Source organism: Hyperoodon ampullatus (genome assembly GCF_949752795.1).
Source record: "Hyperoodon ampullatus genome assembly, chromosome: 3".
In the NCBI taxonomy this organism is placed as follows: domain Eukaryota; kingdom Metazoa; phylum Chordata; class Mammalia; order Artiodactyla; family Ziphiidae; genus Hyperoodon; species Hyperoodon ampullatus.
Genome location: NC_136916.1, coordinates 2,246,714 through 2,312,570, shown reverse-complemented (window position 1 = coordinate 2,312,570; position 65,857 = coordinate 2,246,714). Strand labels below are relative to the sequence as shown.

The 65,857-nt window shown below is 49.5% G+C and overlaps 1 protein-coding gene across 1 annotated transcript; it reads right to left on the bottom strand.

Annotated features, from left to right (window-relative positions):
• Positions 1-5,276: 5,276 nt before the first annotated feature.
• JCAD (junctional cadherin 5 associated) lies at positions 5,277-26,206 on the bottom strand (the record flags this gene model as incomplete). Its single annotated transcript, XM_079701138.1, has 3 exons — positions 5,277-5,311; positions 10,004-13,545; positions 25,923-26,206. The coding sequence occupies 3 exons, from the start codon at positions 26,204-26,206 to the stop codon at positions 5,277-5,279; spliced, it is 3,861 nt and encodes a 1,286-aa protein (XP_079557264.1).
• Between the last annotated feature and the right edge of the window lie 39,651 nt (positions 26,207-65,857).

The following is a 65,857-nucleotide window of genomic DNA, read 5'->3' as shown; positions in this document are numbered from 1 at the left end:
ACTGAACACCCATCACGGGTCAGGCAGGGGCTTTTTCATACACCTGATTATTATGTTCAAGGGGTAACAGAGGCAGACGGGGAAACAGAAGTCAGGGAAGGGGCGTGTGCAAGGCCACACGTTTAGTGGTGGAGCCGAAATACCAACTCAGTCCCCAGATCGACTCCAGGCCTCTTCCCACCTTGCGGAAGATGCAGAGGAGCTGGAACACCCAGGAGGCGCTCGGTGGGGACCAGAGGTGCCCCAACTCCCTGGGCCCCATGTTCCTGCATCACTGGCCCCATCTGAGCTGCCCCCCTGCAGCCTGCTACCCTCCAGGGGCCAGCCTTTAAGGCTTACAGGGCAGCTCTCACCCCCAAGGCCAAAGACAACAGACGCAGGTACTTTCAAGCCAAGTCTTTATTTGGAATACGTGTCCCCTAGTGGGTCAACCATCCCGAAACAGCCAGTATTTACATGGTGCAGAGAAACACAAGAAGAGCCCCTTGAAGGCAGTCAGCTGAGCTCTGCTGGGGCCACTCGTCTGCCCCGCTTCACCTCTCCCCAGTCAGGGTCTCGGGGGCAGCCTGATGGGGGCCACGACCGCGGCTGGGAATCGGCTGTGACCCGCTGCGTCTTTTCCTGGGACCCTCTCTTCCCGCCTTACTGTGTTAATACATCATACCGGCGCCCAAAGAAATGATGGGATTACGGGGCGCCGCCTTCACCAAATCCCCTGCGTTTGGCTGTCCCGCTTTGTGTCTTGAGGGCTTCGGCGTGGCTTCGCGCAGGCCGGGCGCCGGGCTGACTTCCATCGCGCGCAGGCGACGCTTCTCCCCGGGCTGCTCTGGCTTCCCTGCCCAACGCACCTGGACTTGGACTGGCCTTCTGTGTCCCTCGGGCCCCCCGACACTGGCCCTGCTGTGCGTGGGATGCCCAGCGGCCTGGCTGCCCCCCGGAGCGGTCTCACATCGAGCGGGGGGCTCCCTCTTCACCCCCAGTCAAGGCCCTGGGCCGAATCGCTCGACGGCCTGGACTTGCCGGAGGTTCAAGTGCAGTCGCTGAGCAGAGGCCACAGAACAAGGACCTCCCTGCCCTGTGCAGTGAACCCTGCCGCGATGGGGCTCGCAGCGGCCGCGGGCGGGGCTCTGCAGGTGCCCTGCTCTCCCCGCCCCGCGGCCCGCGGACCCGAGACTCTCCCGGGGAGCTGTGAGCTGGGCCCCGTCCACCTTTTCCAGAGGCCGAATTAGAGTCTTCACCACTCCCCACACCCCCTTTTTCTTTTTAAAACAAAACATGCAGGCTGGGGGACCATTCTCTCTTTCATGTTATTTTATCACCTCCCCCGTCTCGGCTTGGCGGGTCCCCTGGTGGACCAACCCACGCTCCGGCAAAGGACCTCCCACCAGGCAGACTCTTAAAAGGTCACTTGGAATCTGTCTCTTAAAATCCTGTCCTGAGAAGCAACTCTCCTCCCACACACAGATGTACAGAATCTGCAGTTCAAAACAAAAGAAGAAGAAAATGCAAAAATCCCCCAGGCCTGCAATCGCCTCAGCTTAAGAAACACACTCCCACCGTTCACTCCATCCCTGGAGCACCACCTCCTGCGCGCACACGGACCTGGCAGAACACACAGTCGCAGCAGTAAAGTAACTGCGTTCAAGTCTCTAAGCCCAGATCTTCAGAGAGGGATTCTGCTGTACTGGTCAGTTACTAGGAGATGTTAACCTGACACTGAGTTGTGTATAATTTAGTCATTTTAAACAAAAGAATAGCCAAAACACACAAACAAAATCTTGGAGGGTCACGGATGAGATGGGGGTTAATCTTATCTTCCATCAGCCCTTTTTGCTCAGAGCTGGGAAGGAGTCGTGTCAACAGAGGATCAGATTCATCTCTTTTCCCCAGAAGGCCTAAACCAAGGTGCTATCAGAGCAGGTCATTTCACTGCTGTAAAAGCGGTCGGTGTCTAGTTTCAGAGTCATTTGAGTTCAAACACTCGGACTTCCATTAACGACAGACAGCCCTTCACCAACAGTCACGTGGAAAAAGAAAGATCTACTGAGAATTTCCACATGACTCAAACCTCAACCTACAACTCTCAGAAGGAAGCCAGGGTCTCAGAGAGCACATACATTTTTAAGGGAGTTTTAAAAAAGGAACCCAAATAGTTAACGTACAACGTGGAAAAGGATTCTGAAGATGCAATCAGGGGCTGTGCATCCTTAGGTGTTTCCTGGGGTCTGCAGAAACGGAAGGTTCAAGACGATACTAAAGATATTTGGTTTTCAATCATTCAGAAATTTTCTTCAAAGAAAGGTAATTACAGCTATATTAACAACATTTTCCCCTTCTTTTGCAAATCGAGAAATACAAATACATTTCAAATGTGATTCCTCATATAATTCTTTTAGTCCAAATAGTCCAAATTAGAATTTTTAATTTTATAAGCCACCAATTATTAAACACTAATAGTAAGTCATCTGAATGAGAAAAAGAATGACAAACACAAAATATGAAAACTTCTTTTCCAGCCACAAATGATAATGGAGGGTTGTGTGTGTATAAGAAACAGAAATAATAGAATAATAATCAGCTGAACTCCAAAACCCCTGGAAAAGCTCTTTTTGATTAGAGACTGTATTATTTACCCCAGAATCCACATCTTCAAAGTTACCATCCCCACACCTCCCCACCCCCGGAAGACTTATGTACAGGCTGGAATCCAGAAATTAAGGTTAGAAGTATAAATACTGATAATTTCCACTACATTTTCAGAACGCTTTCAGAGTGCTATGATACAACAATTTAGAAGAAAGGAAGAGTGTCGCAGTTTGGTTGGTTTGTGATATACATAAGGTTCAGTAATTTCTTCCCTTTAGGGCCCTTCTCTTTCTCTCAAGGAATAAGCTGTAATTGGATCCTTTGGGTTAAAAGAAGTGTTAGATGGGACCAACAAAATGTAAGGGGGGGCTTCCCTGGTGGCGCAGTGGTTGAGAGTCTGCCTGCCGATGCAGGGGACATGGGTTCGTGCCCCAGTCCGGGAAGATCCCACGTGCCGCAGAGCGGCTGGGCCCGTGAGCCATGGCCGCTGAGCCTGCGCGTCCGGAGCCTGTGCTCTGCAACGGGAGAGGCCGCAACAGTGAGAGGCCTGCGTACCGCAAAAAAAAAAAAAAAAAAAAAATATATATATATATATATATATATATATATAAGGGGAAGTCAGAACCGTTAAGATGTATGTACACGGATGATACATGCATGTGTCTATATGCATATGTATATACACACATGCCCTCCTTCATCTGCACTTAACAGGGATGCACACCCCACGAGGACCCCCAGGAGCCACCCTCACTGAGTGCTACCAGATGACCCCTGCGGTTCACCAACTACAGCAGAGTAAAGCGGCCTCTTCCCCACGACATCTTTCCTGGGAAAAGCAGTTTCAGCCAATCCTGGCAGAGGCCTGGCCCGTCATCCCCGTGTGTTGTGAGAAGCAGAGAATCTTCTAATTTCACAGGAACCAAAACCTGGAAAGGAGTAACTATGAGTAACAGGTAAGAACCAAGGCTGCGGAGAAGTGTGTTTGAAAAGACTTTTCAGAACTGCTTGGATTCTGTGTTGTTTATTACCATCCAAATACATGAAGTTCTGATGAAATAAAATCATAAGGTACAGATAAAAACAGGCCATGAAAGCCCAGAGTCGTTTTAGGGCCAAACTGCAGACCACCCAATAGTTCACATTTTAGGAATTTGAAATGCCTAAAAATAGATAAGGTGGTTTCTGAAAAAGAGAGAGAGAGAAGGAAAGAAGAAAGAAAAAAAAAAAAAAAAAGGAGAGGAAAAGGAGGGAGGGAGGAGACAAGGAACCATTCAGGAAATGTTAGCTCCCAAGAACACCCGACTTAGAAAGAAGGGACAAACGCGTAAAAAATGCATAAACTTTGCGCAGGTTAATGCAATAGTAAACAGTAGAATACATAGGCCTCGTAATACTTTTGTAATGGCATACATATAATGTCTCTAGCACTTTTGAAAACTATGCAGACACTAATTAAGGATGATTCTAGGTAAAAATACATATTTCTTTAAAGGGGTGGGGCGGGAGGAGGGGAAGTATGGTCTCAGGGCGGATCCCCACAGACGTACAAAGATGAAACTATGTCTTTTGGTAATTCTAGTGGATATGGCAGCAAAAATTTGTCATAAGGATGTTGGCTGGTTTTAAGAGGGTTATTTTCAAATATAACCGTACAGCTCTATTTGTAAAAAAATCTTTGTGAAAAGTTAATTTTATTAACCCTGAAAAATGCCTATATTGACATCTCTTTCTAAGATAAACTAGAAGTAGCAGAGTTGTGAACGGGTAAGGGCTGTATGCTTTAAAGCAAATGTGAACCCTCTTTGGGTTCCTCTCACACAAAGGGATACAGAGTCTTAAATACAATAAACTTCCTTAAAAATCTGCCACCTAACAATTGTTTACATCATAGAAAAATAGCATTTTTGTAAAAAGAAATATAGTTACTTTGTTAAAATGGTCTATTTTAAACCAGCAATTATTTTTCATATAAAGAATTTCTAAACATCCATACAGGAAATAAAAATAGATAATACTGAGTGCAAAGCAGACAACATCATGTTTGCAAACGATCAAAGTATCTCATTGCCAGATAAATAACACTCTTAGTTCATTATGGTACAAGTTTTAATCTTTCGGGAACTTAAAAGCTATAGCTTTATTCTCTGATGGCAAGTTACTTATACGTAAAGTGACTTCAGCAGAAGGCCAGACTGATGAGAAATGGATCATACATATGCGTTCACATTTCCCCAGAGCTCAAAGTGCTGACACACTAGCAATGGCCTACATCCCAAACTCCGTGACACGAGCGTGGACCGCAGGCCACGGGGAAGCGAAGGGTGATTTACGACATTCACGGTCCTTTTAAAATCATTCATTATATCATCCACATTTGAGTTTTCACATACAGCCAGATTAACACCAAACCCTTTACCAGCTTGGCTAAACCCATCATTAAGGAGGGTCTTTGTGACTCTTTTCTAAATATAGGTATTAACTCTTCATGCTATAAAAACAGATGGTTTCCACAGACTACTGCTTTACTTCCACAGAGTGACTCTTTAGGGCTGATGAGTTTCCTGGTGGCGGTGGGGACAGGATGTCACAGAGAGGGTCCCAGCTTCCTCCCAGGCGGCGGGGCTGAGGCCACCTCGGAGATCACTCTGTTAGCAGATGACACAGCCCCGTACTCCACTGGCACATCATCACACCCTCTCCACCCTGCTAGGGTCATACGAATCTGCAAAAAAGAAAACGAAAGACAAATAGCGGTATATTCAGTTGGTCTCGTCTGTTTAATCCTCAGACCAGAAATAAATATGTTTAGGGAACCAAGTCCATACGTGTAGAAACATTCATTTTCAGACATCTCACCCATCTTATTGGTATTTTTCACTATGGAGTAAAAAGCTATCTAAACAGTTTAAAGGCTGTTTTAAAGGGACGTGTATGACCACTACCTAATCACAGATGGAAAAATGGGAGTTGCTTAGTATTTTGATGGTCCCTTCCTGTTGTTCACAGTGGAACATAATTAACTTTAAATGCAACTCTGGTAAAGCAGCAGTGACGCTCGTAGCTGATGGTAAAGAGGATATTGTGTGTGCGTGTAAATTACAACTTAAGGAAACCTTGCTGCAGAATGCCCGTCCTTGTGATCAGTGATGTCCCAGAAGGGCCTGAGGACCCTGAGACCCTGAGAGCTGGGCTGGCAATGACAGGGCTCCTGTTTCTGAACCGACAGCCGGCAGCAGGCCCTGGGAGTCTGGGCTGCCACGATGATCCGTTCTACAGGCACACATACTGGGCCCAGGTGGCCTGGGTTTCCGAAACGGGACACCACACAAAAGAACAACAGTCCTAGACCGTCATTAGGGCTGTGGCTAGGCCCTCGGGGGCCACAGATCTCTGGGGTCCAGGCAAACCTGAGGCTTATGCGTGTGGCTCCCATGGTCAGAATTTCCTGCCACGGCAGCTCAAACGGTTCCTAAGTTCTCAAGAGAAAACACGTAGGAAACCTGGAAGGGTGGTACAACTCGGCAGTTACTACAGCTGTTGCAGAGCCATCTCTTCCCAAAGCCTCTGGACCACGTGCATCCTGGAGGCCACACGGAGGCCCACCCCTCTGGCAGCAAAATGGTTTGCCGCCTCCTCCGGACACCTTCTCGATGTCCCACGATGTGTTTACGACAAGACACTGCAACCGCGATGACTAAGGCAGCGTCTGTCGCGCTCGAGCCGCACGTCACAAGCCAGACAGGACAGGCTCTCCTCGTGGCAAAGAGTCTGCTCCTCCGTAAACACCTGCCGCACCAAGTGCCTCTCTGGCTGGAAGCAAGCAGAGTTCCCGCGAGTCAGCCGCCTTCCGAGGGTCCACACTTCACACCCAGCGTGGCAGCATGGGGTAGCAGCTGAGCCTACATCTCTGTGCTCAATCGGCCTCACCTTAGGTGGATTCGGAGGAACGCCCTGTGAGCAAAGACGCCCTTTTCGCTGCTGAGAATGAGGCGGGCGGGCTCACTGCCGGCAGCAGAGAGGCCTGGAGAGGCTGTGTGTCTATTAAGCCTCCAGTGATACAGACCCGGGGCCCGGAGCCGCCCACCCGAGGGCAGGTGCACGGAGATGCCTCCATGGAACGTGCCTGCTCTCTGACCTCCACTGCGGAAGCTGAGGGCCCAGAGGCAGGGCGCCACGGAGAGAATTCTGTAGAACAAGGGGCTCCTTCTTCAGATCATGGGGGGGGTCGAGGTCCAATGAAAATATAACGTGAGCCACAGCATGTTATTTTAAAGTTTTCAGTAGCCGTGTTAAAGCAAACAAAAGGAAATAGGTGAAATTAATTTCAATGATGTATTTTATTTCACCAGATAAATCCAAAAGGTTATCATCTCAATAGGTGATCAATATAAAAATTATTGAGAAGTTCTAGATTTTGGGGGTGAATGTCTTTGAACTCTGGCGTGTGTTTTACACTTACAGCACACTTCAATGTAGACAGGCCACATTGCAAGTGCTCAGGAGCCATGTGTGACCAGGGGCTACCACACCGGCCGGCAGAGGTCCAGAGAACAGAGAACAGAGAAGTCATCACCCTCGGTACTTGGAATCCTGGTTCCCATGGGCATCATTTCAGGGGAAGACAAATCACTAAGGCCCGCCCTCGTGGGTATTTCGAGTACGAACACCCTCAAAAGCTATTGCCCTTGAGGACGTGCTGACGCCCCGCCTTCTAACGGCATTATTTGGCATCATTAAACTGCCCCAGGTTCCCCACCGCGGGTCCAAGCAGACAGGCTCCTCCCACTCTTCTCCTGAACCTCTATTAGGAGAGCAGCCAGCAGAGGCTGACGGACCAGGAGGTTCGGACATTGATGTGCCAGGATTACACTTCTGACCCGGAACATAATCCATTCAGCAGAGATGGAGTCTAGGACCTGAATTAGTTTTGAGCTGCTGACTTCTTAGCTAGAGCCCAAAAAGCCACTAAAAAATGTTCACTGAAATGACCCTCTTTAAGCTGAAGGAAAGTCTTTATGATACAATGGGTACACGACACAGATAATAAGGTTCTAGAAGGGTGTGTGTGTGTATGTGTGTGTGCGTGTGTGTGTGTGTGGGGTTACAGATATACACGGTATAATCCTGTTGGAAAATTCCAGAACAAAATCTGAATTTAAGTGGCCTGTGAGTTCAGGGGCAGTGAAGGGGGTCCGGCGCGCTGGGGTGACAGAGGCAGGGGTTGGGCGGGGACGGAGATGATGACTCTTGTGCCTAAAATGATAAGATATATCAAAAGGAAAGAGTCCAAAAGCTTATGAGCAACAAGCCTTTACTATGTCAATCAAAGGCCTCTCAGAAGGACTGGCTTTGAATACTGAGGCCTGGTGACCGTCACCTGAAAGGCTGACGGGGTCACCTGAGCCACTGCACGTGTGTGAAATCACCCCTGTGGGTCGTGCTACGCAGCCACTTCAGGAAGCTCGAGGTACCTATGACCACGAGGAGTTCTCTGCCTTCAGATTTCTGGTCATCTTATTGTGTACCAATAACAAATGCACCAGATGGAGAGACAAAAAAGTAATCAAAATCTCAAACTGTTGGAAACTATGGTTAAAAAATGTATTAATAAAGTCATGGGGGTGGGGTGGAGTTTGAATGGCTGGCTAAAATGAAAATCAACATTACCTAGGTGATTTCAGACACCCACCTGGACCCATTCATGTGTCAAAAGGTCAGGCTACGAACTGAGGGAGTACTGAATTGAACTAGAAATTTTTTGTTACAACATATTCCCCGAAATACGTGGCCATGGACAGAGGCATAGCGATCTTTACAAACCAGTGTTTTCCTTAGAACAGGATGTGTCTTACTTCAAAACCCTTATAATTCTCAGGAGCACTGACAAAATCATCCTGATTTTATAGATAAAGAAACGCCCTTTAAAAGCCTGTGATGATGTCCTTTTAACCAGCACTGAAAAGCCAAGGGGCCTATTTTTGGTGGGGGGAGAGGGTCTCAGGCTGCAGCCTGACAAATCCCAATGGCTCACAAAATGGGCCATGGAGTACTTTCCACCGTAATGGCAAAGGCTCCGCGTTCCTGGTATTCTCTTCCGCAGCAAAGACCAACTTTGTCGACCCAGATGACCCAAGAGGGCCCTGACAAATGAGTCCTTTTGATCATGGATGCTGCGTGAGGGTGGGAGCAATGCTGGCTCATAAGAATCACTCTGCATTTGTGGGAAAACTGAAAAAGTGCCAAGGAGATTTTTTTTGTTTAACCAAAATTTCGGGACTCTTCCAGCTGCACCAGTGATCTTCTCTGTCTCCTTTTAAACCCTTGGATTTCAAAACAGGAAGCGGAGCAGCGAGGGTTGGGGGCCACCCGGTCGGCGCAGCTAGTCAGATGGGAGGGTCTGGCTGACGAGGCTGGGCTGGGGTCGGGGTCCGGGGACAGCGCCGGAAGGGGCGCACTTCACCCTTCCAGCAGAAGGGTCCCTTCTAGTCGGTCGTTTACGATGTGGACTTTGAATTTCCTCTAATCATGTCTAGGGTATATAATCGATAATCCCCGGCGCCTGAAACAGAGATGCCAAGGGCTCTCTCGCCTGCTCACGTCAGAGTCGAGACGATGAACAGGTGTTTGGGGGCATCACTGTCACTGTCATGGGAACCTGCCTCGTGGTTCTGCATGCTGAAGAAGGCTCAGGAGACATGTGAAGGTGAGAGGATGCAAGGCTCATGGGCCTGCAGGATGCTGCGGCCAGAGCCGGCTACCCTGGGTCTCAGCCATCAGAGCTCAGGGGCTGGAAGGAAGAGGGCTGGTGGGCGAACTTCCAGGGGTAGGTGGGTACTGAGAAAAGCAAACTGCTAATTCTGTCTAGACCTCTCAAGTCTTATGAATGGTGTGGTGGTGAAGACAGATAAAAACGGGGACAAAGGATTCTGCAAGAATCACGGGGCAGGGAGTTTATTGAATCGACTGGTACGTCTTTTCCCATTAGGTTAATAGAGCAACGAGGGTTATCTGGGTGAATGGCTATTATCTGGGAAGACAATACAGAGCACAACAAATGCCATGGTCTCCTACGAGTGATCAAGGTTCCCGCACTAAAGCTGGAATACTTTACTGATGGACCTCTTCACAGTTAGGGGCCCCCAAGGTTGTTTATGTCTGGAATTTTACCTAGTTGCTTACACAGATAAGTTTTATCAAGACTGGATCATTTAAAATACACTATAAGATCTTGCTTTTTAAGGAAAGCTTCTGGATGATTCTTGGTAAAATGAAGACTCTTTTGGCCCATAATTCACAGGGTCAATTGCACCTTTTCTGAATCTGCAGGTTTCAGCATCCACCAACCTTGTGTTCTGATGCTCTTGGGACGTCAAATGAACACTGAACGCGCCCGCCCGCCTGCCCCGATCCTCACCTGGGCACCAGAAGTCCTGACCGCCGTTCTCCTCCCTTTGTGCTGTCGGATGCCCGTCTTCTCCCAGCGGGAGGGCACCCTTGGGGTCAGAGAGCTTGTGCCTGGCGCCCAGGGCCCCGGGGCCCCTCTCGGCCTTCAGGTCCTCCGCCTCCTCCGCAGCATCCGCGCCCCGCGAGGTCAGGAGCCTCAACCGAGACACAGAGCTCACCTCCTTCATCCTCATCAGGCGGTCGGGGTCTGCCCTCCGCGGGGGGGACGCCAGTTTCTCCTGTAAACTTTCAATCACTTTGGACGTGCTTCGGAGCCTCTTTTCTGAGGCTGCCAAATTTGGGGTCCTTTCTATAAAATGGAACAAGGTGGACCTGAAGGGTGGCTTTGTCCCCACGTCCTTGGGATGGAAGGGCTGGCACTCCTGGGGGCTGGGCTGAGGCTTAGGGGCCTTGCTGGGGACGGCCCCGTCCATGCAGGCGGGCTCGGAGGCCTGGGGAGCCTGCCGGGCGCTGCCCACTTCTCCCACAAACAGAGGGCTTTCGGTCCAGCCACACCTCCTCCTGCTGTAGAAGGCGTCGGCGGACGCGGCGGGGTCACACGGCTGGGCTGGGCTGGCCGCTGCCTCGTGCCTGCGGGCCTCAAGCCTGCGGGCACCTCCACCAGGCTCGGGGTCTGGGCTCTGCCCTGTCCTTCGGGCGCCTGGCAGCAGGGACTCCACGGCCACCTCAATGCCCAGGATCCTGGCAGCCCTGGCTTGGAGGGACTCGTGTGGGGGGATTTCTACTGCACTGGCTTCCCCCGGAGACCCCACTAACTGGCCGGCACTCTGCTCCTGCCTCGGCGTTAGCCCCACAGACCTCAAGTCTGGCGCCGACAGGCCTCGGGGTTTGCCAGCCACAGAGAGGGGGGCCCCCGTGGTCCCCCGCCCCCCACCGCCCGCCTTGGGTGCGCTGGATGCGCTCAGCTCCGCAGCACTGAGCCCGCCGCGGAGCTCCCGACTCGGCGGGGGCGCCCTCGGTTCCGCTGCATCGGGCGGGGGCCCTGCTCCGGCATCGCTCGGCCCGGAAGACGCGGCTCGTCTCACCGGCCTCGGGCTGATGGCCGGCTGGGGCGCCCCGGCCTCGACCTCCCGGTCCCGCTCCTCCGCCATCTGGCTCCAGGGGGGCGACGGCCCTGCGGCGCGCCCGCTGCCGTCTGCCTGCCGGGGCCCGGGGGCCCGAGGCCTCGCCTCCTCGGCCCAGCTCTCGGGCTTGCTCTTGACGCTCCCCGGCCTGGGCCCCGGGTCCCCAGGTGCCCGGCCGTCCGGGAGGCCTGGGCGCGCGGACGCGGGCTGGGTGCAGCCTGCCCAGGGCGGCTCTGTCTCGCTGTCCTGGCTGCCGCCGCTGCCGTCGTCCCGGCCCCCTTCCTCCTCCTGAAGCTCCTTGTTGAAACTTTCCAACTGGCTGATCAGGTCCCAGGGGCGGCGGCTGACGGGCTTCAGGAGGAACTGCCCAAACGGCTGCCTGCTGTTGCAGGGGCCTGTGGTCGCCCCCTTGACGACCTCGGCCCTGGGCACCGGGCTGCCTCCGCGGACACGGCCGTCCCCGCGTGGCTCACCCGGGCCAGCCCTTGGTGCGGGGGCCTGGCTCCTGGGCGAGGAAGACCCTGAGAAGGCGCCGCCGCCGCACGGGCTGAGGGGCCCCCCTTGGCCTTTCGGGGAAGGAGACCCGGGCCTCTGGTTCTGGTCACTGGACGCCAACGCCACGAGCATCTGAGCCTCGAAGGCGTCCAAACATCTTGGAGGCAGCGCGGTGTCGGGGGACCCTCCCCGCATCTCCCCGGGGCGGGGCCGCGGGCTTTGGGATTCCTGGGTGAAGCTGGTCTGCGTTTGCTGGTCTCTGTACTGCTGCCCGGGCCACGAGCCAGAACACGCGAGCGCTCGGTGTTTCGCAGGGTGTGGGAACCTGGGGTCGTCTGTTGGCTGGTCTCCTCCGGGGCCCCCCGGGTCTGGTTTCTGGAGCTCCGTCCTCCCGGTCACGCCACCCGTGAGCGCCTGCAGCTCCAGGTCGGTGGAGGACAAACTCAGCAGCCTCTGCTCCTGCAGAGCCGCGCTCCGCTCGGGCCCCGGCCTTTCACCCGCGCTCTGTTTCAAGTCATTGTTGTTCGTATCTGTAGCTGGCAGATGTGATTCTGACTTAACTGGGATGGAAACCAAACAAAATATCGTCTCGCTCATTTTTTTCTTTGAACTTTTCTTGGTCTGCAGCCCAGCTTCGAACTTTCTGAGCTGGGTTTGCGTCTCGCAGGTACTCTCGCCCTGGGGGCTAGGGGAGGAGACGAGGCTTTCTGCGCGCACGTCCGGCTGCTGACTCCGAGTGGCGACGCTGGCGTCTCTGTGCTCAGCAAAGACACCGTCTTCTCCACCCCCGGGGAGCCGGTCCCACAGCCAGCTCTCACTCCCCGAAGGGCCCCGAACGACAGCCTCCCGCTGCAGACTTCCAGGCGCCGGCTCCGGGGCAGGGACAGGGCCGTCCAGCTTCACGTCTTCCCAAAGCCCGTGGGGTCGGGCGAGTCTAATGTGTCGTATCCGTGGGTCGTCGAAGGGGATGTACAGGACGGAGCCGTCACAAGCCGTGGCGGGGCGGGGCTGCGGGAGGACCCCGACAGGAGAGCACGGGCCGGGCCTCCGCTCCTCCCCGGCTCCCCAGGGGCCCGAAGGGATCTGGCCGCCGGCGGCAGCCTTCTCCATCGGGTGCCTCTGCACGCGGCGGCCTCCGCCCTCGGGCCTCCACCCTCGGGCCTCCCCCGGGCAGGCGGGTGCGGCCGCCTGGAGCGGCGACCGGTAGGAGGGCGGAGGCACGTACACCGGGGGCTCCAGGCCGGCGTCGGGCGCGCACAGCTCCTGCCTGGCGGCGTCGTTCGCCTTGGTCGAGGGGGCAGCAGCCGAGTCCGGCTGCCGGCTGTCCGCGTAGCTGCCGTTTTCCGCGCCGGCCCTGCAGTGTTGGTGGGAGCCGTAAGATGGAGGCTTGAGGGGTCTCCCAAACCGAGGCCGGGGTAAGGGGGCCGAGGAGCCGCCCTTCTCGGGGTTCCTGGTGGCTTCCGAATCGCGAGCACCGTCTGGAGGCTGAAATGGCACTTGAGGGACACCCGGAAAGTGCCCGTCGCTCAACGGGATGGGAATCTCCACGCAGCTCAGGTTCTCGGGGGAAAGAACTCTCGGCAGCGACTGGGATTTCCCTGTGCTCTGGGAGGTCAAGCCGTGGCCTCCGAGCACACACGAGTGCAGGTCTTGGAGCAGCTTCTCCCCGACACCAGCCGGCATCTGCCCCCCCAGGTTCCGTGGCTGGGCCTGGCCTCCGACGCGGACGCTCTGCCATCTGGCGGGACCCGCCAGTCCCAGCCCTTCCTCGCAAAGTGCCTTCCTCATGACGTCCTCGCTGCTTCCGCCAGCCTCCCAGGGCCCCTGGGTGGCGTGCGTGGGCGGGCTGGGGGCCCGGGCCGGCTCCTCGCGGGCTTCCTGCTCCCTCCTCCGGTAGGTGTGGCTGCGGCCGGCCGGGGGCTGCTGGCGGAGCCTGCGAGACAGAGAGGCACGCGGTTACGCCAGGGAGGACGCGCACGGGGAGGCTGCCTGGGCCACGACTGCTGAAAACCACACCCCGGGCCTTCCCTGGCGGCGCAGGGGTGAGGAGTCTGCCTGCCAGTGCGGGGGACGCGGGTGCGAGTCCTGGTCCGGGAAGATCCCACATGCCGCGGAGCAACTAAGCCTGTGCGCCACAACTATTGAGCCTGCGCTTTAGAGCCCACGAGCCACAACTACTGAGCCCACGAGCCACAACTACTGAGCCCGTGCACCACAACTACTGAGTGTGTGCTCTAGAGCCCAAGAGCCACAACTACTGAGCCCACGTGCCACAACTACTGAGCCCATGTACCACAACTACTGAGCCTGTGCCCTAGAGCCCACACACCACAACTACTGAGCCCATGTTCTACAACTGCTGAGCCCGTGCACCACAACTACCGAGCCTGTGCCCTAGAGCCCACACGCCACAACTACTGAGCCCGCGTGCTACAACTACTGAGCTGGTGCACCACAACTACTGAGCCCACGCTCTAGAGCCCGCGAGCCACAACTACTGAGCCCGTGTGCCACAACTACTGAAGCCCGCACGCCTAGAGCCCGTGCTCTGCAACAAGAGAAGCCACCGCAGTGAGAAGCCCGTGCACCGCAACGAAGAGTAGCCCCTGCTCACCACAACTAGAGAAAGCATGCATGCAGCAGCGAAGACCCAACGCAGCCAAAAATAAAAAAAATAAAAAATAAAAAAGCAATGGACTATAAAACAAAAACACACTCCTAACCCCAGCACTCGTCGACTTGGAAGAAGCCACGCCCACAAATAAGGGCTGGAAGGCAGCCAGCTGTTCTGCCATTGCGCGCCTAGCGACAGGCTGTGCACAAGAACTTCAGGACTTCGCATGCATGTGAGCGAGGCCAAGCTCAGGGCTCTGAAATGCCCGAGGGGACCGGGCTTCCAGAGTGTGGCCCTGGGCCCGGGACTCCATCCCCAGCTCAGGCCGGACGGCTGCTTGCTCTCTGGGGGGCGGGTCTGGGAACCCGCTTCGAGTGTGGGCAGGAATCACGACGGGGCCGCTCAGGTGAGGACCCTGGGTTCCAGTCCAGAAGCTGACTCAGCAGGCCTGGGTGGGGCTCCATAAAAGGCACTCCCGCCAGGTCCCTGGGTGCTGCCTATGCTGTGGGTCCCAGCACCCCCGCCGAGCACCATCACTGCCGGGGGGCGTCAACCATGAGCGCACGGCAGTCGGGGGACCCCGCCTCCCCACGTCCGTAGGCAGCACCCCAGCTCCACCCCGTGAGAGTATCCGAGGCAGGTGGGCAGCCAGGCACCACGTCTCTCCGGGGCCCCCAGCTCTTCCCAGCGTCTGGATGAGACGGAGGCTCTAGCAGAGTTCCCACACCTCCCCGAAGGTAAGAACCACCCAGTGGGCTCATTAAATATACACATTATCAATGTCCCTGCCCCTAAAAGTTCAGATTCAGTAGCTCTGGGTTAGGGTCCGGTGTCTATTGTTACCAAGCTCTCTGGCCATCTTGTCTTCGGGGGACGCGGGAAACACGCTCGAACCACCTTCTGAGACTGAGGGGCCCTGCTCCAGAGAAGAGCCCTCTGCCAGGCGAGGGATGCTGGCACCTGCGGCCGGCCAGCTCCAGGCTGTGGCCCACCGCCCGGCTGTGCATCAGGGTTTCCCTGTGAGCCTTTAAACCATACCACCGCCCAGGGCCCACCCCCCAGACGGGGGATCTAATCAGTGCCGCCAGGAGCCCGGGCCCAGATATTTCAAAACCTCCTCAAATGACTCTGGCAGCCCGAGTTTAGAGCTGCTCTACTGCAGCTGAAGGAAGGCTCTGAACAACGCTGCTGAACTGTGCAGAAATACTAAGCTACTGCCTACAAACCGGCAGAGACCAGGACTGTAACACAGAAAACCCATGAGGCGGAAGGAAGCCTGGGGCGTTCCACTACCTCGATTAACCACGGGCTAAGCAGCAAAGGCTCCAACTCTAAAAGTCCCGATTGCTTTTTAAATTATAAAAGTAATATGCACTCATTGTTGAGAATGTGGAAAAATATAGGAAAGTACAAACCCCCAAAATCCCTCGTAGTCTTTACACCCAGAGACAGTCATTTTGATGTATGTCTTTTAGTCTCTGTGTGTGTGAGGATGTGGATTTTCAAACAGCCTCAGTGTTGATCTGCTTTCTGGTTTTACATCAACATTTCCCAACATCTGCAGCACAAACAACAGCCAACACTTACATAGTGGTGACAGTGTGCTAGGTCCTTACCAAGTGCTTTCCTAACTCACTTAAGCTTCAGCAGCGCCCCTCCGAGGTAGGAACTGCTGTCAGTCTCATTTTACAGGGGAGGAAACTGAGGCACAGAGAGGTTGGACAACTCTCCCAAGTCACACAGCTTGTAAGTGGTGGGAAAAGAATTCAAACCCAACAAATGTGACCATAAAGCCCACTTAGCCACCATGTTTTACTTCTTCCAGCGTAATGACAAATTCCTCACGAGCACAGTTTCAATGGGAGAATAGTAGTCTATCATGTGTATGTGCTTTATTTAACCGTCATACTGCTATCAGACATCCGTGTAGGTTACGTTCTAAAACACTTTTGAGAAACGCTATTCACCAACACTAAGCATGTCTCAGGTTATTTAGAATCAATCCGTAGCAAAGGAATCGGCGGATCAGGGGATCATGCTATCCCTGTCGTGCAATGTGAGCTCAGATCGGTCCGGCCCGTTTAGGCTCATCCCACCCGCAGCATGTGGGGCAGCCCTGCCGAACTGTTCCCGTGTCCGGCTCTCACAGCCCACGTGTTTCCTTACTAGATAAGTGAAAGTAATCTCCCACTGGTTCTCTCTTTTTTTTTTTTTTTTTTTTTTTTTATGTGCTTAGGTCTCACTAGACCACATTTTGTGGTTTGGAACGATTTCTATACCATAGTCCACTCTTCAGCTGACAGGACAGCAGAGCAAGGATGGTACGGAGAGCGGGGAGGGGCCCCGGGCCACTCGTTCTGTGCAGCCACAGCAGGTGAAGGCCTGGGGACCAGCCGCTGCAGGGGACGGGCTGCCGGAGCACCCTTCCCAACACACAGGCAGGAGGAAGGGCGGTTCAACAGCAGCCTAGATGGTGAGTAAATGGGAAAAACCTACTGCTGTTATTATTGTTATTAATCATTATTCTGGAATTACTTCTTTGCCTTAAGAAGTGAGGGTAGCTCTTCAGGTCCTGCATCCCCACCTCAATGACTTAAGAAGCCACTTCAGCAAAGCGAGTCATGGGCCGAAAAAGTAGAAAATATCTGAAATGAATTTGAGGCAAAGCATTTGCTGCACAGCCACCTAACTCCTGCGTGTACTTTGCCCACGCGCTGCAAGCTGCCTTAACCCTGCGCAGAGCTGACGGTCGGTTTCTTTGCTGATTCTGTTGCCATCAGATGGTCATTCGAGCATTTAGGTTTTGAAGGCTGGCATAGCCCTCCTCGGGTCAGGTTCTACAAGGACTGGTCCCTGTGGAAGCCACCATGCTGGCCTCCCGGACGTGCCCCCCGCCACCAGCCGAGCTCCGGAAGCCGAGGTCCCTTCCCTTAGGGATACCCTATGGCTGCCCCTCTGGAGCCTGATGCAGACGATGAACCATGCAAAGGTCCTCGGCACCTACTGGCTTCAGGGTCTTAGACTCTATGCCAAGTCCAAGGGCAAGATTCAAAAAGTGCAGCTTAATAAGATGTCACAATTGTCACAGACCCAATTAAGAGAGAGTAAAATAAATCACTAGGAAGCAGGTGGTCAACGCCCGGCATTGGAATCTCCTTTCTCACCTCTGTTCTTTAGCTGACGGTGAGCGGGCTTCCTTACAGACCTGTAAACATCTGGGGCACCTGGTTTTACAGAAGAAACCACACTGCATGGCTTTTGCTCACTTTCTCAATAGATATTTTGGCTTCTCGGCAAACGTCAGGAGGGACTGAAATCCTGAGGTGCGATTTGTCCACATTCAGACCACGAGCATAATCAGAGACAAACAAAGAATGACATAAACAGGACAAGGATATGAACAGGCTGCAGTTACCTACGCAAGTAAGGGGGCCAGTTTTCTTCCCCACCCAAAAATGTTCCGTTATCACCTTAACTTTGTCAAAGCTGCCATTTGTAACTAATCAAAACGGCTGGGCATTCTAGGCAAAACTTTTTTCTATTTGCACAATACACCAAAATCCCAGTTTCAAGAAAACACAGATCCACCCAGAGAACTTTAAATAATCTATTTTAAAGAGTACACATGATAGAGAAAACTATAAAGCAATTATTTCACAAACATCTAGTTTGTACCTAGTCTGAGCCTGGCTCTCACAGGCACACGTGGACCCACGCGGTGACAGTTCTGGTGAATTTCTCCTTCAGACAAGTTATCAAGTTGGATATTTACTGGCTTCAGTGTATGACATCCATTAGCAGCTCTAGGTTGGCAGGGGCACTGGGGCATCTCTTTAGAGTGACTCAGCGTCATCAGCCCAGTGTTGGGTGTCTGGCATGTTTCTGGGATGCGGTCAGCTATCTAGTGCTACATAATTTCCTCCCAATCCTCTTTGGGCCTGGAAGCCTGCAATTTTACTTTCCGGCGTGCCGTGGTATATTCACTGTACTACACTGTGTGACTAACCCTCTGACTCAGGGTAACAGATAAGCTAATTTTGGAAAGGGGAGCTATAAGGCCAAGAATAGATCACGACTAAGGTTTAGAGGTTAGCACAAATTAAGATCAGTCAGAAAAGACAAAGCTGCTCTGGGAACATAATGGACAAAGATCACTATTCAGCCAAGCTCAAGCTGAACAAGAACTGCAAGTTGCACTGGCAGAGAGGTAACTAAGAAACACACAACTGTCAGGTCAGACGGCTAATGGACTGTTTCGCCTGCTTTTCACAATGTCGCGATAAGTGAGTGCAAATGATAAATACTATAGATTCAGCTGAAATAAAGGACCAGGGAGACTATTTCAGGAGGTTACTGTTTGGTTTTTTTTTTTTTTTTTAGATACACACACTTAACAATGGGTCTGGAAGGGGAAGCATGATAAATGACAGGACTGATGAATGATGCTAACTTTAGCCTATGCGAGAGGGGCGGGGCAGGAAGACAGTGCAAAGCACTCAAGGTATCCACACAGACGGGTAACTAAGCAGACCCACCCGGGGAAACACATCTGCTGACGCAGAGGACGGAAGGCCCTGAGTCTGGTCCTCCACCCGGGGGTTTGGACGCCTGAGCCCGGGTCCAGGGTCCACAGAGATGAGCTCAGCATGGGCAGCATCGCTGGGCAGGGGAAGCTGTACCGTGGGGCCGGCTATCAGACCGCGTGACCAGCAGTGGACACAACTTGCTCTCGTGGCGGCCGGCAGTTTTCTGCATCATCTTCGGGGTAGGACTTCAAGAGATTTTTCATTCTGTGAGGTCTGGTGAAGACCTTTTATCCAAGTGACCTAAGTCACAGGCCCCGCCCAAGAGGCCCTGCTCCGGGGAGGGGCGTTTAGGGTCGTTGCTTGCTTTTTACAAACCAGCGCCTGGAGCTGCAGTTCTCGGGGATACACGTGGGGCAGACGCCGTTCCCTCCCTCCCAGATGTGGACCCTCCCCCCAATGGCTGGGCAGCTGCCCTGTACTTACTCTGGGTGACCTGGCCCCTTCTGATGGATTTCCCAGCTTCAGGAAGAAAGGGCTGAAGCGGGAATAAGTGGGATGAGAAGACAGGGCCTGCGGTCAGGTTGCCGGGGAACCTGCAGCGGACCCTCAAGGAGGGCGGCTCCCCGGCGACGGAGCTGCCGAGGCGCGTGGCAGCTGCCTGGGACTGAGGGGACCCTCAGTGGCACCACCAGGGAGCGGGGTAGGGATGCTGCCCGGAGCGTGTGGGCATCTCCTGGGGCACCGGACGGCGGGGGGGTCCAGACGCCTGCAGCAGGGCTTCGTGACCACGTACCCTCGGCAACATGCAGCACCTCCCCTGGCCTCTGACTCCTCGTCCCTGTCCAGTGGATGGTCCGAACGCCTTCCTTTTCAAGTTTGTGGGGAGGATTAATGAGATAATACATTTCAACTGTTTGGCAGAGTGTCTAACATACGAAACCCGTTTTTAGCCATTAGTACCATCATGAAGCCCATTAAAAGAAATTCTCAGCAGAGTGGATCCATTTCGAAAGTCTTCGCCTCACATGGTATACGGCGGGGGTGAGGTGCACGCAGGAAAGAGACAAGTGAGTCTCTGTCTGCGAGTGGGGTGTAGACCCTCACTGTCCTCTCCCAAGCTGTAATCAAGGGGCCTGCACAACGGTGGGGAGTCAGGATGCACCGACTGCCGAAACAAGACCCTGACCCTCCGGCCAGGCTCTAAGGGAGGGCCCATAACAATGACGTCCAGCCAACCAATATCTCGTCTATTCAAACAGAGCAGGAAGAGCAAGCTGGGGCCCATTTTCTCTCTCATGAATCCACTAGGTAAGGCAGATTATTCCAGAGTTTTCCCGTGTTCTCATAATAAGGACATACCCTTATGGATATATATGGGTGTTTCCTCACCTGCTAACTAACCCAGTTCTCTAGCTGAAGAAGGAACTCATCACCAACAAGTCTCCTCTCGGTGCTAATGTGGCTGCCAAGACAAATGGAGCTCTTGGCTGTGTTGCTGATGTCTTCCCCCTCATTCTAGAAGCACCTCCTCACCACTGTTCTCCCTGAAGTCTCATGTTCAAAGGGTCCAAACATGGTGACGGCAGAGCAACATGGGAGCACGTGCAGGGAGAGGACCAGTGTCCGGGCTTCTGGAAGCTTACACTGCTGATGAACAGGAACAAAGTGCCTCAGAAGAAGGGTTTACAACAAGACAACGGGGAGATCGGAGGTCTGAATCTCCACGTGCGCTGATGAGCACTCCAGCTCACACAATCCATACTTTGCTCCATGAAGAGGTCAAACTAACAAGGCCTAACACTTAGGAGATGAAGCAGCAGCTACAAGACAAATGATGTTTGTGGAAGTATAATTCTGTACAGAGAAAGAGATACATGGAAACAGATGTTAAACTCGAGGCATTCCTTTTTTGGAAAACCATTTTAAGCAGGATATGATTGGAGAGAAGCTTAAAAAGCCTCTGAAAAGGGACTGTTTACCATACCCAGTAGCACCACCTAGAACGATGTCCACTGATCGGATGTAAGGCTCCCCAGACGAGGCCCCTCACCCCACATCAGAGATCCTGTCAGACTGCTGAGTCTCTAATTAGCTATGACTGCACTGACGACAGGACATAATTACAAGCTATTCTCAGGATTTCTGGGGCTGAGCAGAAAAGAGCTTATTGTGGTACAACTTTCAGATTCAGACCTCTGCTATGTTACGTTATTTTACAGCTTCCTCTGATTATAACATTTCAAAGGAAACACAGCAAGGAAACAGGGAATGCCTGATAACAGTGTTTCACAAGTTTAATGGTAGCTGAGTATTATTCAGTGATGGCTACTTGCATTGAAGCATGCAGTTTCCTCCACATATAGATAATAGCTAGCTTTTCTCCTTTGCGCATTTCCTCTGTTGCCCCTTAATCTTTGTGTGTGTGTGTGTGTGTGTGTGTTTTGGCAAGCACACCCTGCAACAAGGCAGTATGTGCAGAAATAGTTAAACTTGGTACAAACTGATGAACTGAAAGTCTACTCATTATGAGCTTTGAGCACAGATGTAAATACCAGCTTTCAGAAGCATCCTTTTCATGTTGCCATGGGGAGGACAGAGAGGCCACAGAGAAGATGCACACAGTTAGTATCTGTTGTTGGTTATACGGCCAAGATTAGGACACAACAAAAACCTAGCATTAAATCATCTGACATCTAGAACGCTGTCTACAGTTTTACAGACATCCTCGGTTTTCCTGCTATGGGAATACTGTAGTGACGTTTGACATGACCTGTGAGTTTTCTTCTGTACCACGTGGGTGACTCTCACACAGCCAGTTTCATCACCCCAGTCCGATCCCTGAGACCATCTAGGAGTGGTTTAGCATCCAGGTGAACTCTCTGCGGAGTGAATGACTCAAGGGGGACGTGCCAGGGCTTTAGGGTTCCTAAATCAACGGTCTGGGAAGAGAAAAGAAAATATGTGTGGGTGCATGGTCAGCCCCGCGCCCACCCTGGCCTGGAAAGCGCCCTCATCCGAAGCCCTCTGCCCAGAGCAGGTGAGGCTCGGACACCCACCACCGTCCGGCTGCCCTCCCCTGGCCAGACCCTCGCTGCGCTGACCGCCGATCAGAACAGGGCCGGCACGCTCACCAAGCCCAAAACATCTCTGGCTGCCCCAAACTACACATACTTTCTCTCGGAAATTTAAACTAAGACCCAAGGGCGCAAGTCGGCGGGGTCTCTGGAGCCAGACCTCTGCCTCCATGTGGGACTGAAGTCCCGGGGAGCCCAAGTTAGAGGGAAGTGGGAACTGCTGGTGACATCAGCGGAGGAGCTGCAGTGCAGGGAGATGCAGTGACAGGCGACACCTTGGGCGGAGAGGGTCCCGCAGGGACGAGCCACAGCCTGGAGAGACTTGGACTAATGGCCCGTCCTGGGCCCAGCTTGTTCATCCCACACGGGGTGAGGCCACCAGTCTTCGTGTCCTGCGGGCCAAGACCCCGTGGTATCCTCACACCTCTCCCTTCACGCAGGTGCCTCTGGGTCCCTGCACCCGGAGAATCCACAAGGACAGAAGCTTTCCCGCCAGGGACCAGGCGGCTCCCTGGGAGTTCTGCTGAGCCTGTGACTGCCACCTTCCCCCCCGCCCCGCCCCTCCCCGCTCGTCCCCCAAGGTTGGCATAAACGAAGCCACCAAGACCACGACCTCAGAGCTGGGGTCGACAGCGCAGGTGACGGGGGCTGCACAGCCAGGGTTTGCACTTTACACGCTTGTCGAGTCGCCAGCCCTGAGAAGGTCGGTCTCAGCAACACGTGGGACGCAGCTTTGGAAAGCAGTGACTCTAACTGTCATTCTGGATAACCTGTGCCAAAGGAGAACAGTCTCCCCACTTGAGCCAAAGGGCTTCTCAGCAGGTTCAGCCGGTCCTGCACCCCTCCTGCCACCCCGGGAGCTCGGTATCACTCGATCTAACAACAGCGACAGCTCAGAGCACAGCCTCTCCGCCCACTTAGGAAGCGTGGATCCTGCATTTGGGAACCTAGTCAAGGCTCCAAATCTGTTCTGTGTTCCTCCCCGCCTTTTTCTTTTTTAACATTCTGCTGCATATAACCAGCTCATGCACGAGAAACTCCAAGGTGATGTGAGTTATCAATCCTATCATGCTTCATTCTCCCCCGGGAATCCTATTGCTCCAGCCACACTCAGATGACGGGCGACACTGCTCCCCACCTACGTGGCCCCGGCCTGTGTGCGCAGGGCGGCATCATTACCCGGCTCTGACCAGGGAGCACAGATGCCGTCCCTACGCAGCTCCCCAGACAGAAAGGGGCGCAGCGGCGCGTGGGAGCTGATACCCCCGCCCACGGGCAGGGAGGGCAGGGGAGGACGTGAGGATGGCCCAGCACAGGCGACGGGTCAGGCCAGGCACAGTGTGGCCAGGCCCGGTGCTGCTGTGGCCCGAGCCGGGCTTCCCTCCACGCTAGCACTGAGTGCGTGGCCCCTGCAGAGTCACTGACGTTCTCCGAGCTTCAGGCTCTTGGCTATAAAATAACGACATTGCTAACATGCCTACCTCTCCACCATTCCAACAGAATAAAACAAACCAGTCTCCTTTCGGCCCCTGTGGCCTTCCAAACTGCGCTGAGTCCCCCGTCCCCAGGAGGTCCAGGGGTGCTGAGGACCAGCCTGTGGTGTGGGCCCTCTCTAGGGCAGACCTCACCCCACCAAGGAACTGCAGGATGAGGGGCCCCTGTGATGCTCCCCAGTCATCCCGATGGCTTGGAGTTGGACAGCGCATCCTAGGACCCAGCGGCCCCCCAGACCCGGAGACCGGTCCGGCAGGGTCATGGTGGGGACCAGGCCAGGTGCAAGACCACGGCTGCATTGCCACGTGACTAAAGGCTGGGATCTGGCTGAGCACCACTGATGCATCCAGACTCAGAATTCCCAGGAGCCAAAGAATTTGGCAGTTTCCTTCTTCTTTACATTTTTAAGCTTTAACTATTAGCACCTATTTATTTCCTCTCAAGGCACGCTTCTCCCGAAAGGGAAACGTAATCCCCTCCAGCCTACCTTTCCGCCTGCCTCCTCTTTCCAGTTCTCTACTGGCCACTAAAGAAAGAAAACGTCTTTTCACTTCAAGCCAGGAAGCTGGGCAGTGGGTGTCTGAGGCGCGGGGCACTGGCATGGATCTTTGCAAACACGAGTGCGTTTTCTCTTTCTACCCTGCAAGGCAACCTGCAATCCAAAGGGGCCTCGACACCTTACAAGTTCACCGGGCAGCCTCAGGACTGGGGGGGAACGGCCAGATCTCTCAGAACTCTGTCGACAGGCAAAGACGTCCCAGCGCTGCTCTCAACCCAGCTGAGCCCTTCACTTATGACGGAAAGAAAGGCGCCTACAGGTCTGAGGGAGGCTGGGATGGAGGGCCTTGAGGTTCCCAGGCCCCTGTGATCACACAGGGCTAGGGAATCCTGAGCAAGCTGTGAACGGGGCTGGGAGCCTCACTGCCCACCTGGAATCCTCAAGCGGATTCTACTGCTTCCCAAGCGGGACCCAACTCTGACCTCTGATTCAGCCCTTTGGACTGGGATGGACCCTGCTCGTGGCACGTGTGCAGGGATTCCAAGGCCATTGTCTTCACCTCGTTAGAAACTAAACCTTCTGCTTCTCAACAACTGTTACGAGGCTGGATGGATGAACTGAATCCCTGGGCTTATACTGGATACACTGTGTGCCCAGCACATAGCAAGCTCTGCAGGAAATGCAGAAGGGGGCGCAGGGCATAGCCTCGGTGCCCTGAAATCCAGGGCGGAAGGTGCAGGTGTACACAGCACAGAACCGGAAGCACAGGACGGGGGGGTAAAACCCAGCACGCGTTTGTGCAGCAGCAGCTAAGGCTGGCCTGGCTCTCGGACAACATACCCACAATCACCCTCCTCCAAAACCCACGGTGGGCATGCTTTTCAGGGAACATGGCTGCAAAGGCAGTAGCGGACGTAAGGGCAGGTTTTGAAGGGCAAGGTTAAATAAAAGCAGCTTCCAGCCCTTCTCCGTCCTGGGTTCCCTCCCGAACCCGCCCCATCGGTGACGACGCGCGCCCTCCACAGACAGGCAGCTCTGACTTGGCAACACAAACCTGCTTCTACTCCACTGGGTGTGAAGAGGGCCCCCCCGCCTTGCTTGTACTCAGTGACCCAGGTGTTGGACGTTCCGACCTGTAAGAGCAAAATCCCTACCCTGACGGCTGTCGGCCAACAAGGAAGATCCTCCCTGTGACCGTGGAAGCTAGTTCATTCCCTCTGGACTTGACTCACTGCCCTTCGTGTCCGCATGTCTGTTTGCTTCCCTTAAGCAGAGGCCTCGGCTCCCACCTGTTTGGGTGGCCCGTTTTGCGCGGCTGTACCCAGCCTCGCGCTCTTTGTAGGCACGGCCCCTCCCCTGGCCTGAGCCTGGTCCCCGGGCAGCATTAAAGGCAAACACAGCTTTAGGAAGTGATGGCAAAGGGTTCCCCTAGGTTGAAGCGGCCGGGTGAGGGCTGCGGAGGCCTCTCGGGCACAGGCTCTGGGGCAAAGCCGCCGAAATTCCCTCTAATTTACCTCCCCCCTCCTCGGTCCACCCTCTTTTTGGTTATTAAGAAAACACCCACAGACGCAGCTGTATTCAGACGCGATCTCCACACTAGGGCCCGTGTGTCCGCGTGTGCGTGTGCACGTGTGCGTGTGTGAAAAGATGGGTGGAGGCCAGTGGAATTACACGGATACGCGAGAAGAAAGGTTTGCTTCGGCACGGGTGGAGGAGGCGCATCCGTCTCCCAACTCTGTGATGTACAAGGTACTGAAACGTTGATGAGAAAGCAGAACGTCTTAGGAATGTGTGCCTGACATAAACTGGCTTCTCCAGCGTTTTTAAGTGATTCCTGGCTGAGGAGATACGAAGAGCTTACACGGGAACAAAGAGGCGGCTGAGGATTAAGACGCCGCGCGCCGGCGGGCGGAGCTCCGTTACTGGCCACTCTGCGCTCCACGCCCGCTGCACCAGCCCTGCGTCCCCGCGCACGCCGTCTTGCGCCGCTCTGCTCCCCCCGACCAGGCCCCCCAGCCCCACCGGAGGCGGCCAGGGACGGACTCACACACCCACTGCCAGACCCCCGGGGCACAGGGAACGGGGGCTTCAGCTGCAGCTTACCCAGCCTCGGAAATCCGCGCAGCGGCAGCAGCACTCGGGGACTCCCCGAGGCCCCGAGGCCCACGGCCGCGGCTGTCGGGCTCGCTCAGGCGGCCGGTCCCCAGCGAGGCCTGGCCGCGTGCGGAAGCGGCAGGGCCATCGTCACAGCCGTTCAGCAGGCCGGGGCCCGCCGGCGCCCGGGGCCTCACGGGCTGGCGCCCCTCCCCGTCATCCTTGCGCGGCGCCGGCAGCTCTCTGGACAACTTGTAGCCGTGGGAGATCAGGAGGTCTTCTACGCTGTACATAGCGCTCGGGCCGCGTCCAAGCCCCGCCGCCGGGGCCGTCGAGGTGGCAGGACCCACACTGCGGGACAAGGAAGGAGAGTATCTGTGAGCCGTCACCGACTCCCGCTGGGGCCCCACGCCTCGCCCGCCCTCGACCCCGACCAGTCCGGACCCTGGGCGCGGTGCCAGCAGAGGAAGGGAAGGGGGGCTCCTGCAGCTCGTTCAAGCCCGGGCTTGGGCGAGTTGGCCCCTCGTGGACCAGAGAGGCGGCGTCTGTTCTTTGATTCCGCTGAGCCAGGGCGGGGCGCCGAAGCTGGGGACCCCGCCCTCGGATGGCCGCGCCTGGCCTGGCGGGAGAGTCGGACTAGCGTTTTAAGCCATGAAATGATTGACAGTGTCCCCAGCGTCCACACCCCAGACATCGGAGGACAACACACACCGGAGAGAGGACAAAACAAAGAGAGACTCGGAAGCCGCGATTACTACTCCATGCTGCTAAACAGAGACATTCCCAGCTTAATCTTACTGTACTTCCCTGCTTTCATCTCGGAGACACACCTTTTGCTCCAAGAGGGCAGAGCGGGATCTTTCATCCACCCGGGGCCAGGATGCACTTCAGCAGACGCAATCTGGGTGGGTAACTAGCCGCTGAAAATAGATCTTCAGTCCTTAATGAGAAACGCTGACCAAGCCTACACACCCAACGCGCTACACGATCCCAAGTTTCTTCCCACACGAAACCTGTAAGAATCAAATCGCTCCGCAACATATCTTGGGGAGACGGTTTGCACCTCTGAGCCCAGGGTGCCCACGTCCGAATCCCGCCAGGGCACCTTAGTTTAACAGTGGCAACTTCCCCAAACACACTGTCCTAAGACAACGGTACCGGCCAAGAAGAATGAAAATGGACAGAGCCCTCCGTGAAAGCACACGCGTGCACAGACGTGGCACTGCCATGTTGACTTTTACACCAGAGAATCTTCTTTCCTGCATCTTCCCGTTGCTAATGGGGTGGAAGGCGGTTTGGTGAGACCTGCCGCTGCCTCTCCTTGGGCTGCGATGCTGGCCTGGAAGAGCCCGGCCAGCTCCAGCCCCGCTTGGCTGGTGGACGGAAATAGCTCGAGCACCGTGGCAGCCCCTGCAAACAATGGCCAGGAAGTGCCTGCCGCCCGCCTGCAGGTGAAAGGGGGGCGCGGGGGGCGCGGGGGGCGCACGTGCTTCCTGCTGACGGGACCTCTCCCCGGGGCCCATCACAGGATCCCGCTGACTGTGCGTGTCCTCAGCCTCATCACACTCCAGGCCCGGCAGCAGCAAAGTCTCCGCTGTCAGCACGGAGAGGGTGGGGGGACCAGACTGCGGAAGTCTGTGATCCTCCGTCAGGTGCCTACACGTCATGGAACATACACAAGCCCCTGCCGTGGCTGTACGACTAGTGGAACCGTCTCCACAGCAACCCTGCCCCTCCTGACCCTGCTGCTGCGCGTCTCCTAAGGGGCTTGTACAACATGGCCAGAGAGATGGAAGGACCAGAGAGGCGAGCGTTTGTTCCGATTCCACTGAGCCGGGCCCTGGGCTGGGACTGCAGAGGAAAGGGATCCCATCACAAACCCAGGGCCGTGGGCATGTGGAGGCAAGGTCTGTTTTGTTCAGTGCTAGGCCCCTGGCATCTGGCACATAGTCTGCTCTCAACAAATCACTGTTGAATGAATGCACAGTGGGAGAAAGGGACATTTGAGCTAGGTTTTGAAGAATGATTAGGAGTTCACTCCATAAACTGCACATGCATGTGTATGAGATGGGGAAGTGGCATTTAAAATAGACTTGGGGTACAGTCATACCAGGAGTAAAGAAATGACACGGCAACAGAATCCTGGTAGCCTAGACTAGGGTCCCCAGACTCACTGGCTCAGGGTCACACAGCCAGTCGGTACCACGGCTAAAGTTAGAGTTTAGGTCCGAGGACACTCAGTTTCTCTCTCCGTTACTACGTCAGGCTCTTTAAAAGCAAAGCCAAGTGCGCTGCACCCCAACTGGCCACCCAGTACGCAGAGGAACAGGCCAGCGTCCACCACAGAATCCACTGTGAGGGTGGTAAGAAGCAATGACCCTCAAGGAAAATGTCCGTGGGTCACTGTCCTCCCGGGATTAGGTGAGCCGGTCCATCCTGGCTCTGTCTGTGTGTAAGTATAGTTAGCAAACCCTTAAGTGGCACGCCAGATCGGGCCAGGCCGTGAATACCTTTCAAAAAAGATACAAACTGAAACAAGCCGTACTTGACCTTAGAGGTTTGAGGTCAGAAGTGTATTGATCTGGGGGGAATCCTAACCTGCTCGGCCTCAGAGGCCAGCAGCCTGGGGGAGCAGGAGAATGAAGCACAGCAGCTTCAGCACGCAGGCCGTGGAGCCCCATGGGAGGGGGTGACCCACAGGCCCTGCTGCCCGGGTGGGATGCCCAGCACCCACCCAATCCCCAGAGGACCCCTCTCCCTCTGGCTGACACTCACCACTTCTCGACCCCAACTCAGAGCCTGGTCTTCTACCTCCTTTCCACCCCAGACCAAACATCACCCCTCCCCTCAGGCAGAGTTCTCAATAGCCACACGGCGGTTCCAACCCCTCTCGGATTCAGTGTCCTTCCCGTAGCATCCTTACCTACTGCAGAAGGACTGGCCTGTCCCTAACGCATCAATCCCCCCGGCCACCAGGAGGGGACGCCAAGGTGCTGAGGAGGAGATGCGCCCTTTCAAACTTTCTGCCCAGCCCTGAGACAGCGGCCTTCTAAACGGATGGTACCCGAGGCCACCCTTGCCCACCAGCCCAAAGGGCTGCTATTCAGACAAGCACACAGCAAAGCTGGACGTAAATGCAAGTTATTATAACATGAGGGTTTACAACTTGGAGAGATGTGTGTGTACAGTGGACCCTTGGGGCACTGACGCCGGGTCATCAAAAATCTGGGGCTAACTTTACAGTCAGGCCTCGGTACACAGGGTCCCTCTGTATCCTCGGTTCCCTATCCGCGGAGTCAACCGGGCCTGGGCGTGCAGGCTCACACCCTGTAAGGAGGCGCTTACTGAAAAGAATCTGTGTATCTGCGGCCCCGTGAAGGTCAAACCTGTGTTGTTCAAGGGCACCAGCACAGTCCCCGGGCAGGAGCCTTTTCATCCCCATGGTGGTGCTGACACCCAGCCCCAGCCATGATCCCGGAGGCAGGTCATGAACCACACCAAACCTCAGTTTTCTGATCTGCAAAATGGCAAGGCCACTCTCTTCTTGGCTCACCAGACCGTTCTGAGGGCCAAATAAGTACAGGGAAAAGCGTAACTCGCACACAAGTGTGAGACTGCATTTATCGTGCAGTGATGGCTCCTTTGTGGCTGAAGGGTTACCTGCCTGATGAAAAGCTTTCACCTTCTTTATTCATTGTGACCACTAGACCGTTCCTGATTCCCTTCGTATCACTTGGGATGTGACTCTTGATTTCCAAAGTCACTCCGGCTCTCTATCACCCAGAGAGCTGTCTTCCAGGAAGGGACACTTCCATCGCCATCCGAGTCACTGACAACAGCAAATGTTATTTTACAGAGTCCCAAACGTGGAAACACAATTCCTGAGGGCCTAGGATGCACTGGACACTGAAACTATAATAATGAATGAGACACGTTCTTTGCTCTCGAGAAGCAGCAGCTCACTGGCTTGCTGTAGTGACAGCGGGAAAACAGGTCGTTGAAGCATGGCACACGCATGTACACCGACGGGAGCTTGCCCCTCCCCATAGTGTCATAGCGCTGTGACGGGAACAAGGACAGGAGGAGAGACGGGACCCTCACCCAGGGTCTCAAGGGGTCAGGAAGGCCTCTGGAAGATCGCTTCTAAGCCAAACAAATCCCTCAAGGTAGAGCTGCACTGTGAGATCACCCTGTTAGTATGATTTTCCAGCCGGTCCATGTAAGAAATTTTTTTCTTTGCTACTTTGTCACCTTGTATCAAATAGTCATAGTGGAACATCTAATACAGAGCGGTCCAGTCAGCACAGGTGCCTAGATACACTCTCAGGGAAGGAATCCCAGGACACAAGAACAGAGACAAAGGAGCCCACTTTCAGTATCTTTTTCATTCTATGACTATCTGAATACCATTAATGCAGAGAAGACATTTAAGATAAGGACACACGTGTTAACAGGACAGTCCATCAGGGCCTGGCTGCCTCTGAAAGTGGGGAGTTCGTGGCTGGGAGAGTCCTCGGTGGCGGTCAAGGCAACGGATTTGTAAATTCTGTTGTTTTTACAGCAATCCACTGAAGGTGTGTGTACACACATTAGTCAAAACTTGAAAGGAAAAATATTTACCCTCACATCCTGATGGGTGCTATAATATTTTCTATTCTATTTTCACTTTTGAAAAATGCTGGTCACCACCCACTAAATTCAGTGCCACACTAAGCGGTCACAACCTACCGTTTGGAAAGCACTAATGTAGAAATCAGTCCTGCGCTGGTCAGGATGCTGGACTAGATGACCCCTGAAATTTTGTCAAGTTCAATGATCCCATCAAGTTATGAGAAATTCCTTAGTCTAACAAGTTCCTTGCTCTGTTCTCAACAACAAATACACCTCTTCTATCCTATCAAAAATTTCCTTTCAAGAATAGTCACAGCAACTAAGTGAAGCTACTTTCCTATTCTTGAGAGCATAAGATGAAAAGAAATAAATCTCCTTAAGGGAAAGTACAGTCTCCTGCTTCCTTCCTCTACCTGTGATCTACCTGGGGCTTGAGACCTGAGGCCTTGGAACACAGCATCACTGGTTGACAGATAAAACCCAGTGTAGCAGGAGCTAAGAGGGCCACCAAGGAACCCTCAGCATGAATTGGACCTGCAATGCTGCCGCTTTTATTCTTTTTGGTTTGAGAGAGCCAGGAAGCAGCATTTTATCTCTTTTGAGTTCACCATGGCTCTTTTCATCTTTTCCTACTACTCTCTGCCCCATAAATTGCTAGAGTTAAGTCCATCATTTCAAAGACAAAATTGAGAAACCAGTTGAAAAACTCTATCACCCCAATAAAAACCTGATGGCCTGGTAAAAGGACCATGTATCCTGGTGGGTCTCCTTCTCTGGGTGGCGTATGTTCAGCTGTTTCTCCTCATCTCACGTGGAAGCTGCCTGCAGACTTCCACCTGATCAGAGCGAAAACGGAGCAGATCAGAGAGCTTTCTTGGCAGAAAGGCCTAGCTTTCCATCCTGGCTTCTGCCTGGTGGATGGCCTTTACCAAGTGACTTAACTTCCAAGCCTCAGTTTTCTAATCTGGAAAACTGATGGATCGGCCACTTATTCCAAAGAAAAGCGTGTGGCTTCTAGTAGCTATTAGGATGTCAGGAGAGCAATTTCTACTGGACTTGGTGGCATTGCTCAATGTCACCAAAGAGAAATCAGGGCCCAACCTGGCCACCCGGCTCAGAGAACTTCTCACCTGTTTATACAACTTGAGTTGAGCGACACAAGCCATTTGATTAAAGCAAACTTTGCGGGACAGTATATACAAAGAAGGAAAACCGGATTTATAACAAGTCTCTTTTTTTTTTCTTTTTTTTTTTTTTTCTTTTTTTTGCGGTACCCGGGCCTCTCACTGCTGTGGCCTCTCCCGTTGCGGAGCACAGGCTCCAGACGCGCAGGCTCAGCGGCCATGGCTCACGGGCCCAGCCGCTCCACGGCATGTGGGATCCTCCCGGACCGGGGCACGAACCCGTGTCCCCTGCATCGGCAGGCGGACTCTCAACCACTGCGCCACCAGGGAAGCCCAACAAGTCTCTTTTCACAGAAGAAAACTTTTGTGCTGAGTGTGCGACAACACACCAAAAACTAGTTACACTAAATGCAAACTATTGCTTTTCCCCCCCTCTGTTCTGTTATTAAAATGCATACTTATAAGCATCAAGACTCCTAAAATAATCGAAGAAACAGTGAAGGAAATAAAAAACAAGGAACCCTGAGCGGGGTGAGAAGACTGAGTTCAGCCCACAGTTCTCTTGTTCACCTCGACAGGACTGGTTTAGATTAGATTAAATCCATGAGATGAGGCCCAAAGAGACATGCTTACGGCACACAGGCTCTGATTTAGGTGGTTTAGAGGGGTGGGCTGGGAGGGAGAGGAATAACAATGCTGAACAGCTCGGTTTCCCGGGTCGGGTTTTTGGATTGATTCATGACATCACTAGGTTTATATTCTATTACTTTTCTTCCCCTCGAGGATGCCTGGGCTAGGTGGTAAGATGCTCAAATACCCTCCAGGAGATGCATGACGAATTCACCACGAACATCTTCCAATCTGTGGTGAATTTATCCCCCCGCCACCGCTGCAATTAACTCTCTCTGCACAAAGCAGAAGGAAGAGCCTGTTCTACAAGCTCAGAAGAGCAGCACATGAAAGATACTAACGTCATCCATGCCCGGAGCAGCTGCAACCTGCCAGCTACTCTGCTAGCCGCCTGGCACACTTTGTTTTCTGCTCCCAGTAAAGGTCCTGCTGTGGATATGAATGTCTCCATTTTATAGACAAGAAAACCAAGGCTGAGAGTCCAAGGTGACACAGCCTGTAAGCACAGATCCAAGGGTCAAACCAAGGTCTGTCTAGCTTCAAAGCATGTGCTACTATTTTAGGCTCTAAATTTCCTTCCTTAATAAGCAACAGAAGTTTCCTAATTTACCAAATAATGCATAAATATAAACAAGGAAGGAGGGAAGGCATGGTGGCATGAAGATGAAAAACTATATTTAAAAGGAAAAAATTCTTATTTATTCTCTTGGACTAGGATGGCTCTTCGAGGCGATACTCCCCTTGTACGCTGAGCACACACACCACACACACACGCATGTACACGCACACACACGAGGGCTCATGCCTCGCTGATGGCAACGTCTTGATGGCCATACTAGCACTGACTTCTAAATACTCAGTAACACGATTCATTCACAAATACACCGCACGATGCTCTCTGACCTTCAGCAGACCTCTTCAATTATTTTGGGTTCCAGGCTCTTGGTTGGGGACCTGGAGTTCTCATGAAAGCTGCCATGTGAAGCTGAAAAGCAGACAAACTGCACGTATGAGAAATGGGAGGGGAGCTTGTAACTTTCCGAAAAAACTAAATTCTAAGAGAAAAAAATTATCTACATAGAAATAGCCACGCTTGGGACTTCCCTGGTGGCGCCGAGGTTAAGAATCCACCTGCCAATGCAGGGGACACACGTTCGAGCCCTGTTCCGGGAAGATCCCACATGCCGCGGAGCAACTAAGCCCGTGCGCCACAACTGCTGAGCCTGTGCTCTAGAGCCCACGAGCCATAACTACTAAGCCCACGAGCCACAACTACTGGGCCTGAGCTCTAGAGCCTGTGAACCACAACTACTGAGGCCTCGTGCCACAACTGCTGAAGCCTGCGTGCCTAGAGCCCGTGCTCTGCAACAAGAGAAGCCACCGCAATGAGAAGCCCGCGCACTGCAATGAGGAGTAGCCCCCACTCACCACAACTAGAGGAAGCCCACGCGCATCCCAATGCAGCCAACGCAGCCAAATATAAATAAATAAATAAATTTATTTAAAAAAAGAAAAGAAACAGCCACCCTTATCTGCAACGGTAATAGGATCCGGACTTAAATGAGCAGGCAGTGCGAAACCACAGAAGGGTCTGGTCAGATAAAGGAAAGGCGCTTTACACTGACCGTGGCAGGAAAGTGAAGGACTAACATGGTCAGAACAGGACAGACGTGAGGACAAGCAGTCACAAGCCCCGCCTTTTGTACCGTGCAGGGGTGGTAGCAGAGGGGATAAGGAAAAAGGGGAATTAATGAGAGTGACTTTGACGGGAAGGAGTACCACGGATTTTGGTCTTGGTAACTAAGGTGACGGTCCTTCCATCAGGAGAAACACAGAAATCGGAAACAACTCTCGGCTGGAGAAGATGACAGGTCATTCGATTTCAATGTAACCAACTTATTCCTGCAAAACTTCTTTGTGCCCAAATCATTCTCGAATGGCTTTTCATCAGAGTTCTTGTCCTTTCCAAAGAACCCGAGTGAGACCACTTAAAGCCACCTTACTCTGCGGTGGGCTTCTAAGTTCTGTAAATATCAGCTGTATCCTTTATATTCAGGCTGAAGGGACGGTGAGGTTAGGAAAGCACTGCTAACAGCCCATCAGCATTTGAGCATGAACTTGAGTTGTCCACCCCCTCGCTGTAGGGACGGATTTCCATTCCTCCACGTTGCTCAGTACACATCTGCTGTGTGGAACCAAGCCTGAGACGATGCATAGGAGAAAAGGAGAAAACCTATGGGTTTCAGTCTTCTCCCTAAGAAGTAAATTAAGAAGACTGAACTAGAGGTTCTTCGGGGTCCTTCTAGCTCTAGAAATCGCCCCTCTCTCTAGCCTCTTCTCCCCTGTGATGGGCAGAGTGCATGTCTAAGTCAGCCGGCCCCGGAGAAGAGAATACAGCTTGTGGCTCTGACACAGAACAAAGCTAACTGGGTCACAGGAAGATAGACCCTCTGACCTTGGCCTCGTAAGCAGCACCCATACAGAGGCCAGCCCAGAGAGCAGAGCTAAGCGGCCACATGCTGAGAGGAGGAGGAGGAGGCAGATAAGGCCAGGGAGTCTACCATCCAGCACCCTCCCTCCCAGAAGAGCCCGAGCACAGCGATGCCCACTGACTGCAACTTGCTTTGCACTGGGTGTGCAGGCCCTGCGCTCTGAGAACACAAAGACACACAAGCCCCGCCGACACCCCCGCCTGAGGATCTCCTAGGCTGGGAGGCGTGACTTCAGTCATGGGCATTCTCATCACTAGAGGTCGAGCCTTGCAAACGAATTTTACCTAAACAGGCTCCACTGCCTCTTCTCTTCCCATTTATAAAAATGTTCCGTCTTTTCATATTGACGGTTAGCAGGCTCCGCTAGACAGTGAAATGAAACAAAATATTAATAAACTCATGAAATCAACCAGCACTTTTCTGCCTTTTTAACAATTGCCTAGCACTGAAAACTAAGAAAGAGACAAATACCCAATTAAAAATATAAAACAAATGTTCGCCCTCACCTGTGATCAAGGATATGCAAATTAAACCCAAATGCCACTATTCAATTCTCAAAGTATTGAAGCTTCTAGAAAGCAATAGCTATTGTTGGTGAGGGCATGGTGAGTGAGCTGTAAGGGTTCTCCTATTTGTGTATGAATGTGTGCAGGGGTCTGTAGGTAAATGCTATTTCCCTTCTTAAAAGTGATTAATGTTATAAGATCTTTAAAAATCTGAAACCCTATAGACTAATAACCTCACTTCTAGGGGTCCATCCTAATGAAATCATCCAAGATACACACAAAGTTTTATATAAGGATACTCATCCAAGTTTTAATTATGATAACAGAAAAAAAGCTAAACTAAATGTTCATTTAAGGGATGGTTAAAATTCTGGTGCATCCACATGGTAGACTATAATATGCACACAGGTGTATAAAATGATGTTTTCAGATATATAATGGCACAGGAGAAAATGCTCCTGGTACCATGTTAAATAGACAGTTTACAAAAGCCTAGATTCAGTGCATATAATACAATTTCATTTATATACATACACACACACACACACAGTGTGGGGAAGAGGAAACATACCAAAATATCAACAGTGGTACTGGATTCTGAGTTTTTAAAAAAATGTCCTCATTTATACTTTACTGTATTTTATGATGTTCTGTCATGAAATGTATTAGATTGAACCATATGAAGTTTTGTGGGTAAAAAATGGTCAAATATTGGCACTTTCTTATACTTTAACTTATTATTATTTCATCATCAGGGAAAAAACACCCTTAAAAACAAAAAGCTACATAGGTAGGATTAGGAAAATGTACCACTGAAAACGCACTGCATATTTGGAAGACTCAATGAGCATAAAAGTGACACAGAAGAAAAGAAAAAAATGAATAGTAAATTACGTAAGGCTCAAAGGGTCTAGTATATGGTATTTGCATCTTATCTGCTACAGATATACTTAGCCTGATTATAGTAGGCTCAAAATCACGTTCTGCTGACAGAATTGTATGTAAGATTACAAGTAGCATTCTAAAGGTCTCGATGAGACATTGTTACTCTTCTAGAAAACCTTCTCAGTTGCATTTGCTGACATTCCATCCTTAAGATGCAATTAGTCCCTCAAATTGTTGGCAGTTGACTGTAAATATTTCTTCAACTGACAATTTTTTGGTCAAATGTTATGATTAATATATAACAAAGTACTTTCTTTAAACAAGAGATGAATAGCCAAGACACAAAACAAACCAGATTGAGGCATGTTGCTAACTGATGCATGGATTTTTATTGCTCTCTACAGCTTTTTTTTTTTTTTTTGGTGTTTTTTTTTTGATGGTAGAGCCATGTATTTTATTATGAGCAAGAGGATTGCCATTTCCCTTTCCAGTCTTAATAATTAAATAAAGAGCTCAACAGTTTAAGTTCTGGGACAATAAGTTCTCACACACTGTCGTCACCACACCACAGAGGGATGACCAGCTCTGCCAGGACCCTCAAGTGGTGAAAACCTCCTTAGACATAAAAAGCGCATTGAATCTGGGAAGTCACAGTTTTTAGTAGGGCAACCATCACGGAGTTAAGTTTCTTCAAGGTGACAAAAAACAACAACAACAACAACAACGAGATGGAAAACTTGGGTCTGAGATCAGAAGGTTCCTGGAACACTAATCTTGCTGGGTTGGGTTGGTATTAAGGCACTGATTCAAAAAGAGAAGAAAATAAAGTACCAAATATTACAGACTTTATTTTTTTCATAAATATTATCTCTTCTAACTTCTGTGTCTCTTCACCCACAACTTGTATGAACACACATACATACACATTCACACACACACACACACACACACACACGTCTTCTCTTTCACCTCTAAATTCTGTCACACAATTATTGCTTTGGAGACCTCACCCATTTGTAAGAGACCCTAAGTACCTCATTAACATTTCCAAAAGATTAGCAGTCATTAAGAAAAGGACTGAAATTGGATAAGATTTTTTAAATCTTCTGGAATTGTTGGCTATTTGCAAAAACAACTGTTAAAACTTATAATACGTTAGAATTAAATTCCACTATCATCACAGACATCAAACTCCACAGACAAAGATTCCTAAAGTAGTCTATTAAACGTATAACACACTCGTTTTGTTTTGAATAAAAGAGCCAACATTTTAACATTTAAAAATGTTAAAGTTTAAATTATTTCATATAATTCTTACATTATTTATTTTCTAATTACTAAAGTCATATAATGCTATTCTAGAAATAAACGCTGAAAAATTCAGCATTTAAGTAAGAAGTAAAAGTTCCCCCAAACCCCACTGTGTCAAGAGATAAAACCATCTGGTTTCTGTTTCTCCAATTCGTCTTCCTATACACAGTTGCTTTCTCTCTCTCCCTTTTCTTTCCCTCCTTGACATATGTATCTTGGTGTGTCTTTATAATAGTATCTAAATTCTTAGACTTACATGCAGAAGAAACAAGCTGAATGGGAAAGCTCTAGAGAGATAACCAAAAAGCAGCAAACTACAAGGATATTTAGTGGTCTGAGAATAAGGCTCTGTCAGTTGGGCCAGGCTGTTCCCAGCTATCAATATATTACCTTTAGAAAGTTTCTGGAAAATATATTTAGTTAAAGAAAGTTAAGGTAATAAGCCAAACTAAACAAAATATCACAAATTCAAAACAAGATAATTGAGGTTTTAGCATCCGGACGGTTCCGGTATTTTTCAATAACATGTAAGGTTTAAAGACTATATCAAAGTATTGGAGACTGTTCTAGCCCCTCTGGGCTGCTGGCTTTAGCAAGTGAGTGCCCCTTTAGTGAGGGCTGCATTCCTTAAGTCAGCCCGCCCTCGAAACAAAGCACAATAGCAAGGTTTCGACGACTGAGATAACACTTCCCATCCAAAAGGTGAACAACAACATCTGCTGAAAAACCAAATAAACTGCAGTAATGGGTTCAGCCACCGGCCTAGAGGATTTCAGAGACGTAGCCCTTGCTTCTCAAGATAAAACCCACAACAGAACAATTGTTTCAATCCAACGCTCTGCGTTCTAAACTCTCTTTAGATTCATTAGCGAGAAGACCCGCCAAGCTCATTAACAGAGAAACGCTGGACTCTGAACAGCCCGGCCGGTGTTTGCTGTCCTCCCAAACTCGAGGGCTCTCCAGCAAGGGGCTGCAGACTGCCGGGCTTTCTTTACTCATACCATTTCTAAGATTTAGTTTTAAACTGCATTTTAAAGATTAGACTCCAAGGATCTTTTCAAAGGTTTTGTTTTTTTTGTAACTGAAAAATTGGTCCTTATTTATTCTCCTTGTGTACCTCCAGTCGTCAGTTACCTTTTATAGCTAAAATTTTACGGCCCAATGTCTCTGGAATCTGTGACTTACTCAGATGCGTTACTGGATAACTCTAATTAGCCTGTCAAACCCTCCAGAGCGTGTGGACACTCGGGCATTTTAAGTTATGTTACAAGGAGGTGGAAAGACAAAAATTCTTTTTTTTTTTTTTTCCTTTCTGGCACGGGATTCCTCCACCCACCCAATCCCCCTAAATCTCTTGGGCCTGCCAAAGGCCTGACCTTCCCATCTCTGCAACAGCGGGTGAAGTCTGGAGGGAGGGAGGCCCAGCAGATGAAGGCCTCTGTTCAACAAATATTTGCTCACCCCTCTAGCGGGAGGGAAACCGTTTGCTGCACGCTGCCTGCCCTGAGTAACACTTGGAGCCCTTCAGGAAGCTTGTTCAGCTGGTGGCCAAGAATTAGACACGTACTATCAAGGTAAATATAAAGTCCAAACCCACAGAGCATTACGGAAAACCGAACGAATGTACCAAACTCCCCACTTCACACGAAAACCAACACGAGTTCCTCGAATAGAATCTGCGTGGAACTTCCAAACAAACTTACACTCGCCTGCCCTGCTGGACGGTCTTAATCCATTCATCTTAAATTCTAAAACTACCTGACATACGGCAACGTTTCCCTGAAGTTTTGCCCTCTCAGACGACTGCGTCTGCGATTTTCGCCCAAGCGTTTCTGGCCGCCTGAATCCCTGTCCCACTCCCCCTCCCAAGAATCCCCTCCCATCGTCCAACCCGCATCTCAGATCCCCGGGATACACACTAGCGAAACTGAAAAGACGAAAGGAAGACCTCCGAGTTGTGTGGTCCGCACGGCTCCGCTCTCTCCCCAGCAGGCCAGGCGTCTAGAGCCGGGGCGGGAGACGCAGCACGGGGTGGCCAGGGGCGGCAGGGGACGGGCGGGGGTAGGAACCCGCCTAAGCTAGATCCCCGAAGCCTTCTGCCCCCGGAGAGCGCGTACGAGCGAGGGCTGGGGCGCGGCCAGGTTGCGCGGGCGTCAAGTTCCCGTTTCCATTTTTTCCTTCGGTAGTGAAATCACAGCTGCTTTTCCAAACCCCTAGGAGAATCCCAGGCGCTCGGCTGCTCTGGCCCGTTTCGGGGGCGAGAACGGCGCCCTGAGCCGTAGGTCGGGCGTGCAGGAAACCCCTGGCCCTCGGGGGCGAGCCGCTGGCGACCGCGGGTGCGGGGCGCGGAGGGTGCGCGCGGAGACCCGGGCCCGGCGGGCGGGCGCGCTGCAGACCGCACAGGGAGCTGGTCAGCCAGACGCACGGCGCTCTCGGGCGGGGCCCTGCCCTTCTCCCCCGCCCAGTTTCCCTTTCCCTCCTCCGCTTCACCGCCGGCAGCCGGGGGCCGAGCCGCCGCGGGCACTGGCGGCGATCTGCTCCCTAACACCGGCGGCCCTGATCCCCCGGCGGCGGGCGCGCGCGGCCGGGCGGAGAAGGCGCGGCGCCGGGGGGCCGTGGGAACCGGGGCCTCGGGGACCCCGCGCAGCGGCTGTCAGCTCAGAGGGTGGACACGCCCGCGAAGGCGCCGGACCCGGCAGCGACCCCCGCCCTCCGGGCCCCCCCGCGCCGAGGGGCGACACGCGCGCCGACGCCAGCCGCGGCCCTCGGCGCCGGCCGGGCAGCGCGCGCCCGGGGCTGGGCACCTGAGGGCGGGGACTCGCGCTCCCAGCAGAGCGGCGCCCCCCACCCGAGGCCGCGCGGCGGGCTGGGGAGGGCGCCGACCCGAGCCGCGTCCGGGCTGGAGAAGTTGGGGGGCGAGCGCGGGAAGCTGGGGGCGAGGCGCCGTGGGAGCAGACCGGATGGGCAGTGGGAGTCAGGAGGGGCGAGGGACACCGGGACTTACCGAGCGGCTCCCTCATGCTGCCCCGCGCCGCCGCCGCCGCCGCCGCTCCGGCCCGCCGGGGACCAGCGCGACCCGCCCCGCTCGCTGCCGCCGCGGCCGAGCATGCCCGGAGCCGCCGGCCGCCCCGCCCATCGCCCCCGCCCACCCCGCGCCCCGCCCCCCGCCCCGCCCCGCCCCGCCCCGCCCCGCCCCGCCCCGCCCCGCCCCGCCCCGCCCGCCAGGCGGCCTCCGGGCTCTGGTCTCCGGCCGGAGGGCGGCACCCGAGCGGTGGACGCAGAGCCGAGGGCTCAGGCCTCCTCCTGCCGCGCCGAAGGCACAGGTGAGCGGGCCGCCCTCCCCCCTCTTTCCTGTCCCTTTGGTTTGGGCTGCTTCAACCCTGTGCGAATGTCCACACACACACACACACACACACACACACACACACACACAAATACGTACCCACTCACACACAGAGCCACACAGAGATGCACACACATATATTCACACACAGATGCACACACACACATACAGCCACACACAAGTGCACACAAACACACTCATACACACACACTTTCACAAAACCAGGCACGCAGGAAAGGCGTGAAGAGCAGAAGACAGTTGACCACAGCTTAGTGTTGGGATCTGCTTCTTTAAAAGCAGACCCCTGAGAGTCTTCGCTGGAGGCTGCCAGAGCCCGTACAGGTCAGCGGCTCCGTCCTGTCTCCTGTCTGACAGATGAGGAAACTGAAGCCAGGAGGAGGTGGAGCTCAGCGGGATGAGCATTTACCTGCTTCCAGCCCCCTCCACCTCTCTTGAAGCAGTGATCAGGCTGCTGCCAGTTCTGCGGTGGCAAAAGTCCTTGTACTTTGGAGGGCAGAGAAAAGACAAAGTGTTCAACTTTGCTGATGAGTCACAGAGAGGGAGAGGATATTGGCTAAGTCAATGTCACTGAGGCAAAGATGGGTGGGCGGAGCAGCCTGGGACCCCTGCAGAACGAATTTTTAGGGAAACGTTCAGCCCCACTATGGATTTCGGGCTGTGCTCGTTGCCATCATACCAATAATATCTAAAGTCGTTTGTACTCTCACCACGGGCGGCCCCAGTCTGAGCCCTTCAAATGCATTATTTGCTTTTAATCCTCACCATCGTCCTCTGAGATGGTGGGTCTCGGGGAGGCACCACAGTTAGCAAATCTCAGACTCTGGCCCAAGACTCTCATTCTGAACCCTAATCACAAGGAGTGTGCAGTCTACGAGAGAAAAAAAAAAAAAAAAAACGCCAAGCACACCAGTGCTGGGAAAGAAAGAGAATATGATCAAGGGCTGTATCGTGCATTATCCATAGTGCATCCGAGGAAACCAGGACCGGGAGGTGGGAGCACACTGCATGACCAGGGGCTCAAGGGGCAGACGGCTTGGGTCCTGATCTTGGGTGCTTCTGCCACGTTCTAGATGTGTCACTTCACTTCCGTGAGCCTCCATTTCTTGTCTGTTGAGATAGGGACAACGACAGTGCTCACCTCATAGGGAAGCCATGAGAGTTAAGTGAGATAATGCCTTTTTAGCACTCAGCTGGCACATGGTAAGAATGCAGAAATGTTAGCTCCTACCACTAACACCTGTCCTAATAGTGCTCTGTGGGAAGGCTTTGCGGGAAGCACCCTGAAGGCCTGCTAGGTTGCACTTAGGCAAAGAGGAAGGCGATCATCTCCGGGCTGGGAAAATAAGATGAGAAGAAAGCAAAGAAAATAAAATGTAGAGGCTTTTCTGGGAAATCGCAGTTATATACAGCGGTGACATTACTTCTTGTTATAAAAGCATCTCTCAGGGATAGACGGCTTCAATGACACACCAGTCCCATTTGTCCTCAATTTGTCAACACAATGAAATAACTTTTTTGGGGTGTGGAAACATCTACATGTGCCCAGCAGTACACATATGCACACACACGAAGCCAAATGTTCCCGCAAGATCATTTATCAACCAGCACATTGAGATCAGGACACGGTTCCCCATAGAACAACGTTATATTGTCGGGTTTCTGGGTCAGCCCCACGGAAACTTCCTAATGTAGCTGAAATGCTGTGTAGTTGCAGCAGAAGACAACACTGAAGCAATGGGAGAAACAAACTCAACCAACCCACATAAAGCTTCTTCAGAAAGAAACGGTTGGAGCAGAAAGGTAGGGTAAAGGCAGCTTTCATTAGAGGGAGGTACCAAGACCGCGATATTGGAGATGCCGGAGAGGATGACGTCACGATTTCCAAGATGCCTGTGGTCTCCTGACACTGCCTCTTTATCATGACAGCCTCATTCAGAATGTTTGCCTTCCCTCTTTCTTCAGCACAGACACGTCACTGGCCCTGCTCTAATCACGGCCATGACTCAGGCCGTTTCAGAAGAACAAGCAGAATGAAAAAAGGAGGATGGGGCAGTGGGAAGCAAGGAAGAAGGTGGGAGACTTTTCTGCAGGTGTGGGGACACCGCTGTGAAGAGGGAGGAGGGCAAGAGAGAAAAGGCACATGAGTACGAGGGGCGGGTGTCTGAATTATCAACGGAAGAAAACAGAGGTGAGCGGGAGCATGGTGTTTCCCCAGATGAAGGTAAAAGCTGGGGAGGAAATTCCATTGCGCCCATTTCCCACACTGGTCACCAGTACATAGACCAGGGGTGGTGGACAGATGTGCGAACCAGCTGTGTAACCATGTGCGTATTTGTGGTCTTCTGCCTTTTATATACACACGCACGTATACGTGTATACGTGTGTTTGTTATTGTTTTTAGAAAAAAAGGCAGGTCTCTGTAACGCAGAAAGCACCTGCACAGGTTGTATTTTGACCGCAGAGAGAACCCCTTTCCCTTCCCCCATCATCTCCCACTCTCAGTTTGGTGTAATTTAACTCCCTCTCTCTCTCATCTACTTGATTTTGGGAGATTGAAACACAGGGGGAAAAAAAAATCTATCTACTGCTTATGCAACTGTGAGAAAACAAAAAATGTGGTTTAAAGCAACCCTGAGGGGGACCCTGTGCCAGGATCCAGCCCCGGATGCCCGCGCGTCTCCGCCTTTCTCCGAGTCCTGGAGAAGAGATTTCACAGACTCAGGAAGGAACTGGATTATTGAGTCATCAGGGCAGATGTGCGATGACCAGAGAGAGAATGCTTAACGGCCTTCTTAAGGAAAAAAATAATAAAGAGGACAAAACCCTTGTTCCTTTGACTTGCTGCTTTTATAAGGACCTAGAAACCCACCCCACCCGGTCCTTGCTTTAGGGCCTCGGTGATGACCTACCACAAGGTTTCTTTTAACTTACTATTTTTTGATGTTTTTCTCAGTCTGTAAAAACACTACCAGTTCTCGTTTTCTAAAAAGATTAATGTTCTCGATAAGATCTTGAAGTCCCTCTTGTTGGCTTGTTCTAGAAAGTCAGACAATAATAGTTATACAAAAACTAGAAAGGGTTTTATGGCAACAGGTGCTAAGAAAACTTGTTTTTAGACCTCGACATAATTTCTATTAATTCAGATGCTATGCTGCATTATTAGTTTTAACCAAGAACTGCATTATTAGTTTTAACCAAGAACTAGAAATCTGTTTTCCCAAGTGTACTCCCTGGACCACTTACTTCCAGATCAACTGGGGGGTTTGCCTGAAAGCCAGATTCCTGGGCCTCATTGGACACAATCAGAATTTCCAGTTGCTGCAGTTGAAAGCCTGGAACCTGTACTTTCAGTGAATGCCCAGATAATTCGCATACACTAGAAGGTTTGAGAAGCAGGGAGAGAGCACAAGAAACAGCACTAGTGTGTCGAGGGCCTAACGGAATGATTGGCACATAATAAACATTCACAGAACAGCAGCCGTCGTCATCATTACATGATGCTGGCGGATGCCCTGGGGGAATAAAGTGCATTAGGTGTCTGTTAACTGCAGACTTAGAAGACTGGGCACCACCCCCAACAGAAATTTGACAACCCTGGGGATTAAGAAAAAGGATGACCAATGTATTTCAGTCCTAAACCTTCACTCTAAGGAGATTGAATCTGCATGGTTATTGCATGAGAAAAATTATTTTTCATTGTTTTCTCTTTGTCCACTTTCTCCTCCATCAGGCCACGCACTTGTGGGAAAGCCTCTCGGCCTCCCTCCCGAGCCCTGCCACCTGCCCCGGAGCAGAGATGCAGTTCATTCCAAGCATCCCCCTGACTGCGGTCTACAAGTCTTTGCCAGATTCATAAGGAAAACGCAATTTTCCTGTCCTCCGGGGAATGACAGTGGCTGGCTGGGAGCACCTGGGACACGGGAGATACAGATGTGGCTTTAGGAGGACAGTGACGTAGGCCAGCACCGCAGTGTCCAGACACAGGCACAGGCACTCTGGCCTCTTCTGCCAACATCTCACACCAGCTGATTGAGGAGCAACCAAAACTAAGTATTTTCTTTAACCCTGTGTGACTTTTAAGTTAAAAAATGGGAGGGACTTCCCTGGCGGTCCAGTGGTTAAGACTCTGTGCTTCCACTACAGGGGGCACGGGTTTGATCCCTGGTCAGGGAACTACTATCCCGTAAGCCGGGTGGCATGGCCAAAATAATAAAATAAAGTTAAAAAAAAAAAAAAGGGAGATACGTGAACAACTATGAAACAAGTTGGTTATCAACATTAATTGCAAAAAATAAATAAATAAAGCTTCCATCAGGGGAGAGAATAAGATATCAGGCTTTTATTGAGTAGGTGATGGCTAGCATGCAAAAAGGACACCAAAGTGGGGAGAGGTAAGACCTTCCTTTCGCTTCGTGTTCGTTGTGTGCCAGGCACTTGGCTAGGCCTTGACTTAAGCTCTTCCGTGGATTCATTACCAGGGTTGGATGATTCTGAAGGAGTGATTCAAGTCGAGTGCTGAAGAGACTATAAATCCCCCATATAAGAAATCTTTCCACATCTTTGCTTGTTTGCCTTCATAAAACTCCCACAGCATTTGGCTTAAGCTGCTAGGATAGCATTTATCATGATATACCTGGATTTGCTGTGTAGCCTACATATTTAGTTCAGCTACTGGATTCTGAGTTCCTGATGGAAGGGATAGGCTCAACCCTGTCCTAACTGTGTTTTCTTAGGTCCCATATTTATCTGTTTGTCATCCATTAATCACAGGGCCAAAGCACTGGCCTCCGTTGTTTATAACTCTTCCGTGATCTGGAGTCCACGCTGTAAACAGCCTCCTTATCTAACCCTCACACGCCAAGCCAATGTTTTCCATGCCCTAAATCAACCCAGACAACAAGGGACAGCCCTGATGTCCCAGAGCCCACCAGAGTCATTCAAACCAGCCAATCCCAAGCTGTCTCCCAGCCCTGTCTTGCCTTACCCACAGAGACCCCAGTAAAAGCTGTGGCCTCTGCTTTCCCATCACTCCTTTCTGGACCCCGGTGGACACTGGTGCTTCCCCCCATGGCCCTGCATGCCGTGGCATGCCTCTCCTTTCTAGGTGATCTGTGAGGGACATTAAACTTTTCTGTCAAAGGCACTGACCTCTCTGAGTTGTCACTCACTCACCTTTATAAATTAAGACCCAAATCAATCCCTCTGTTTACCACACCCAGCTCCATAGGGTTGAACTGAATTGTTGAATATCTCTGAATATCTCTGAAAATGGCCACCTAAACTCACATTGTGCAAATCCTGAGTTATAATTCCTCACCATATGAACAGGGTAAAATCAATGAGCAGAGGGCTGAGCGTCACTGAAGGAAAAATGACCAACAGTTTCAGAAAGTGCCTAGGTTTTCTCAAATTTCTGGTCTATTGGTTTTCAGTTTGTTTTGAGTTTTACTTCTGCTATTTCCGTGTTCTGTCTTAAACCCAGCCTACTGTTCCTTTGTTTATTAGTCTCTTAGGTACCCAGGTGATTGATTGATCCACTATATCAATAGATATAGATATAGATATATCACATTGCATGCTATTTGGTGTAATCCCACAAAATTAAATTTTCTAAAAGCAAATAATGTAAAACATGCAAATAAGAGAGTCAAGGAGAATAATTAGTGGTTTGTAGAAAGCATCTAATAGACATGAAGCATAAGTCTGAGAAAAGAAAATAAATCATTAGTGAAAGTCAGCTTTTCATCAGCAGTGGTTTAAAAATAACAATAAGAGTCCAAACCCAGTGTCTCATTTGGCTGGGACGATAGTTAGTGAGCTCCTGGGAAACACCTTAACTCCTGCAATATTTCCTTTGTCACCCACTGTCCCCTGGATAAATGGAAACTTAGTCCATTGCTCAGGGTCACCACTGATAAGTCGCCCCTATCTCAGCATCTGCCTGGGCCACAGCCTCTGTCCCCGCGTGGGAACCCACAGCAAACCTCCCTTGGAGAGGATGAATTGAGTGAAATTTTCAAGTCAACAGGGAGCTGTATGTACTTTCTAGTTTTCTCAAACTAGTGAATGCATTAATTCTTTGTCTCAATATTTTTACAGTCTTCGCTATAGTTCTTGATGCCTGGAATGTGTATTAGAACTTTTGCTGAAACCACCAAATACCTGAAGGTTACCATAACTAACTAGTCACAGATGTAGTATTAAATCCACCCCTATTTTTTTTCCTCTCTACACAGCATACGCTGGAGCCATAATATTATACATTCTTGGAACAGATGCTATTCATAAGCAAAACTAATATCTTTTCCAGAGAACACTGCCTGATTTGTGGTCAGGGCCCACCTGCTTATCAGTGGGCAAACCTACATATGAGGTTATGATGGATTTTATATGTGGAAAGGTTAATTTAAAATGTAGAACATTTCCTAGTTACTGATTCTCTGCTGCTAACTCACAATAAATTGTTCCATTATAATTATTAATTTACTTTTACTTTTACTTTCCCCAGCTTTCCTAATGAACTGTAGCATGAACGGGGCACCAGCACATGGAAACAGAGATGGTAACAGAATGAGGAATATGAGGACTAAATATTCTAATGTTGAAGCAACTGCTGGAGGGTGAATCTGACTTTCAGCCCTTTGATGTACAATTTTAAGGTCTGTTTTTAAATTGAAGTAGAGTTGATTTACAATGTTGTGTTAGTTTCAGGTATACGGCACAGTGATTCAGTTATGTAATACATATACATATATGTGTATATATATATATATATATTCTTTTTCAGATTCTTTTCCATTATAGGTTATTATAAGATATTGAATATAGTTCCCTGTGCTATATACTAGGTCCTTGTTGTTTATCTATTTTATATATAGTAGTGTGTATATGTTAATCCTAAACTCCTAATTTATCCCCCTGCTTTACCCTTTGATAACTGTAAGTTTGTTTTCTATGTCCATGGGTCTATTTCTGTTTTGTAAGTAAGTTCATTTGTGTTGCTTTTGTTTTTTGTAAGAGTCCACATATAGGCGTCATCATATGGTATTTGCCTTTGTCTGGCTAACTTCACTTTGTATGATCATCTCAAGATTTTAAGGTCTTAATACCTATGTTTAAGGGAATATATTTAAAAGTTAAAAGACAGATAGGTTTTCTTAGATGTAGGTTTGAAACTTTAATATAAAGAAAATAAGAAGGAGCCCCACAGATGCCAGTACATCAGTGCTTTGGGAAAACAAAATGCTCTCTTCTTTCTAATAGAGTTGGCTGACCAGAGGTTAGTATCATAAAAACTTACATGACATTTAAATTAAAGGTCATGAAACATCTTTAGTGCACAGTTAACTCCCACTGCTACTTAGTAAAGTATATTTATTGAGCATTCCCATTTTCTAGGTTGTGTGCTACACTTTGTATTCCACGCTATAATAGAGACACTGTTTTTACTAATATCTCAAAATAAGCGCATGCTTCCTGCAGAACCTACACACACAAAGGCCTCCTTCATCACACCAGATTGTAAGCTTCTAAATGACAAGATACCCGATGACAACTACCATTCACAACAGAAACCATTAAGGCTGAAAATGTCACCATCTGATTTTATTAAAGTAATGGGCCGTTTGAAAAAAAAGAAGTGGGTAGCTGTCATTGGCTAGGAATCCAGAGTTGGGGCTCAGAAACCTGCGTTTTACATAAGTTCCTTGGTTCAAATGAGCAGCAAAGTTTAAGAGCCACGGTTTGCAACATATCCTGGAATTAACTTGCTACTGACAGGTCCTCTTAGTAGTGCTTCTTCACTTGCCCTGTAGATCTCGTTACCTACCAAGCCACCGGCTGCCCAGTGTGGGGAGCGAGTGTGTCCACAGTGACATGCGTCCCAATTCCCCTGCTTGTCAGGCGGTGACATAACCTGAGGGTTTGGGTTGGGTCTTCAGGCTGCCAGTTATTGACTGTGTGTCTTTAGGACAATCACTTTGTTCTCTGAGCCTCAGTTTCCTTACAGGATAACAAACCACACTGTGGTTAGGAGGATCAAATGAGACCTTTTATGAAAGCATTCAGAACAGAGTCAACGTTCCATAAATGTTAGCTGTTATAAATGTTGAAGGCTGCGCCTTTCCTGGGGCTCCCGTGAGAGTGAGTGAGAGAGATGGAAACTCCTGGCCATCACACAGTCTCAACAAGAGCTCCCAGTGTCTTCAAGTTCTGGAGCCTAAATGTAACTGCTGAGCACAGCCCCTCATTTGTTGAGAACCAAGGGAGAAACTTCTTTCTCTTCAGGCAGCCGTCATTTTAGTGCATTTCGCTTTAATGTGTTTCCCAAATATTGTGTTTTTTACAAATGGAAGGTTTGTGGCAACCCGGCATTGAGCAAGTCTATCGGTGCCATTTTCCCAACAGCATTTGCTGACTTCGTGTCTCTGTGTCACATTTTGATAATTCTCACAATATTTCTAAATTTTTCATTATTATATTTGTGATGGCGATCTGTGATCAGTGATCTTTGTTATTACAACTCACTGGAGGCTCAGATGATGGTTAGTATTTTTAATAATAAAATCTTTAATTAACGTATGTACTTTTTTTAGACGTAATGCTATTGCACTCTTAAGAGACGTGTAAACATGACTTATATATGCGTTGGGAAACAAAACAATTTGTGTGACTTGCTTTGTTTCTATCTTCAGTTTACTGAGGTGGTCTGGAACTGAACCCATAAGATCTCTGAGGCCTGCCGGGATTCATTTGCTTGTGGTAGGAAAAACGTTACAGAGGTATTAGGTGATTAGCAGATTGTAGGGACTGTTCCACTTAGCCTCTTAATTGAAAGGCAAGACTGTGATTTCCTTCCTTCCTTCCTGCTCTGCAGACAAGAGAATGGTATCTCAAAGAGCATTGCATTTTTAAGTTAAAACAAAGGTTTTAACTAAAGCTACTGAAATATCATAATGAATTTAGTTAAAAGACTGTGCAAGGCAGGATACTTAGAGCTACCTTGATTCTGCCAGGGGTCCCAGATACCACAAGATCCCAAGAGAACACTTTAATGAGAGGACTCTTACCTACTGTAAAATGTAAAGGAAGGCTCAGAGCTTAATCTGAGCATGTGGCTCCGTGTGTGTGTGTGTGTGTGTGTGTGTGTGTGAGAGAGAGAGAGAGAGAGAGAGAGAGAGAGAGATAGAGAGAGAGAGAAGAGGGCAGTAAAAGAACTAGCTTTCAGGATTTAGAAAAGTAGTTTTAACCCAATGACGACAGAATGGAGAAACATGTTAGAAATCTTGACAAAAGTACTGTGGACAAAATAGCTATCTGAGTCTAAATCAAGTGTACTCTGAAGCATCCCTGATGGGGGTCAATTTGCATGACTTTTCTTTTGGATATTACCACATGGTGTACCTGTGGCTAGGACATTACTGCACTGACCTTTCACCCTTTTCTTCCAAATTCAGTGGGAGGGCACCAAGCAGGCAACTGGCCAAGATGAACCTAATGTGACCATATTATAAACTCACTGAGGGAATTCCCTGGCTGTCCAGTGGTTAGGACTCCACTCTGTCACTGCCGAGGGCCCGGGTTCAATCCCTGGTCGGGGAACTAAGGCCCCAGAAGCCGCTCAGCGTGGCCAAAAGCAAGGAAAAGAAAAAACTCACTGAAACTTTCAGCAATTTCAAGTTCAAGTCCTCTTTGTGTGTCTTGAGCCAGATTCTCTGGCCTGGACATTCAGAAGAGCCAGCCTGGCTATGTGGCCTGGCTTTTAAACGTTCCCAGGTGGATCGTGTCTCACCTCACGTGTGAGTGTGTCATAGCAGGGGTAGCGCTGATGGGCACAGCTCTGCATCCACTCGGACACACAACGGCAGCGATTTCCGGAGATCTGCAGCTGCCATGATCCCCACAGGGGACAGGAATCCAGAAAGGGCAGAAGTCATGACAATCCTTGCAATCCTCAGAACAGGGTTGTGGTGGAAGGTGACAGGGCAGCTGTTAGCTCTGCCAACCCCCCCGGTCCCTGTCCTGTATCCATCCCATCCCAACACACCATGCTTTCAATACCTGCTGAGTCTTAGGAGGCTGACTCCCTTTCTTCCATTTCCCACATCCAACTAATTTTTAAAGGCTTTACTTGTTTTATTTAAATCTGGATTTCACAAGCAGGACATCTCTATAGACTTCTAGGAGCCATCTTCTTCCTTGGGGCAAAAGGCCCTGGAATCCAGACTGGACCGGGTCAGCGTGGCCCTCCTCTCTGAAGGAAATAAATGGGCTTTGGGGATGGAGGATCCAGTGCAATCATAGTTCCCGCCGATACCAAGAAAAAGCCCACAAAACAGACTGTTACATTGCTGCTTTCAATCTGCTTTTAGGAGGATTCCTTGGGAATAATGTCCTCTCCTCATTAAACCCATTAGCCTGGTGACATTTCACACAGTTTTATCCCAGCTCCAGGGAATGGCCTCATTGATCTAATCTTCCTGTCAGCAGCAGTGACACTGGGCAATTGTTATATAATAAGTGACTAAGGAGGGAAGGTGCCCAGGGTTGGCTCTGACTTTGGTGGATTTCGAAGCAAAGCTGTCCCCTTAACCCACTCTAGAAACTTACATTTATTCCAGAGAAAAATTCTTGCATCCAGTGAAGCCAATGTCACATCAGAAACACCAAACACTGGCAGATGCCAACCTGCCAGAACCATGCCATCAGATTATGGAGCGGCACAGTGGAAAAAGCCAGAGCGAGTGGGAAGGGAAAAGTGCACTCGAAATGAGGGCAGTTTGTCTTTGTTTCTCTAGTATCTGCTAAGGGGGAAGACATCCCTTGGAAGAATTAGAGGAAAAAGCAAAGAGCTGTCACGCCTCCGTCGGCCCAGCCCGCCACTCCTGCATCCTCATTTCATGAGAACACGCACTTCCCAGAGCTGTCATTTGTTCTGAATCTTCTCCACTGAGATGACAATTGGAGTTAGCCTGATGCTTCCTGGGGCAAACGTGTTTTCACTTCTAAGTTAGCAATATGGTTCACGCAGGCACTTTTTGAGCATTTGGTACCCACCCCGAAATCTGACAGAGTGATTTCTTTCTAGAGTTCGCACGCCTGTGTTTGCATTTTATCAGAATAGCTACACTGCCCAGGCGGTCCTTGATGGCAGAAACCACAGCTGGGGCTGAGTTTCAAAGTCAGGTCCTCCAAGACTGTGGAGCTCACTCCGCCAGACAGAGAAGCAGGGCTGCCTGTTTCAGCAGGGGACAGCATCCCAGCACTGCCCGGTCATCCCTTCTCTAATTATGCAGTGGGACTGTGAAGGGCCATCTCGGGGGGGTTAGGACAACAGAAGGACACACGTGTAACCCTGGGGAGCGTGGCCTTGCTAATCATTAGTCTAAATTGAACTCGGGTGTGATGGGACCGACAGGCACCTGCCAGCCTCAACTTCCCAGGAATCAAAGTCAGCCTGAGAGCAAAGCCATCATGCTTGTCGAGGATGGAAGGAAACAAAAGATGCACTATAAGCTGGCGAGACCAGCTGCGAAGGCTGAATTGCTCGGGCCCATGTATTATTCATTTGAGAAGGGTTTCTCGGGGAGAGAAGGGACATTCCCCAGCAGAATTCACTTGCCCAGAATGGCAGGCAGAAAAATGGACATGTATGTGATTGAATTTGGGAAAATGGAAGAAGACATTTGGAACTGCAGAATATTAACCACGCTGCTGCAAGGCACCTGGACTGGTCCAGCGCCACCTACCTTCAGAGTGAGAGCTCCCGGTGTTGTCTGCAGCAAGGTGACACACAGGTGTGGGCGGAAGGGGGTACCTGGAACTGAGGTGTCTACACCCTTGGCAAGGAATTGAACAAAGAAATGTACTTTTCCATACTTTTTTTTTTTTTTTTTTTACCATTTTTAAGTATACAATTCAGTGGCACTAAGTATCAATACATTCAGCATGTTGTACAGCCATCACCACTATCCATTTCCAGAACTTTTTCATCAAAGCTAATAGAAATTCTACCTATTAAACAGTCAGTCCTCCCTCCTCCTCCCTTCAGCCCCTGGTAACCTCTCTTCGATTTTCTGTCTATAAATTTCCCCATTCTGAGTACCTCATAGAAGTGGAATCATATACTATTTCTCATTTTGTGTCTGGCTTATTTCACTTAGCATAATGCCCTCAAGGTTCATCCATGTTGCAGCATGAGTCACAATGTCCTTCCTTTCTATGGGTGAATAGTATTCCATTGTACGTGTATGTCACATCTTGTTTATCCATTTGTCTGTTGATCAATGGATGCTTGTGATGTTTCCACCTTTTGGCAATTGTGAATAATGCTGCTGTGAACATTGGTGAAGAAATATCTGTTTGAGACCCTGCTTTCAATTCTTTTGAGTAGGTACCTAGGAGTGGAATTAAAGATCAGACAGTAACTCTATGTTTAACTTTTTGAGGAACTGCCAAACTATTTTTTACACTGGCTGCGCCATTTTACATCCCACTAGCAATAGATGATGGTTCTAATTTCTACACATCCTTGCCAACACTTGTTATTTTTTTTTATTATTGGTCTTTTTTAAAAATAAATTTTATTTATTTATTTATTTATGGCTGTGCTGGGTCTTCATTGCTGCGCGCGGGCTTTCTTTAGTTGAGGCAAGCGGGGACTACTCTTCATTGCGGTGCGCGGGCTTCTCATTGCCACGGCCTCTCTTGTTGCAGAGCACGGGCTCTAGGTGTGCGGGCTTCAGTAGTTGTGGCACACAGCCTCAGTAGTTGTGGCTCGTGGGCTCTAGAGCGCAAGCTCAGTAGCTCTGGCGCACGGGCTTAGTTGCTCTGCGGCGTGTGGGTTTTTCCCAGACCGGGGCTTGAACCCGTGTCCCCTGCATTGACAGGTGGATTCTTGACCACTGTGCCACCAGGGAAGCCCATGTAACTTTTTATTTTCTTTTTTAAAAATAACCATCCTAACGGGGGTGTGATGTGGTATCTCATTGTAGTTTTGATTTGCATTCCATGTTCTTAATAATTTAGTCACTAAGGACAGGTATGGCTTATCCTTTGAAATTCTAGTAGCTCACCCTGGTCAACCAAACAGGGTGTGTATGAAGCCTATTTCCTGACAAGTCTCACAGCTGCTCTGGAGGGGTTTCACCTTGTAACCCTCACAACTGCATAGCACACAGAGCTGATGGCAATTGTAGGAAGGCAGACTGGATCAGGAAAGGCACTCTGTGCTCCTGGGCCAGATGGCGGTCTTTCTCTTTCTTTTTCTTTCTCCCTCCCTCCCTCCCTCCCTTCCTTCCTTCTTTCCTCCCTTTTCCTTTTAATGTAGCAGCATCAGAGATCTGCCATTTAGTGCAAACCAGGCACTTCACCCATCAAGCCTGTGAAGATGGTTGAAATAGCTGCTCTAATGGCTGACAGGCTAGACAATGGTGAGCAGTGCAAGGCTTGCTCTTTTGGAGGGAAGAGCCGATTACTCTAATGCAACAGCAAGATCCATAAATTATACCTGTGATGATCGGAAAGAGCTGGATCTGGAAGAATCAATCAGAGAAATCTCTTCTCTAGTGATTGGCTGATGGCAGCAGGCCCTTTTATACTACTACTTGGAAAGTCCACAGGACAATAATGCATTGCTCTTCAGAATTAGAGGTATCGGAGCTGCCCCAGGCATTTCTCCTTGGTGACACTTAGGAGGATGGTGCGCTGGAATAGGGATGCTGGCGGCATTCAGGAGGGAAGCGGCGCAGTCAGTATTCTTAAACACACCTTGGTAATGGATGGTCAGAGTCATCCTCTTTTGTGTGCCCTTGAAGCTGGAAAGTTTATTTGATGTTGTGGGGATAGAGGGAAGGGCTCCACAAATCTGGTTCTGGGCTCCAGTTGTCAGACACTGGTGAGGCTATTCCAGTCAACGCCAATGAAACTCACCTCCACTACTGTTGCTGTTCCAGGGATGTGACTTTGTTTGTTTGTAGGTTAAGAAGAGTAGTGATTATAGGAGCTTCTGGCCTATGGCAGCAGAGTGCAGAAGGGTACAACTGAACTTCTTAGTGATGGAGTTATTACTACTCTAGATGGGCTTTTTGAGTTTTTAAGGAGCAAAATTTCCAAGAGGCAGAAATTGATTAGTGCGTTTAATCACCATTATCTCTGAGCAAAGCTTTTTTTTTTTTTTTCCTCTCCCCACAAAACCTCTGCTAGGATTTCTGGCCATGGATTGGCTGACCTTGTGTCAGTTTCTTGACCAGGCTCCAATCAGCTGTGTCTGGGGGCCTGGGTCACATGACACACCACATGGCTGCTCCCATTCAGATACTGAAAGGCAGTGGGCAAGAGAGTTTCAGGAGTTGGGGATCTTGAAATGCATCCATGGTTGGTGGGTCTAATACATTCACACCTAGGTCTGCACTTACAGAAACCAGACACTAGGTTTTCACAGAACAGTTTCTGCAGATTATGAGAATAAGTTATAAATAATATATAGCTCAAGTCTTACTTGCACAATTAATTCCTATCATTATTCATCACTTATTTAATTTTTCAAACAACCCCTCCCTCCCAAAGAGAGAACAGGAATAAAAATGAATTTTCATATAAATCTCTTGGCAGAAAAAAAATCTGTAAGAGGGTTTCCTTAATGAGTTGTCTGAGTTGAGTAGTTTAGATGTTTCCCAGAGTAAGTCCAGATGGAATTAATTCTCCTACTGTCCAGTAGTTTGATTTAACAGTGATTGAGTGAAAGCAAAACTTCTTCTCTCCTTTTGGAATTCTCATCTTGGAAGAACCACCCAGTTTTGAAGCCTCACTTGCATCTTCTTTCTTCAAGGTTCGCTTGTTTTTCCTTTGCCCCTGTTCTCTCCTCCCCACCTTCAAATAGCGACGTTCATGGCACTCTCCTCTTGGTTCTGGGGCTCACAGCTTCGAGTCAGCTTAGTCCTTCCCTTCTCTCCTCTCTTCCCCCAGCAGAAGTCCTCAGTGAGTCCTGCCTTCATATCCTTCAACCTATCCCTTCCAACACATTCCTGCCAATTTGGCAAGTGTCCACTCCCTCAGACCTCCTACACAAAGCTTAAAGCTCACTGGGATCAGCCCACCCCCCTCTTTGCAAACCTATGGTACAGCCTCTGTCAAATTCAAATGCTACTTTGCACACTTTCTACATTAAAGTTCCTAATCACGTGCTTCATGGATTGTCAACCTGTTACCGACCAGAGTTCTTGGCCTCCTTGATCAACAGAATTTGATCAGAGGCCAGACAAGAAATTCAGGCAGGGCTTTATTGGTGCCCCTGCTACAGCTGAGGAGAGCAAGATCAAGTAAGAGGTTCCCTTGCCTGCTCGCTCCCCGAGTGGGGCAAGCTGCTTCCTTATATGGGGTAAGGGTAGGGGTGGGTCCAGGGGTCAGGCCAAAGGGGTGGCTTAGGTGGTTTGCCCACCCCTTTGGTGGTGCTGTGTGCAGGGGGTGTGCACAGTGCCCTGCTTTTGCTCCCAACACCCTGCTTCTGCTCCCGGCTCTTCAGAAATGGCAGTTGGTCTTTTTGGTCTTTTTGTGTCTTCTTGTCCATAATTTGCCCCAACTGTGCATGCATGCAGTTATTTTTAGTCCCTTAGAGTTCCTTTGTATTTGTTGCTCAAGGAGATGTTTGTCCAGGTGCCAGCATTACAGCAAAGGGTCCCAGGTCCCAGACTATCTCAATTCCACCCCCATTCTGTAGGATGGCCCCACCTCTGACCCCTCCCCTTCTCATCCTTTCTACAGGCCATCGCCTCTCTGGAATGCTCCCCCGCATCATCACCCCCAGGGCCCCGTGCAATCCCAAGTCCAACAGCAAGCCCCCAGCTTGTACCACAGGCCCGATACACCCATGCCTTCATTTAACTGTCCTCCTTACAGCTCAGTCTGCGTCTTCTTGTCCATGATGCCTGCTGTCCTGCTGGTTCCATTAAGCTCCTCTCCCACGTGGGAGTCTACCAAGACTTGCTCTTGGCTTCCAGAAAGAGGAAAGCTGATTCTCTTTTCACCAGGGCAGCTCTATTGTAGAGTTATACCAGGTGATGTTTGTATTGTAAATTCACTGAAGAACGGGACACATCCTTACTCTGGCCCAAATTTCCTTCCCGCTGACCATCTGTCATGCCCCAGATGAAGGCAAATTCCCCCAGAGGTCAAGTTTAAGAGGCATCTATGTTACCTGGGAGGGATAAGATATAGGCACATAGTGAACTCACACCATGGACTAGTTAACCAGATTAGCTAGAGAATAAGGAAGAAAAGACTAGAACAAAGGGCCACTATAGTTTGATATTTGAAATATCAGTCAGGATTTTCTTTTTTTCTTGGTGTTTTTTTTTTTTAGGTGGGGGTGGTGTAAAATGACAAAAACCCAGTTAGAACTAGCTTGGTCATACAGGGAGCTTTAATTGGATCACGGAATTGAAGAAAGGGTTGAACAAACAAATTGGGTAGGTAAAGGCATGGAGTTGAATCAGAACCTGGAATCCAAATGGCAGCAGGTAGAACCATGGTCCTAGCAGGGCTCTGACGAGAAGAGAAGTCAGTGTCACTGAGACACACCCATGAGGACAGCACACAGCTGCTGCAGAGCAGCTCCTGGAATTAGGAGACACCCGTTTAGAAGTTGTATGTAGTACTATTACCTCCAGCATTGACTGCAATTCTGGTGCAAAACTATGTTCCTTTAGTTTTTAGAGATATCAATCAAATGTGTACATAACTAGAAGGTCTATGGGTATATCAAATTTCTTTATTTGCTGCAATTTAAACAGCTGCATTTGTATAAATGTTATATCTTTGAAGCCTAAGTGTAATTATTTTTTACCTTTTTCTTAGAAATGAATAATTATGAATATATGTTTTACATCTCACACATAATGGTGATGATGAAAACCTTTAAAAGTGCCTTGGAACAGATGGTAGTTTTAGAACAAAACAGACCAATTAGCTGTCAAATCCAGCTACCCGTAGGATGAAAAACAGAGTCAGTTCTCAGGTAGTGCTAAGAAAAGCTCCCACTTATTCTAATACCTTAAGATATGAATTCTTTTGTAAAAATTTTGCCATGGGAAGAACTATGACAGCTCACTGTTATTGAAAGTCACAAACTGGAAGGAAAAAAAAAGGCTTCCCTTATCAAATGATATAAAACCTAATTCAAACTGATGTCACTGATTCCAGACCAAATGGTGCAAATTTCTAAGGTTTTCCAAATATGCATTATTTTCCTGTCCCCATTTGCAGAAACGTTTTATCTCTTTATCTTCTTGTTAACCATAAGAAGGAGGAAGAGCTAATCTCCTATTTTAAAAAGTAGAGTTTTCTTCACAGATACAGAGAACAAACTAGTGGTTACCAGTGGAGATAGGGAAGGTGATTAAGAGGTACAAACTATTAGGTATAAAATAAGCTACAAGGATATATTGTACAACACACGAATATAGCCAATATTTTACAATAACTATAAATGGAGTATAATCTTTAAAAATTGCAAATCACTGTATTATACACTTGTAACTTATATAATATTGTGCATCAACTATACTTCAATTAAAAAAAGAAAAGAAAAATACCAGTAAAAAATAGCAGAGTTTTCTAGAACTGAAGAAACCTTAGAAGTCATTACAGATGAAGCAAATGACTTGTCTGAGGTCAGACAGCAGTTCAGAGTCAGAGCAGGCACCAGAAAACAAGCGCCCTCTCCAGCATCTTTCCACTACCTCCCTTCACTGCTAAGAAGTTACTTCCTAAAGGACTGTTTCTATGAATAGTCACTCATATCAGATTTTCTTATATGTATATTCATGTGGATCTACTAAATGATTCAATAAAAGATTTTTGGAGAACATTTTACATGACCACAAGCAGTTTTCAAGATAAATATATTTATGGGTGTCCTGCTGTACTCGATAGATATAGCAGGGTCCTTTGTACAGTCCAGAATATGGGGTATACAGATAACTGGAAGAGGTTTAATTTAATAGCTAAAGCTTAAATGCCTATTTACTAAGCCATCAAATCTGCGTTTAAATAACTGAATCCATGATTTTACATGAGGATGAATTGAACTGTCTATTAGCCCTAATACAGGTCAGTCAAGAATCAGAACAGAAGCACAGGCATCGAAATCTTAAGAAAAAGAAAACATGCAAATGAGCAAAGCAGATTTAAAGAATCTGAAAACGTTTATTATTCATGTGGTGGGAGAGTAAGTTAAATTAATTTAATAAAAATCGCAATTATTTGCACTCTGGAAATCATCACAGTTACCCAATCCATGTTTGTTCTGTTCTCTACTTTTATACAGTTTTCAGATTAGTTTGTCCTCCTATCCTTCCCACAAAATAAAATAACAATCCTGATATTAGACCTAGAGGAATACTAGAATCCTGATTCTAAAATACTAGCAGGTATTCTGCTATCACTGGTGTCTTTTCTTCCCGTTACATAATTTTTTTCTTTTTAATCTTTTGGTTTCTTTATGAACTCAAGTTCAGTTTTTAATGTGTTTACTCTTTCAGAGGAGTAATGTCTTTTTGGTATGGCTTACATACTTGGTGTTAAAGAGGGAGTCCCTCAAATTGTAAAATTGGGGAGAAAAGCAAGGCTGAACTAAAATGATCCACCACGAACACATTTTGAGGCCCTGTTCTATGTGAACCATCTGCTTTATTTGTGACCCCTTTTAAAGAAAATTTATAATATTGTGTTTAATTTCTGCTGAACAGCAAAGTTATATTCTTTTTCATATTCTTTTCCATTATGGTTTATCACAGGATATTGAATATAGTTCCCTGTGCTATACAGTAGGACCTTATTGTTTATCCATCCTATATATGATAGTTTGCATCTGCTAATCCCAAACTCCCAGTCCATCCCTCCCCCACCCCCTACCCTTGGCAACCACAAGTCTGTTCTCTATGTCTGTAAGTCTATTTTTGTTTCATAGATACATTCACTTGTGTGTATTAGATTCCACATATAATTGATATCATATGGTATTTGTCTTTCTCTTTCTGATTTAACTTGGCTTAGTATGATAATCTCTGGGTCCATCCATGTTGCTGTGAATGGCATTATTTCTTTCTTTTAAATGGCTGAGTAATATTCCATTGTACATAGATACCACATCTTCTTTATCCATTCATCTGTTGATGGACATTTAGGTTGTTTCTATGTCTTGGCTATTGTAAATGGTGCTTATTTGCCATTCTTTTTATGTGACCTTGTATTGGTCTTTACATTTCAATAGTATCTCAACCTTTGTCCTTTAGTCTTTACCATAAGATTCCCTCTAGCTCAAGATTTCTGTAGTAAATCACAGTCATAGTTCTTGCTTTCAATAAATTTACTGTCAAGTTAGAGCAAAGATGTGCTGGATTGCAATATGGGACACAGGTTTTGCAAAAATCTGAGAAAACAGAGGACAGTCAGAGCTGTGCAATCGCAAAAGGGTACTTGAAGGGGATGAGATGCCCTTACAGGATGGGAAGAAGGAAGGGCTTCCAAGTCATGGACAATACAAGTTACAAGCCAAAGTTGTGAGAACTAGTTTCAAGAACCAAAGATGTGTGTTGGAAAGTGTGTGTGTGAGTGAGGAACGATGCACTGACCCTGAAGATGCTCTTCGGTCACTTTGCAGCTAGGCCAAGAGCCCTAATCTCCAGCATCACCCATGACTCGGTTTACCTGTTCTATCTAAGAGTGCCCATGGACTTAAGGTGATGTCCAATCCATGAGGTTCTAAGTTCTCATTGGCACAGCGAGAATCTGTGGCATCAAATAGAATTTTGTTTAGTCAAATTCTAACACCAATCCAGTGCTCCTTCTGGAAAGTCTATTTATTTAAATGAACTCATTTAAAACATTCAAAATTGAAATTACATGACAAATTGGATAGGATTTTATAGACAAAATTTGCAAAACTCTGTATCTCTACTAACTCTTTTGAAAATGGGCAATTTAGAATCTTTTAAGCATTAAACTGTCACCAAAATTAAAACTGTACATTGAATTTTATAAAAAGGGATTTTTCTCAAGGAAAAATGAACATGTACAAAGTGCACTAAAGATTAACTGCCCAGAAAAACAATTCAAAACAAAGCTTACTTATTGTCTGCCTCTTCTTGGATATTGAACTTCTTCTCTCCACAAAGAACTGGTTTGTCCCTTTGGCAGACAAGTCAGTTGTGCATTTTACTGACAGGGCAGAAAATAGAGTCTACCACCGAATTTGAAATGAGCCGCATTCTACCACCCAATGGAGAGCTCACTTCTTTTTGTTTGCCTGCAGGATGGTGTCAGACGTTCTGTCTGTGTTTGGACCTCACCAGTTGCCTTAGCTTTGGACTTTCAACCGTGAATTCTGCGTGCTGAGGGCCACGTCACAAATCCAGATCATTAATTACTACCTAGGTTGGGTGGAAATGCAATCCCACTATTAGAAAAGAAAAGTCATTCAGTGCTTTGTTCCAACTGACACAAGGCATCCTCACTTTTGTCACCCTGGTCTTTCCCACAGATCAAGAGATGGGGAGATGTCCACCTAGCTTTTTCCAACCAGTAGATCTGAACTCTTTGCAATCTGAGGCATATGATTTGAAAATGTTCACCTACTTCTTATAAACAAAGAAGCTAGAGCTTCCTGATAAGTCAGAAATAGTTTTCTAAAAGGCATACTGATAGATTTCTCTCTGTTTTGAAAGTATGGAATACATTTCTTAGTTTTGGTAGATTTTTATTTCTTGCTAAAGAACTCCTGCTGTTTGTTACCTGTCAGGTCAGCAGGATAGGTATGGGAGGATGAACCCCAGACTTGGGGGCTGGAGCCTTGGGTGGGAATCCCGGCTCTTCTGAGTTAGGGGCACCTGCATGATGGAGACGGTGCTGTTCCCCACCGGTGATGTCGCCACAACCCGCCTCTCCACTCCTGCATACTCTCTACCCCAGGTGGGAGGCCAAGTAGTATCCGATTGTCAAGTTAGGGAGGAGCATTCTCCAACATTATTTTACCAGTAATACAATTGCCGGACTTAACTGGTTCCCAGTGTGGGATGGGAAAAAGGGGAGGAGGTTATTTCTCTATCCTTATTCAAAAAGACCTAGCATGGTCCCTGGAACCTCACTGGACTTTAGTCAATTTTTGCTTAAAAGTAATGAAAGTAGAGAGAGTGGATCTAGTAGAAAAATGCCAAGTAGTTTGAGTGTGAAAATTATAAATAGGCGATGGAAGCAGTTGATGTGGCTTCCAACTCCCCAAGATAGATCATTAACATTCGAATAGAAAACAGCAGTCTTTCTCCCTGTGGGAAGTTCAGGAGAGAATGTTCATCCTTAGGAGTTCCAGAACACACCGCTGGTCTGAGTCCATGGGTCTCAGCCAATGCTGGAGGAATCCTCAAAGCAGCCTCCACCCCTACCCCCATCCCCGGTGCATTTGTTGACTTAGAACAAATGGAGAGGTCTGCCAGCTCAGTGTTCAGGTTTTAAATCAAAGAGTTTGGGAGATAGCAAGATAAAGGGCCTGATTCCATTTCAGTTTCTTTCTCTTTTAAAAATAATAAGGTTCAGAAACACAGTGACCCCAAAGCAGGGGCTGGATGAAGTCCATCTGGTTTCCAGGCCTTGATGTGGGAAGAAAAGACACGGCACAGACCATTAATCTCTATCCCAAGAAGGAAGGCGATGTACAAAAAATACGGCTCATTAACCAAAATGGAGACTTGTATTTTTGCTCTTTGGGGAAAATTTTGAGAAGCCGTTGATGGTAAGGGTAGACCTCTACCTGGCCATGGAACCGAACTGCGGAGGTGTTGGTCACAGCATGGCTACCTGAGAGAGAGAGCGGGGCTCAGAGACGAGCATCTGTCTCCTAGAACCTTGAATGGTAGGCACCTCTCTGCTCCTGCCTCATCCGGCTGGGGAACCTTCGTGAAACATCAGGGATGAGGGCTGTGACATGTGGATGCTCCTTCCATATTAGTTTAGTTGCTGCTAATGGCTGTCCAGGGACAGAAACGTTGGGGGATCTTTTTGGCAGTCCCTTCAGAAATACATAAAACTATCCAGCGTTCACTGGACAGTTGTTTCCTAGGATACAGGATGGCCACCGCCATTTTTGTAGCCAGTGATGCCGTTTGATTTATCCAAGGGGGTGAAGAGTCACTGTAGGTGATTTCGTCACACGGAAGAGAACAGCAGATGTCAGCTGTCTAGCGAACAGCAAGGCTCTTCTGTATTTTGAGGCTTTTAAAGTACACACACACACTCACACACATCTTATCAACTCTGCTGTATAAAAGCTATTCACAATTCATAAAAATGTGATTGTGTCAGAATAAATTCAAAATGCGTTTTGTGCCAATTAAGTTTATGAGAATGGTCCAAAGAATATCTGTGTCGCGCTAGCAAACATCAACGCTCTATACCTGGTTACTCTCACCTTCTCACCCTGATGGGTGCTTATCTAACTAAGTGTTTATCATCCTTCGTTGAGGGGGTATCACCCGAAAAGCTGGAGAGCCCAGCCACGGGATAAAGGAGTTCTGTATCTTCCTTTGTGTGCCGATACTTTAACGAAAAATACTCCGAGTACTTCAAGGTCCCAAGCTCATCGTGGACACCACCTACTTCCTTGCTGATAGCTTGAGTCACTTTTTGGAGAAATATCTGCCCAGGTGACAGGCAGCCATGGGGGGTGGGGGAGTGGGGGGTGGATAAAAAGAGGTGGTTAAGAGAAGAAAGATGTGAACCTTCTAGATTTTTCCCTTACCCACTCCTAAACCCCTTTCCATACTCAGCCAAAGGTCCCATCAAACCATGAGCAGCAGGAGGCCAGAAACTGAAAGTCAAGGTCGAGGCATTGCAGGGAAGGTGGTGCATCCAGGCCTCCAGGCAGGGCTGTCCTCCCGGGGTGGAGGATGGTCTGCTCTAATTCTCATGCTATTGATTTATCGAGGTCGAGGGAGGGAACGGGATACAAGCTCACGGCAGGATTAGAAACGGCCTGATGCAGACCCAGCCTCAGAAAACCTGAGCCCTGGCCTCACAGCCAGGCTGGGCCCCGCTCACTAATCTCCTTCAGGGTCTGACTTCCCTGGACCACAGGGGCAGAGGCATCTCTCCATCCTCACGGCTAAACAAACCCCTTAAAGCCCTGGAGGATGAACAGTAGGGTAACTTAAAGGCAACTGACTGGTCCATTTGTGAGAAGCTCTGTCTGCAATATGATTTCCGACAGTCGTCTGGCATAATTAAAGGATCACTAAACAAAGCTAAGAAAAAACGTCTCAAAAATAGATGTGATTCTGGATGAGATTCTGATGGCATAATGGGCTTTCTGTTTAAATTTATCTTTAAAGGGAGCTCCTGTCAGAGCCGGCCTTCGAGGACGGTTAAAGCTGGCAGCACGCACACGTGGTGACTGACGTCAGAACTTCTCGGGGGGGCGTAGGATTTAGGGAGGGGAAAGACGTGAACAGATGACTTTAGCAGCTATTGAGTTTCCTCGGGGTGGCCGTTACTATATTTTAAACGCTCTCCAAGTTCTTTAACGTCAGTCTCCTTTAGGGCTAAACCCTATGTTTTCTCCGACACATAGGGATCGCCTAGAAAACGAAAGACGAGTGGAGCATGGGAATGGGGGGGCGGTGAGGGGAGGAGGTGTGCCCTGGGTTGTTGTCTGTGGGGATCTAAGTGGGCCCGGGGCAGTGGGAGGCCAAGCATTTACGTGGCAGGGCCCAGCTGCAGCTCCTGGCACACAGCGGCAGGCCAAGCAGGGCGGCTGGGGCCTTCCGTAGCCGTCAAAGTCATCCCAGCCACCAGACCCTCTCCCATCCACCCAAATGAGAGCCAGCAGGCCAAGAGGTCCCAGCTTACCACACCTGGGGCAGGAAGCCCCCGAGGGCTCGCAGGGACGCCTGCGCTCATGGACAGCATCCCAGGCAGAAGCCGCCCCTCCGAGCACACAGCCCAGCGCTGTATGCCACACGGTCCCCGAAGCGGCTTAGAAGCTTCGAGAAAGAACTCCCCTTCCTTGGGCAGCATTAATAGTAGCACCTGAGCCAGGATGTTGGCTGCCAGGCATTTGCTGCTTGGATGTTCCTGGTTTGACTATTTGTGAACAACCCCCAAAGCCTGTGACACGTGATCACTTGTTCTCCCGCTAAGGCGCAGAGTGGAATTAGCCTGAGAGCCGGGTTTGGGGCGAGAATGAGCCACGTGGCTGGTGAAGTGAGCTCAGCTTATGGCTTAGCGTCTACATCTCAATGCAGGTTTTGCTGTTTCTCTGCTCAGCACCTCTGTGAGTTGCTAGAAACAGAAAATGTTCTGTTGTGGGCAAGTGTTCATAAGAGAGATAACTACATACGTGGATTTTGAAAGAGAAAAGGATGCAAAAGGCTCCAAATAAGCCATGGGTTTTAGCCAGAAAATAGAAATTTTGGATAAATTAGAAAATAGCAGAAAGGATATACTATAGATGGAATTCAAAATCTACAGATGCACCAGGGTCCAGTCAAAACTAAGTATCACTCAAGCTGGGCGTGGTTTAAATTTTGATAAAACCCCATCTTCTAGTTTTCCCATGTGGATCCCAATGGCATATACTCTTTCTGTGACAAGTTTCTGGTGTCCACGTACTGAGAGTCGTTTACAAGCTCATTGTTTCCCACATCTGGGCACCCACGTCAGTCTGGACAATTTGGAACTGGCATGTCAGCGACATCGGTGGTGCATTCACGCTGCCTTGGAGAGGTGGGTGAGGCAGAGGCCCCGAGCTGGCCCCTTCAGGGCAGCAGAACAAACAGAGAGAGACTGAGGGTTTTCTGAGCCAACCATGAGGACCTGCTGATAGGATGGCTGGGTGCTTGTGTCCCTGAGCCACTGCAACTGTGTCCTGAACTCCAGACCCTTGTATTATCAGGACAGCACCCTAACTCTAGTTGGCAGCACCGAAGTCAAGGGAACCCCAGGGACAGAGTGTAGCTTAGAGATTCAGCAGGTTTCT